The 68,104-nt window shown below is 50.7% G+C and overlaps 1 protein-coding gene and 2 long non-coding RNA genes across 7 annotated transcripts; 2 read left to right on the top strand and 1 right to left on the bottom strand.

The window, feature by feature from the left end:
* The first annotated feature begins 13,161 nt into the window (after window positions 1-13,161).
* Window positions 13,162-56,287, top strand: GPR55 (G protein-coupled receptor 55). 3 transcript variants are annotated; one of them, XM_042995607.1, is made up of 2 exons: window positions 13,162-13,341; window positions 53,341-56,287. In XM_042995607.1, the coding sequence occupies exons 1-2, from the start codon at window positions 13,323-13,325 to the stop codon at window positions 54,309-54,311; spliced, it is 990 nt and encodes a 329-aa protein (XP_042851541.1). In that variant the 5' UTR covers window positions 13,162-13,322; the 3' UTR covers window positions 54,312-56,287. The 3 variants fall into 3 exon arrangements, with proteins under 3 accessions (XP_042851541.1, XP_007083013.2, XP_007083014.2); XM_007082951.3 differs by lacking the exon at window positions 13,162-13,341 and adding an exon at window positions 41,265-41,356; XM_007082952.3 differs by lacking the exon at window positions 13,162-13,341 and adding an exon at window positions 49,900-50,098.
* LOC122241044 lies at window positions 25,697-28,080 on the top strand. 2 transcript variants are annotated; one of them, XR_006220975.1, is made up of 4 exons: window positions 25,697-26,287; window positions 26,922-27,130; window positions 27,733-27,825; window positions 27,906-28,080. It is a non-coding gene; the product is annotated as an uncharacterized LOC122241044 (long non-coding RNA). The 2 variants fall into 2 exon arrangements; XR_006220976.1 differs by having other exon boundaries at window positions 26,883-27,130.
* Window positions 31,317-33,935, bottom strand: LOC122241045. 2 transcript variants are annotated; one of them, XR_006220978.1, is made up of 3 exons: window positions 33,825-33,935; window positions 32,738-32,898; window positions 31,317-31,523 (listed from the first exon to the last, which is right to left on the bottom strand). It is a non-coding gene; the product is annotated as an uncharacterized LOC122241045 (long non-coding RNA). The 2 variants fall into 2 exon arrangements; XR_006220977.1 differs by having other exon boundaries at window positions 31,317-31,501.
* Window positions 56,288-68,104: the final 11,817 nt, after the last annotated feature.

The raw sequence follows: 68,104 nt of genomic DNA, 5'->3' as shown, positions 1-68,104 counted from the left end.
AGGAGAATGCCTTCGGACTCCAACTGCAGCATCAGGTCTTCCCTGGGTCTCCAGCCCACCCGGCAGATTTTGGATTTGCCAGCCTCCAGAATCATGTGAGCTAATCCCTTAAAACAAATCTCTCTCTTTCTATGCGTCCTGTTGGTTCTGTTTCTCTGGAGAACGCTGACTGATACAGGGAGCCCCAGGGCCCTGGCTGAGATTGGCAGACCGAGAATCTCTGAGACAGTCAACAGTTGTTAAGCCTCCACTATGTGCTGAGCTCTGTCTCAGGCACCGGGCACAGTGGCTCTCTTTCATGGCTGCCGCCTATAACTCCAGAGCTGGCTGGGTGGGCCTTTGTCTGTCCTTGTCCTTGTTTGTTTGTCCTTGTCCAGCTTTGGATGGGTATTTGGCCCCGAGGAAAGGCACTGAACCTGGGGATTGAGGTGAGAAAGCCATCTATTAACAGCTCACCCCAGAATTCCTCTTGATGGGAACAATCTCCGTTTGGGAAAATATCTGAGAGCCACTTGGATTAGTGAGACCCACAGGATGCTCACATCCTCCTCCTTCCTCTCTACGTTGCCTCAGTGACTTTATCCGGCACCTGCTCTGTCCAGCCTTGTACGGGCTGCTCTTTGGCCCATTCCAGGGGGAGACGAAGTGGTTTCCTTCTGCTCTCAGGGAGCTTGGGTCAGCGTGGCTCATCCACGAGAAGAATAATACACAGTGAATTGCCGCCAACATGCCCATGATTTAGGAAAGCCAACTGTGAAGTCTGGAAATGAAAAAATAAAAGAGAAAAATCCCTCTACCCTCTTCCCACCTCCGTTTTCAAACTAGATCTGCCCCAGGGCAAGGAATAGCTTACCTACCGAGCAAGGGAACAAATTTTTGCTTTAGAACTTCAGGGTCTGGTTCTTGGTGGTTTAAAGGTGGTCTCCGAGAGTGATTTTGGCTAAAGGAATTTTAGCATCTTGTACTGACCTTTGAACGTCTTGCTAACCCTCCCCTCCCCCTCGAGGAAATGTGGGACTTCGCAGTACGGGTCCAAGGCTAGCACGCCAAAGCAATTAGCAGGGTTAATTGCCAAATGGGTTTTCTCAGAAGCCTGGGTCCGGCATAAAGTGGGCAGCTAGCAAATGCTTGTCCAGGGGTTCAACAAGATCGAAGCCCAGAGTCACAGAGTCCACTGGAAGATGAGATAGCAAGGTCCTGGGGTGGCCACCAAAGGTGGGGGGGGGCTTGGAAATAGGCCCAGAAGAGGAGGTATCATTTGCATAGCTGGGAAGGGCTTTGGGGCCTATCAGCATTTCCCAGAATGCCTTCTGTTTTCTTCTTGAGAAGTGGTGAGAGCCCAAGGGAGTGATGGGTTTCTCAGTGCAGTTCTAGTATGAGTGGCCCTGCCCACAAGCTGCTAGTACCACGCTAGAAAGAGAGAGATCTTAACCGCTGCCTCCTAACCCCCATGTTCTGTGAGAGCCTCATCCTGTAGTGGGTTGAATGGTGGCCCCCAAAATATACGTCCACGTTGTAATTCATGGGACCTGTGAACGTGACCTTATTTGGAAAAAGGGTCTTTGTAGACATAGTTGAGGATCTTGAAATGAAGAGATCTATGGGATCATTATCTGGATGGGCCCTGTAGCCCATGACAAGTGTCCTTACAAGAGACGCACAGGGAAGAGACACGCAGACAGAAGAAGAGAACGCCATGTGAGCATGGAAACAGAGACTGGAGTGATGTAGTCACAAGCCAGGAAACGCCCAGAGCCACCAGAAACTGGGAGACGCAGGAACACAATCTTCCCTAGAGCTTCCGGAGGGAGTGTGGCCCCGCTGACACCTTGATTTTGGACTTGCAGCCATCGGAGCGGCAAGACAATAAGTTTCTGTTGTTTCCAGCCAGCAAGTTTATGCTAATTTGTTGCAGGAGCCCCAGGAAATGAATGCACATCCCAACCCACATTTTCTACTCATCCCTGGGGGTTTGCACCCCTATGACTCTTCCTTCTTCCACACGTGCCCTATTTTGCCCCATTTTGCTCTAGGTCCACCCAGAAGTGAGACAGTCCCCTGGGCTTGTTGCGTGTGAGACGTGCTCGCCCCGAGTTTCTTGTTCTTGGGAAACCATGGGGCAGGAGTGTGGCAGAGAGGGGCTTCATTCTCCAGTGCTGATACTGAGTTTTCCCTCAACGGAATTTGGGCAAATAAAATGATGCCCAACTTTTGCATAGTTAATCAGACACGTGCGGGATAGCAAATCCTGAGAAACAGAAGTGTGTGTGTGTGTGTGTGTGTGTGTGTGTGTGTGTGTGTGTGACAGAGAGGGTGTTTGCGCGTATGTCCCCAAGCGGTTCCCCTCCTCCACCTCCCGGCCACCCTTGCTGTCAGGGGCGGAAGGGAAGGCATCCTTCCAGCCAGCCAGCCAGAGCCGCCTTGCCCTGCTCTGGCCACACATAGCCCCTGTAATGACTCACAGGTCCCCAGCGCGGCCCATGCTTCTCCGTGTGCCTTTCTGCCGTGCAGTGGCCTGCGTGGATGTCTGTCACTCCCCTTCACTGCAGGCCTTTTCCAGGATGTCCTTTTGAGGCCACCATCATCATCTAGGCAGTTATACAGGTCAGAACCCTGGGAGTGTCCCTCCACACCCTCCTCCTTATCGTCACCCAAATCCATCCCAGCCCCAGAGCCCCAGATTGTATTTCCTGCTTGTCACTGAAATGTCACCTCAGCAGTTTCTCCCCTTACCAGCTCTGTTGGCACCTTGTTCCTCCCCTTCGTGGCTCTTTTCACGGTTGCGATTTGCTTTGAGAACAGAAACCATGGCTACCTGTTCTTCAGGGCATCCCTCCTGCCCCAAACAGTGCCTGATGCTCAAGAAATACTTGTCAAATGGTTGAATAAATGAGCGAGTCAGTGGACAAATGCTATATTTGAGCCAGGGTGGTGCTGGAAAGAAATAGAAAGGCTTCCCCAGCAGAGTCCGAGGTCCACTTAGGAATAGCCCCAGGTGTCCTAGAAGATAAGAGGGGGGAGACTTGGCAGGTAGACCCCCTCCGCCCATCTGAGCACAGGGCTGCTACCAGCCAGAAGCCTCACAGGTCCTGGAACCTGGAGTCCTCATCCCGGGACTCTGGAAGACTCCTCTCTCCCCCTGTATGTGTTTGCCAGATGCGTTTGCCATTCACTAAACTCTCCCAAAGGGCGTTGCGTTCAGAGCATCTGCAAATGGTGGGAGTTTTACCAGGTGCTGAGCGCGGGAAGGGGGTTCAAGGAAAGTGAAATGTACACCCTTCCCACTGCCTTCAGGAAGACTTAAAAGGAGGGTTAGTCTAGGGGCGCCTGGGTGGCTCAGTCGGTTAAGCGTCCGACTTTGGCTCAGGTCATGATCTCGCCGTTCGTGAGTTCAAGCCCTGCATCAGGCTCTGTGCTGATGGCTCAGAGCCTGGAGCCTGTTTCAGATTCTGTGTCTCCCTCTCTCTCTGATCCTCCCCCGTTCATGCTCTGTCTTTCTCTGTCTCAAAAATAAATAAACGTTAAAAAAAATTAAAAAAAAAAAAAGAAGGTTAGTCTAGTGCAATTCAGGGAGCTGTTCTGAGCTTCCCGCGTGGGTGGCAGCTGGCCTTGGCCTGGCAGCAGGCCTGTTACCACGCTCTGCTCACCGTGCAGTTGCCCCCACCCCAACATTTTAGTTTGACATTGTGAAACCCACAGAAAAGTTGAAAAAAGGGGTACATCAAATACCCGTCCACCTTCCCCTAGATTCTCCAACTGTTAACGTTTTGTCATGTTTGCTTTCTCTTTCTCTCCCCCTTTCTGTGTTACTTTTATTTTGCTGAACAATTAGTTGCTGACAGCTCGATGCTTCACTTCTAAATATCTCAGCATCTCCTACCAAGGATGTTCTGCCACAAAACCACAACGCTATTTTCACAACCATAATAGCATCCAGGACACCATCTGTATTCAAATCTCTCCAATTGTCCCCCACCTGTCTCTTAAAGCTGGAGGTTTTTCCTGCTCTCCGGAATCCAGTCGAGGTTCGCCCATGAGACTTGGTTATGTCTCTTTAGTCTCTTGGGATCTAACACAGTCTGTCACCTTTTGGTTGTTGCTATTGCTGTTTGTTTGGTTTTTTTGGTGACATAGGCTTTTTTGAAGAGTCCCGGCCACTTGGGTTTGTTAGGACATCCCACCTGCTGGATTCGTCTGGTTATTTTCTCATGGCTAGATTCAGGCTTAATGTGTTTGGCAAGAGTACTCCCTAGGTGATGTCATTATTGCCACTTGTATCACGTGACGTCAGGTGGTGCCTTCGTGGTGACGCTGAGTGACGTTCTCCGTTCTCTCCTTTGCGATTAATCAGTAATTCATGGGATCCTCACATGGTCCCGACATCAAGGGAGTATCCCGTTCACCTAATAGTTCCTGGCAATCACGGATGAGGCTTGCCCAAAGCAAGTACCACAACGGAGGTTGCAAAGTGGGGGGTTTTCATTCTTTTATTCCTTCCACATTTGGTAGCTGGAATTTACTCCACGCCCCCCCCCCCTTAAAAATCACAGTGGATTCATGGATTTTTAAAAATGTGTTGTATGGGGCGGTTGGCTGGCTCAGTCGGTAGAGCACACACGTGACTTTTAATCTCAGGGTCGTGAGTTCGAGCCCTACGTTGGGCATGGAGCCTACTAAAAAAATGTGTTATAACCTGCGACTATCGTTATCCATTTTGGCATTAACATAATCCCACACTGAGCAGTGGGGAGTCGCGTAGGTCATCCCTTTGACACGATCGCGTTTATCTTTGGCACCACAGGATATTCTGGGCTCCCGCTGTACATGTTTAGCCCTGGGCCTAGAGCTAACTGTTTCTTCAAGGAGTCCTGGTTCCATTCGTGGTGAATGACAGCTAGCTAGATCACAAGAGCGCAGGGCTGTATTGAATATATAATGTGTTCATTGCTGCAGCAGTGTCTGTCAGGGAACAGAACCTGGAAATTCATTTTTAAAACAATCTTGAGTTCAAACTGATATTTCCACCTCAAATTTCACATTGTAGGGTTTTTCTTTAACTTCTTTTACTTATTACTAGTGTTTTCTTCTCTTACAGTCAACTATGTATTTTCTTGATACTATATTATGCATAAAAGAGTTTCAGAATTACAAGACCAATGTCATTACTAACAGAACGCCTACTAAGTAAAGCATAAGATTTTTTTTTTTTTTTTTTTTTGCAGTTGATTTTGTTCTTAGAACAGATCCCATTAGGGATGTACCGAGTACTCGAATTCAGCCCTTGCTCTGTGCGGTTATCAGTGTGACATAGTATCACTTTGTTCTGTTCCCGTCCACACTCTGCGGTAGGGTTTGCCTTATCCCATCCTTGCAGACTTTAATTTTAGTTTTTGCCTACATAAGACATTTATATGGTTCAAAGTTAAAACGATAGAAAAAGGTGTATAAGAGAAGTCTCACCACCCTCTCTGTACCTTCTACATTGTTCCCTCCCACCAACACAGTTAACCCTTTTCATTAGTTTCTCTTATACTTCCTGTGTTTCTTTTCATGAAAATAACACACACGTATTCTCATTTTCTCTGGTTTCTTATACAAAGACAGTAGGGTCTATTTCCTCTTTTTCACATTACCCTGAACTTTGTTACCCACTTAAATAGACCTCTGGGGCTCACTTTCATTTCCTCCTGTTTTAGAATGTTCTGACTTCACATGGAACCTGTTCAGTTCTGACTTTTGTCAATTGATGCTGGGTGTTAGGGAGGCCCCTGTGATGTCTGACGCCAGGGCATTGGGAATATCTAGGTCCTCTTGGGGCTCGGATGACCTCCAGATTCTGAGAGTGGCGGGAAAGCAACAGGCACAAATTGGGGTGAAGGTCACGCAGCAGGCTGACCTCTCCTGTCCCCGCCTCCAGTCCTCGGGCGTCTCTTGGGATGTGGGTGGCTTTGGAGAAGAGGACGGGTGACCTGGAGGATTAAGAAATATTGCAAAGAGAGAAACAGTTCCTGCGACAAACTCTTGCCTCCGTCAAAGTACACACTTAAAAAAAAAATTGAGATAAAATTCACATTACATAGAACTCAACACTATTCTGAAGGGTCTATTTAGTGGCTTTCGGTACATTCACAAAGTTGTGTGACCACATTTTCATCACCCCCAAAGGAAACCTCACACCCGTTAAGCAGGTTGCTTCCCATTTTCTCTCCCCGCCCCGCCCCAGCCCCTGACAATCGTAAGCTGCTTTCTGCCTTTATGCATTTGCCTGTTCTTGACATTACGTATAAGGGGAATCGTACCGATGTGCCCTTTATGTCTGGCTTCTTTCACTTGGCTTAATGTGTTCAGGGTTCGTCCGTGTTGCAAATGTATCAGTGTTCCATTCCCTCCCATGACTACACGTTCCATAGCACGGCTGGGCTCCAGCCCGTTTACCCGTCTATCAGCTGATGAACGGCTGGGCTGTTTCCACCTTTCGGCCGCTATGGCTCGTGTTGCTATGAACATTCTTACACACATCTGACACCCACTTGAGCACCTTTTTTCTATTCGTGTGGGTGTGTACCGAGGAGTGGAATTGCCGGGCCATACGGTGCCTCTAGATGTTTAACCCTCTGCGGAGCCACCGAACTGTTTTCCACGGCAGCCACACCAGTTGACATTCTCACCAGCGACGTATAAGCGTTCCCATTTCTCTGCACCGTTGCCAACACATTTTATTTTCTGTGCTTTGGATTACAGCCATCCTAGTGGGTGTGAAGTGGTCTAAGTGCACACTTTGCTCATGAGCCGGAGATGCACATTATATGTTCTCATAATGCTGCCCTTTGGTTTCGCGGGGCTACCTGAGGCTTCCATTTCCTGTGGGATTAGTCCTTGTTGTCTTTTAAGTTGGGGATCCTGGGGATCCACGGCCATACGAGAGGAATCTAGGTACATACTAAGCGTGACGGTAGCTGAACGTTTGCAAGAAACCTCAAATAAACCAAATTTTTACTGCACAAAGGCATACTCACAATGTACTCTGGGAGTACAGAAGCACAAGGGTGATATTATTAACTTCGGGGGAGGGCTGTGAAATGCTTCATGAGACGGGCGACCTCTCGGACTGTTTCTCAACCTACAATGACCTGTGTGATCAGGGTAACCCGGCCCAGGCTTGTGGGGTCCACGCATCCTGATGAAACCACGTGAATGTGGCGAGTAACACCTCTCAGGACCAGCGTCCCCTCCCCACCAGGGGAATTTTTCAGCCAGGCACCTTACTGTTTAGGGCCTTAGCGGCACGGAGGCGAGGCCCTGGGGGCTGGGGGACCCCGATGAGTCAGAGCTCTGAGACCAGGGAGGGTGAGAATTACCACTTCCTGTACATGAAAAACACTAAGAGGAATGTCAGTTCCCACCATGGCCAAGAACCAAATCAGATTCTTTCTCCAAGCCTCAGCCTCAAGCACCCCCAAACTCCTGAAAATCCAAAGGGTTTAAAGAGAGGAGGTCCCAGGTAATTTTCCTTATGGCGATTAATGATTTTAATTATGGTTATTTTTCAGCGTTGGCAGCCAAGCAGATGTTAATAACATTCATTCAGTAATCGAGGTCTTATGTAATCCTCATGCCAAATAAAGGACCAGTGAAGTGTGAAAGTGGAGGAACTCTGCCTAGTGGGTCGGGAAAGGCTGGACTTTTGGGAGGGACCTACCTCGAAGGACGGATGCGATTGAGATGGAAAAGGGAAGAGGAAGGATAGGATAGAGGCAGGAAGGAAAGGTGTGTCCCACATGCACATACTGACAGTGGAACCTGAAAACCAAAGTCAGAGTCGCAAAGTACAAGGGATTTCTAGGATAAAACCATAAATCTGAAATACATCTAAAAATTATTATGGCAATTTTATTTTAAAAGTTTCATGGCCATGGGGCACTTGGGTGGCTCAGTCGGGAAAGCATCTGACTCTTGATTTCAGCTCAGGTCATCATACCAGAGTATTGGGATCGAGCCCCACGTCGGGGTCTGCGCTGAGTGCAAAGCCTGCTTGGGATTCTGTCTTCCTCTGCCCCTCTCGCCCCACTCGCAAGTTCTCTGTCTCTAAAATAGAAATAAAAAATAAAAGTTTCATGGCCAAATTTTAAAAGCGTGAGGTTATAAAACAGGAATAATTATTTCTTGGCATTGTTAGTTGTGAGATCCCTAGTTACTCTAATGAAGAAAGACACTCACTTTCAACTGAGATAAGTGGGTATTTTTCAGCTGAGGTCAGAGCAGGATATTTGTGGGGCACTTGGGCTACCCAAGACAGTCAGCTTTCCCTTTGGGGGCCAGGTCTAGTTGTTAAAAGTGTCGACTTCCACAATCCAAAGTGTCTCAGTTTGGACAATAATTCACATGGTTGCCTGATTTATCACGAATTATTATTATTATTTCCTTGAAAAATTGTGGTAGAATATACATAACATAAAAATTTACCCTTGGAACCATTTTTAAGGGTATAGTTCGATGGCGTTAAATACATTTTCGTTGTTGTGAACCATCACGACCGTCCATGTCCAGAACCACTTTCACCTTGCAAACTCTGTGCTTATTACGCATTGATTCCCATTCCTTCCTCCAAGCCCAGGCCCTGGCAACCACCATTCTACATCCTGTGTCTGTGAATCTGACTACTCTAGGGACTGCATATAACTGTAATCGTGCCGTATTTGTCTTTTTGTGACTGCCTTATTTCACTTAGCATGATGTTTTTAAGCATTCGTCTATAGATGGACAATCAGGTTGCTTTTACCTTTCGGCTACTGTGAATAATGCCGCTGTAAACTTGGGTGTGCAAATATCTCTTGTGTCTCTGCTTTCAATTCTTTCCTTTTGTTTTATTAAAGATTTATTTTATTTTATTTCTTTTTTTAGAGCGTGAGTGGGGGTTAGGGACAGAGAGGGAATCCCAAGCAGACCCCATGCTCAGTGTGGAGCCCGATGCGGGGCTCAAACCCACGACCCTGGAGTTGTGACCTGAGCTGAGATCAAGAGTCTGATGCTCAGCTGGGACTGAGCCACCCCGGCCCCCCTCAAGTCTTTCCACTTCCAGAAATGCGATTGCTGGGTCATATGGAAATTCTAGTTTTGATTCTTTGAGGAACTGCCATCCTGTTTCCGACAGGAGTGGTTCCACTTTCCTTCCCACCGGTAGCACACGAGGGTTCCCGTTTCTCTACCTCCTCTTCAACACTTGTGTTTTTCCGCTAATTAATTTATAGTAGCCATTCTAATTTTTCTCACTGTGGTTTTTTTTCTCTTTTAGAAATTTTAAAATTGGGGCGCCTGGGTGGCTCAGTCAGTTGAGCGTCCGACTTCGGCTCAGGTCATGATCTCACGGTCCGTGGGTTCGAGCCCCGCGTCGGGCTCTGTGCTGACAGCTCAGAGCCTGGAGCCTGTTTCAGATTCTGTGTCTCCTTCTCTCTGTGACCCTCCCCCGTTCATGCTCTGTCTCTCTCTGTCTCAAAAATAAATAAACGTTAAAAAAAACTTTAAAAAGTTTTAAAATTGTAATTCTAGTATAGTTAACATGCAGTGGTATATTAGCTTCAGGTGTACAATATAGCGATTCAACAATTCTATACATTATTCTGTGCTCATCATGATAAATGTGCTCTTAATTCCCCTCACCTACTTCACTCCTCCCCCCTCCTACCTCCCCTCTGCTAACCATCTGATTGTTCTCTATAGTTAAGAGTCTGTTTCTTGGTTTGTCTCTCTGTCTCTCTTTTTTTTCCCTTTGCGCATTTGTTTTGTTTCTTTTTAAAAAATGTTTATGTATTTAATAAATATATAGAGAGAGCATGCAGCAGAGGGGCAGAGAGAGAGAGAGCGGGAGAGAAAGAATCCCAAGCAGGTTCCGTGCTGACAGCATGGGGCTGGATCCCACAAACCGTGAGACCATAACCTGAGCCAATATCAAGAGGCAGATGCTTAACCGACTGAGCCACCCAGGCGGCTCTTGTTTTGTTTCTTGTATTTCACTATGAGTGAAGTCCTATGGTATTTGTCTTACTCTCACTGACTTAATTCCGTTTAGCATTATACTCTCTAGCTCCATCCATGGTGTTGCAAATGGCAACATTTCATTCTTTATTATTCCACTGTATGTATATTATATATTCCACATCTTCTTTATCCATTCATCCATTGATGGGCACTTGGACTGCTTCCATAATTTAGCTATGGTAAATAATGCTGCAGTAAGCATAGGGGTGCATTTAGCCTTTCGAATTAGTGTTTTTGTATTCTTTGGGTAAATACCCAGTGGCGCCATTGCTGGATTGTAGGGTAGTTCTATTTGTAATTTTTTGAGGAACCTCCATACTGTTTTCCACAGTAGTTGTACCAGTTTGCTTTCCCACCAGCAGGGCACGAAGGTAGCTTTTTTCCCACATTGTCACCAACACTTGTTTCTTGTGTTTTTGATTTTAGCCATTCTGACAGGTGTGAGGTGATATCTCATTGTGTTTCTGATTTGCATTTCCCTGATGATAAGTGATGTGGAGCATCTTTTCATGGTCTGTTAGCCCTCTGTATGCCTTCTGTGAACTCAGTGCAGGTGTTTTTTTTTTTAAGATTTTATTTTTAAGTAATTTCTACAGCCAACCTGTGGCTTGAACTCCCAACCCCAAGATCAAGAGTCACAGGCTCTACTTACTGAACCAGCCAGGTGCCCCTGGACTCACTGTGGTTTTGACTGCATTTCCTTGATGATTAGTCATGTGGAGCATCTTTCCATGTGCTCAGTGGCCATATCCTTCTTGAGGAAATGTCTATTCAAGTTGTTTGCTCATTTTTGAATCAGGTTGTTTGTTTTTCTTTTCTTTTTTTTTTTTTTTTTTGAGTTTTAGGAGGTTTGTATATACTCTGAATATTAATCCCCTATCAAACACGTCATGGATATTGTTTTGTATGATTTTGGAACTTTTCAATCTTGCAAACTTTTGAGCTATAAAGAATCCCCAAACAAGGCTTTTTACTTGAATGATTCATAGTCTAAATGTATAATTGAATTGTATAACTAAAAATTTGACAGCCCATCTTAATGGTTATTTAGTTTAATGTTACAAATGCAAATACACCAAACAATTTTATAAAGATTAAAATTGTGATAAAATCTAATCTGTTATTCTGCTTAATATTGTCATTTAGATCTGCGTTATGTGTCACACTATAAAAGATAAGTTTTTTTTTCAGAAGTTATCTAGCTAACACATTCTCTCAACTATTAGTCTGCTTTCTGATGTATCCATTGGAAAGCTCTTGATAACTGTTTTGGTTTATAAAATAAATGCCTCCCAGTCATCACTAATTCTTGCAGAGTTTCGTCTGTTAGTTAGATCATTTTTTTCCTTAAATGTTCGGTAGAATTCACCAGTGAAATCATCTGGGCTTTCTTTTTTTTGAAAGGCTTTTGATTCAATTTCTTTGAATAGACTTATTCATATCTGTTTCTCCTTACTTGAGTTTTGGTAGATTGTGCTTTTTAAGAATTGGTTCATCTCATCTAAATGATCAAATTTGTGGGCATAGAGTTGTTCATCATATTCCTATATTATCCTTTTGATGTTCATGGGTTCAGCACTGACTGCCCCTGTTTCTTTTCTGATGTTAGTAATTCAGAGGCTTATCAATTTTAAGATAAGTCTGGCTAGAGGTTTATCAATTTTATTGATTTTTTTTTTCAAAGAACCAGTTTTTGGTTTTGGTGATTTTCTCTATTAATTTCCTATTTTCAATTTTATTGAATTCTGCTCCAATTTTTGCCATTTTTTTTTCTTCTGCTGGTTTTGGGTTTCTATTACTCTTCTTTTTCTAGTTTCTCCAGGTAGAAGCTTATATTATTAATTTTAGATATTTCTTCTTTTCTAATATGTGTATTCAATGCTATAAATTTTCCTCTAAGCACTGCATTTACTGCATCCCACAAATTTTGATAAGTTTTAGTTCCATTTTCATTTACAGTATTTTCAAAATAAGTTCTGGAGACTTTTTTTGATCCATATGTCATTTAAAAATGCGTTGTTTAGGGGCACCTGGGTGGCTCAGTCGCTTAAGCTGCTGACTTTGGCCCAGGTCATGATCTCACGATTGATGAGTTCGAGCCCCGTGTTGGGCTCTGTGCTGACAGCTCAGAGCCTGGAGCTTGCTTCGGATTCTGTGTCTCCATCTCTCTCTGTCCCTCCCCTGCCCGTGCTTGGTCTCTCTCTCTCTGTCAAAAACGAATTTAAAAAAAATTAAAAAAAAGAAAAATGTGTTGTTTAATCTCCAAATATTTTGGGATTTTGCAGCTATCTTTTTGTTATCGGTTTCTAGTTTAATTTCACTGTGGCCTGATAACATAACTTACATGATTTCTATTCTTTTCAACTCATTAGGTCTGCTTCATGGCTCAGAATGTGGTCTATCTTGGTGAATGGTCCATGTGAGCTTGGCGAGAATGTATATTATGCTGTTGTTGGGTGAAGTATTCTGTAAATGTTAATTAGATTCAATTGATTGATAGTGCTGTTCAGTTCAACGATAGCTTTATTATTTTTCTTTCCGTGTGTCTGTGTGTATCCCTGTGTGTTCTCTTCTTATGAAGACATCAATCATTGGATTTAGGGTCCACCCTAACCCTGTATGACCTCATATTAGTACAGCTAATTACATCTACAAAAAATCTTATTTCCAGATAAGGTCCCATTCTGAAGTTCCAGGGGAGCATGAATTTGGAGGGGACATTATTCAACCCACTGCATTTACCACATCAACAAGCTCCAGTATAATAAAAGTAGATTATGACTGGGGCGCCTGGGTGGCTCAGTCGGTTAAGCAAGCATCAGAACCAGACTCAGAATGACAATGGTTTTGGAATTACCAGGTAGGGAATCTGAAATAACTGTGATTAATGTGTTAAGGGCTCTAAAGGGAGGGGGAGACAGCCCGAAAGAAAGCGGATTGAAAGCCTGGAGGCGTTGGAATGTCTCCTTGCCCCTCTCCCAGGGCAGATAAGGCTCTGGTAAAGCAGTTCGCCTGGATTCAGGCCTTTGTTAAGGAGAACAAGATGCTCTGCTCTTTCAAAACCGTTACATTCTCCCCAAGTGTGTTTGAAAATGGTTACTTTTCCCTCCCTGTGCTTGACAACTGGAGAAGTTTCCCTACTTTCACAGTGAGAGCCTGGTGGGGCTCCTGGAAGTAAATAAACCCCGGGAAAGTATTCCAGGGCCTTGTAACCTTCATGCTAGTCTGCACCCAGCCTCTAGCAATTCATCAGACTGCTTGAGGGTTCCTACGGATTGCCGGCTCCCATGGTGACTTCTGTTTCCGGTGAGTCTCGCTTCTCTGTATTCCCCCCCCCTCTCTCCGGATTTCGGGCTGGTGCTTCACCCTGTGACCTCATTTCTCCAATGCATCTAAGAAAAGCTGTTGATTTGCAGCCTGTTCACGGTTTTTTTTTCCTCTTGAGGTTGGAAGTAGTTGGCCTCCAAGCGCTCCACGTGTAAGAGTTGTCTTGCGGTGGCTTTTTGTTATTCCGAATTATACAGGTTTGCCCTGCAGATCCATCTTCCTACTAATTCTTCTTTGTTTCCTTTTTAAAGGCATTTCCCCCCTTCTGCTGAAGACTATAGGGAAACAGACATGGAGTACCAAGCGTAAGAAGCATGAGAAAGTTATAAAGGCCCAGAATCTTATAAACTGTCTCAGAGTAAGGACTTTGTGGTCTGTGATTCTGACTTCCCCTCTGGAAATTTGTCGAAGCCTCAGTAACTTCTTGTGTATCTGGCCTTAGGGAAGGTGGCCACTTCTCTTGCTCTGCTGACAGGGCATCTCTTAGCTTGGCTTTCTCAAAAAGTGTTTCTTGTGTGTTTCCTTGTCTCGCTGTCACCTTGTAAAGTTTGAGGCCCCAGGCTCAGTCTCTGTCCTTGAGAGCCATTTGCAGTCTTGCACAAAGCCAGGCTGTGATTCGGACTCTGGGAAAATGGACCGTCGGTTGAACTGCATTCTTTCCCCCAGTTGGTTTGGTGTAGAACGAATCACGTATGTCACTAAAAGGCCACTTACCAGCAGATAAGCCCAGGCATGTGTCCACGTGTTGATCCTCTGGGCCTGGCTCTAACAGGGACAGATGGCTCTGAAGAAGAGTTTTTCTGAATCTGTCAACTAGAAATTTGCCCAAACCATCGATGCGTGTTCATTGTAGAAAACTTGGGAAATACAGACAAGTATAAAGGGGAACATAAAAATGATCCATGATCCCACAGTCACTATTTTTAGTCCTTTGGCCTTTTTACTATGCATGGCTGATACTCAGGGGGAAAGGATGAGGAGTTCTCTAGGAATCAGCAAAAAAAATCAAGGACAGCTACTACCTGAATTGTTGTATCTATATACAAAAAAGGATAACACAGTGGCTTAGGAAAGTGGCTGGGCAGGAACACAGCCTTTTTGGTCAGTTGCGTCAGGGTTCCAGATCTCAGGTCTGTCACTTACTGGATGACCTTGGGCAAGCTGCCTCTCGGTGTTTCAGTGTCCTCTTCTGCAAAACGAGACTAACACCAGCTTAGACAGACAGCTTTGCAGTCTTCATCTGCAAAACGAGACTAACACCAGCTAGCCCCCGGGGGGTTGGAGTTAATTAAATGATCTCGGGTACCTAAAGTGCTTTGTCCAGTGCTGGGAGCAAAGTACTCGATAAGTGAATCTATTGGAGGGAAAGAAGCATGAGGAGAAGGACCTGGCAGCCGTGTACCGACATGGTGCCTGATCGTACTTCCAGCCGACGATTTCCTGCCGTTTTAAATGGGATGTATGGCAATTAGAGACCCAGGTTCCCAGGTTCCAGCGCGTCTTCACAGAGGAATGCCAGCTAATAAATAAAGGAGGAATAATAGAATTGGGTCATCACCATTCTGCAAAGACTCCCATAACGACAGATTCAGTCAACAGCATCAACCTTTGCCAAAGCCATTGAGCAAAGCACTGTTGGGTACGGGATGTTCACATGGCATGAAAGCATCTTTTGGCAGGTTACGTTTTGGTAACAGTGGAGAGTTCTGTCAGACCTCGCCTTAACTAGACGTGCAAAATGAGCTTCATAAATAACGGGACAGACTAACATTATGTGCCTCCTGATGTGATCTATTAGGAAAGGGCACAACCTCACCTCGGTAGCATCTTGCCCCAAAGAGTTAATATGAATTATATCATGAGGAAGCCACTGGGTAAACCGAGATTGAGGGATAGTCCACGAGACGCTTAAAGAATGTCAATGTCGTGAAAGACCAAAAGAGGTGGAGGGACAGCTCTCCGTGAAAACCCGTTAAACAGTGTGGGAACCTTGACTGGATGCCACGTGGTATTTTTTTTCCAAAAAGGATATAAATGACATTTAGGAGATGATTGGGGAAATTTGAATAAGGACTGACTATTAAATAATATTATTGTGTTCCTGCTATTATCGGGTGTGGTGATGGTATTTTGGTTGTATAACAGAAGGTCCTTCTTTTTGTAGAAGCAAGTCAAGCATTTAAGGGTGAAAGCGATCTTGTGTCTGCAATTTACTTCCAAAGTGTTCAGCAAAAAAAGGTGTGGGTATACACATATATGTGTATATATATAAAATTGGTGACACGTAACCAAGTATTTGTGTCTTTCAAGTTTTTTCCAAGTTTGATATTTACAAAAACTAAAAGTTCATAATAAAACCTAGCTTCCAGGTGAATGCTAGGACAAGACTTCCCACTGGCCTAGGCATCGGGCGTCCCTCCTAAGGAAAATTAGAGAGCATTTGGTGTAAACGCTGACGCATAATTTTTTCTGGTTGCATTTTCCTGTGTGTCTCCTTCTCCTTCTTCTTTTTAAAATGTTTATTTCATTTTTGAGAGATAGAGCACGAGCGGGGGAGGGACAGAGAGAGAGGGAGACACAGAGTCCGAAGCAGGCTCCAGGCTCTGAGCTGTCGGCACAGAGCCCGATGCGGGGCTTGAACTCATGAACCGTGAGATCATGACCTGAGCCAAAGTCGGACGTTCAACTGACCGAGCCTGGTGTTCTTTTCCTGTGTGTCTTCTTTATGAACATCTGGTCCATAAAAGGTGAAGTGTAATCATTCTCTACACTTGAATTGTGTTTGGTCTTGCTTTACAGTTCCAAGAAGATTTCCATTGAGCAAATGTTTCATAGGCCCCCAAGTAGTGATACTACTAATGTGTCGCTATATTTGGACACTGGGACTGTCTCAAACAGGCTCAGGAGAGGGTGCAGTGAGAAGAAGCCTGTGTTTATATTGTGGAAATTTCACAATTATGTGGGAAGAACAAGGCGTCTGTGTGACAGCCGCTTTCCTTCCCAAGAACATCGGATCCCCTGTCATACATGCCCCTAACAATGACTCAGACCTGTTGTCACATCAAGGAAACGCAGCAAGTAGGAAGTTAAGATCTTTTTACTGGGTGATGCCTGAAGAAATAACACATAACAGCTAGACGACTAGCCACGTAGGCTGGTTTGTATTGTCTTACACGATGTCGGTGGTGGATTCCAAATTATTCTTTTCTTTGCCCCTCAAAGCAGATGGAGATGATCATGTCACAGGAAGCATGACTGAGATGGAATGTCAGCTCTTGGTGACAGAGGAGATTACTGTCACGTAGTACATGGAGAAGGATAGTGGAGGGAGTTCAAAAGATGAATCTGTCCCTAACTGCAGCTGCATCAGGGACTGGCGTATTAGGTTCTTTTTGCTTGCCAATTCCAATTATTTGCTGACGACTGGTCCTGGAGGAGTAGGTTAAGAAGGACTCCTGGCCCAGGCAGGCAGAGTGCGGCAGCTGACTAGTGATGTTTGTGTTATGATTAAAAAATATATATTTATTTATTTATTTTGAGACACAGAGAAGGGGGCATGGGAGAGGGAGCTTGAGCAGGGGAGGGGCAGAGAGAGAGAGAGAGAGCGAGCGAGCGAGAGAGAGAGAGAGAGAGAATCCCAAGCAGGCTCCACACTCAACGTGGAGCCCGGCTCGGGGCTCAGTTCCACAACCATGAGATCGAGACCCGAGCTGATCAAGAGTCAGACACTTAACTGACTGAGCCACGCGGGTGCCCCTGTGTATGATTTTTGAAAGACTACCTTGGTTTGCGTGTCACGCTGGCCATCTTTGAGTTCCCAACACAGACTACATTGAATGCTTTTGAAACACTGAAGACTTCAAAAAAGCATTTATTAAAGTCATGGATCATAACAATATCTAATATTTGTGAAGCATTTGCAGTGGGCCGGGCAGTAACCTAAATGTTGTGCATGGATTAACTTAATCGATCCTCACCACGATTGATGAGGTAAACGCCATTCTGATGCTCGCGTTGCAACCAAGGAACTGAAGCCGGCTTCCTCAGGTCTTTGCTCACCTTGTCAGTAAGCTTTTTCTGGTTATTGTATTTCACATTTCAACCCCCATCATCTTCTCTGCTTTAGTTGTCTCCTTGGCACCTGCCACCCTCCTGACTTTGTATATATGTTAGTTAGTTATTGTCTGTCTTCTCTCCTTGGAATGTAAGCTCCTGGAGGGCTGGGATTTTTGTTGGTTGGATGATTTGGTTGGGTTTGCCTACTGCTATATTTCTAGCAAAATTTCTTCCTTTAAAAATATTTGTTTTAAGTTTATTCATTTATTTAGAGAGAAACAGAGGCAGTGTGAGTAGGGGAGGGGCAGAGAGAAAGGGGGAAAGAGAGAGAGAGAGAGGGAGGGAGGGAGAGAGAGAGAGAGACAGAGACAGAGAGAATCTCAAGCAGGCTCCACCCTGCCAGCACAGAACCCGATGCGGGGCTCTTACTCACGTCCTGTGAAATCATGACCTGAGCCAAAGCCAAAAGTTGGACGTTTAACTGACTGAGCCACCCAGGTGCCCCTCTGGCACCTTTTCTAAGTCACTGCCTGACACTTTATAGGTGCTCAATAAATCATTGTGGAATTAAAGAATGAAGCTTAGAGTAGTTAAATACCTTATCCCGAAGGTCATACAGCCACTTAGTGTGACAGGTGAGGGGGCAGGGGAGAATCTCATGGTTGGCTTTCTGTTGGGCAGTTGAAAAGAATACCAAATATGGCAAAGAGCCCCAGAGACCACAGAGAATATGAGGTTTACAGATTTTGAGAGGAAATTGGAGAGGAAGGGGCTGGTCTTCCAGCCAAAGAGGCTTCCGGACTGACAGAGCAGGAGCATCTTGGGTATGAGGCGCTAGGTTGTCCACACTGGGGGGGCTTCCACTGAAGAGAGGCGAGGCTGGAAATTGCAGCCTGCTGGGTTGGAGACAAAGGAGGCTTCCTGGGTGGGGACACCTGGGGCCATGTGGGTGCCCAGGCTGTTCACACTCACACCCCTCTCTCCGAGGATTTTGTTTTTTGTCTCAAGAACAAATAAATTGGGAGATGTTGACAGTGCACAGAAGCTACTAGGAGGCTTCTGCCAATGACATGGAAAGAAGGGAAATAAGACTGTTGTCCGAAAGCTAGGGGTTAAAATCAACAGATAATGGCGTCTAAGAGCCCTAAGCTAAGTTTCCTTTAGGAGACAGAATGGCTCCTGGGCCAGAACAAGGGCTTGGCTGTCATTGTGAGAACACTGAAAAAGGACAACTGTCACGGATGGGCCACTGGCAGCCCCATCTACCCTCTGTCGGGGGTGGGCTGGGGGAGACCAGGCCCATGGGTATGCGTAGCCCATCTGATGCCAGGGGAGGCTCTTGTGGATGCGATTGTCAGGCTGTGTAGCCATGGTTGGAAATAGTCAAATCACAGAACTTGCTCAGACGCCTTCTGGTTATGATTTCACTTCCTGGGGATCTCGGCTCAAGTGGAACAAGGCCTTCTCATCAGAAGGTCCTGCAGCCTTGGGAGCTGTGGTTCTCCGAATGAGCTTGGCTAATGTGAGCTCCATGAGGCCCACCCATCAGATCTCTGAGCCTCCAGGCCTGCAGGACCTCCCTTGGGAATCCCCCCAGGGCAGGTGGCTCCAGGAGACCTGGGAGACCTGGTCATGTGTAGATTCAAACTTACTCACCTCATGGTCTTTGATGAGGTCTACACGGGGCGTATGTGGCCTGGATGTTTCTTACCTCTACAGCGTCCCGGGTGATCCATCTTGCCTTCAATGCTCTCATTACAGTCCCAGGGACCCAAGATACACAGACTTTTACCAGGTTCTCTTCCCTGATAGCGTCTGGGAAGTTGTATCAGTTTTCTTTGGCTGCTGTAACAAATGACCACATATTCAGTGGCTTAAAACACCACAAATTCATCTTCTTACAGCTCTGTAGGTTAAGAGTCCGACATAGGTCACACTGGGTGAAAATCAAGAGGTTGGCAGAACTGCATTCCTTCTGGAGCTTTCTCCAGGGGAGAACCTATTTTCCTGGCTCTTGAGGCCAGGAAATGCTCTGAATTTCCTGAGAATTTCCAGAGAATGCTCTGTTCGTGGTCCTTGGCTCTTGGCCCCTCCATCCATCTTCAAAGCCAGCAACAAAGAGTTGGGTCCTTCTCACATTGTACCCCTTTGACTTTCTCTTCTCTCTCTCTTCCACTTTTAAGGACTCTTGTGGTTATATTTGGTCCACCTGGATAATACAGGCTACTCTCCCTATTTTTAGGGTCCGCTGATTAGCAACCTTAATTTCATCAGTGTCCTTGATTCCCCCTGCTGTGAAACATAACACATTCACAGGTTCTGGGAATTGGTATGCGGATATCTTTGTGGGGAGGGTGTTATCCTGCCCACCTCAGAAACCCTGAGGAATGCCCCATGGTCCACAAAATCTTCCTGGTTGCTGCTGGTCACTTCAGCTGGCGTCTCTCCTTCCTCACCTCTGGCCACCTCAGAACTAGCTTCTCTGGGGTGTCCATTCTCCTTGAGAACCCAAGGGTGGGTGCAGGCATCACCCCGATTCCCCAAGGCTCAGTTAAAACAGGATGAAAAGATCACCATAACAACTGGCACCGTGTCCTCTTAGCCAGGGAATCATCTTGACAACTGTGAGGGCAGAAGGTGGGACCTGAGGGTGGAGGTGTCAGCGTGACCCTGGGTCACAGCTCAGGGGCTCGAGATGGAGGGAGGGAGAGATAGAGATAGAGATAGAGATAGAGAGAGAGAGAGAGAGAGAGAGAGAGAGAAGGGTCAGGAAAGCAGTGGGGTGAGAGAAGCCTGCCAGAAAGAGGCTGGGGCCCATGTGGAAACCGGCCTGAGACTGTCCCCTAGGGACAGAGTGGCCGTGGCCATTTTAGCTGGGGAAATGCTGGACTGAGAAGCCAAAGTTTGTGTTTCTGGGACATGAATCCTCCCCATCTCTCTGTAGCCCCCAAACTTCAGAAATGCCCAGAACACTGATGACTGCCTGTGGGCGGGGAGTCTTGGCGGAACTTTGGGGAGAGGCTAACAAGCATGGTGGCCAGAGGGGTTCATGGAGGTGTCAGCCACCCCTGCCCTGGGAACTTGCAGAAAATCTGGGAAGGCTTTGGCCATCTGTAGTCCATGGAACAGAACATCCCACGGAGGGCTTTCCTTCCCCAGACCCTTGAGGTCCAGAAGAGCCAATCTCACCTAGAGCTCAAGGGATGGCTAGAATCCAGCTGACTTTGAGATCTCACAGCTGAAGCCAGGCTGTACCCTTCAGCCCTACATTTCTGAAGGTATGGGGATAACAGGAGGGCATGCCAGTGTGAAGAACTCTCAAGGTGGTCACCAGGTTTTCAGGCTCCCTGTGCCCAAGCTACCCTACATCAGGCTTCCCCCTCTCTGTAGCCTAACAGTCCCCTAGAGGACTCACCTTTGACCATGTGGTCTCTATCTGAAGTCCAGTAACCCCCTCTGTCCCCAGTGTAATCTTCTCAGGGCCCAACAAAAGGGAGAAACGTTCTTTCTAACTCTCCCTTCTTAGATTCCAGGCCACTCCAAACTACATCTAGTCCAAAATGGAACTGACAGATGTTTGTGTTCCTTGGGGTCAAAGAGTAGGTAGGCTATTTTTAAGGCTCTTGATACATGTTGCCAAATTGCCTTCAGAAATCACCTGAGAATGTCCTCCCTACAGTTCTGCCGGCACTAAGGACTGCCATTGAACAAATCTCTGCCAATTTGATATGAAAAAAAAAATCTCATTTTCATTTTCAGTCCTTTGCTTACATGCAAAGAAATATACACACTATCTCTTTTGAATGGGATGAGTAATAATGAAAAGCCTATTTCAAATGTCATTAAGTCTCTATTTAGATATGAGACAAAATTTCAATTCATATGAAGAAGGGAAGGTGCTGTTATCTGTACAACTTTTGTTTTGAGAGTTTGGGCTGGGGGAGGGAAAGGAGAAAAACAAGAGGAAAGCAAGGAAGAGGAATGAGAAGAGCAGAAGAAAAAAAAGTGGGAAGGAAGAGGTAAAAAGGCAAAACCTCAGAATTGACAAAAAAAGGGTTTTCTCTTTTTAAATGGAGTACAGAAAAGAGCAGGAAAAAAACTGTACAAATTTCTCTTTCCATGGGCTTCTTCAAATAAATTGTAAGCAGTGCAATGAGCTAAAAGAAAAAAAAAAAAAGAAAGAAAGAAAGAAGAAAGAAGCCCTGGAGACGTCAAGTCCAGCACGAGCTCTGTGACTGTGCTCTTATCCTTCACAATGGAGCACGGCTGGCTGGCTTACGTCCCAGGTACAGCCGACTCAGGTTCAAGGTTGGCTGCTTCTGCACACCTCACAATTTCCATCTCCCTGCGTGGTTGTTTCCCACTGCCGGTGTCAATGCTTTCACTTTGCCATTTTCCATTCACAGTCATAAAACCGTAAAGACGCGCCTCCGTGAAATAGTCCCGTGACGGGCAAAACCACGGTGGTACAGACCAAGAGGGGCAGGTGCACTACCAGCTGTTGGACGCCACGCGGGTGCTCCAGGCCGTAGTCCAAAACCCAGATTTGTCTCTGGATTGGGTGTTGGAAAGGGGTGGAGGGCGTGGGTCTGTGTTGCGGACAAGGGTGATAGGGGTGTTGAAAAGTTGAGTCTACCAAAATCAAACATGGTGAAGTTGAAAGCAGATTAGGTCAACCACGGTTAAGCATCATTAATCTACGATGATTCTCATTTACTTTCTGGGGCTCATTCACGTATGTGATGGAGGGGTTTAGTTTGGAAGCACGTCTCAACCCTGGTAGAGTCCTAAAATGACCACACTGAGCTCCCACCTGGCGTGGTGCTGACTGGCCCAGGACGTCCCCGAGGGTCTAACGGGCCAGTCCTGTTTGCTTGTGTCTCTGCCAGAGCAGAAACTCTGCCCGGGCTATAGCCGGGCCCGGGTGTGGTTTGCTGCAGGACCTCACCCTGCCTCCGCGGGACCCTGTGCCCAGCTGCCACCACAGTCAACTCCTATGAACCTTCTTTCATGGATTTCTTCTCTTTGCCCGCTCCCACTGACCTCGTGACATCTCAGCCCAGTACTTTAGGATGCCTGTCTTCTGTGAAGGACACTTTTTTAGTTTATTAAAGTTTATTTATTGAGAGAGAGGGAGGGGGGAGAGAATGCGTGGAGGAGGGCCAGAGAGAGAGGGAGACAGAGAATCGCAAGCAGGTTCCATGCTGCCAGCAGCCGAGCCCGCTGTGGGGCTCAAACCCACAAACCATGAGATCATGACCTGAGCTGAAGTCAGACGCTTAACCGACCGAGCCACCCAGGCGCCCCAAGGACCCTTTTTAATGCAACCATCATGTGCCAGCATCATAGGAAACGAAGTTGAAAGTCACTTTAATATCATCTACCACTCAATCCATACTCAGATATCCACCCCCCCTCCCGCCCCCAGCCTCCTGGAAACCTGCTGCGTCCTCAGGCAGCTGCCTCCCTGACCTCCCTGACACTCGCTCCCGCTCTGTGTCTCTCAAATCCCAGCCACGCAACCCCACCTCCCCCTAACGCGGGGCTTTCCTGACCCCCCGCCCTCCACCGTGTTTCTGCACAGATCCCCTGAGCCCCCGGCTCTACAGTGTTCTTTGTGCTTTGTTGGTGACCAGGATCGGCTAGCACGGAGAAGAGCCCGGGGCCCAGGGCAGCAGGCACCGTCCGTCCTTCCCTTGGAGGCCGGGGGAGGAAGGAAGCGGTGCGGGCTCCCGCAGCATGGTGAGAACGTAGGCCCCGTTTGGCAGAGGAGGATATGGGGGCATCTTATCTGTTCAGGTATCTGCCTTCTTCACCAGGCAGCGCCTGCGGTTGGGACGGAGCCTTAATTCAGCACCGCACTGCGTCGGCAGGGCCTAGTGGGGCACCTGTTGCCCGCAGGGCCTCTAGAAGGATTTCTGGCATGAGCGTGGGCCGGGGGGCCCTCTGTGGCGACGCTGAGCCAGTGGCCTGTGCCTGAGGGGTCGTGATGAGTGAGCCCGATGTAAATTTGTGACAGAGCATTCGGTTATATTCTTCTCGCTCCCAAGAAAGTGTCTGCACCTCCTGGCTGACATCATTCGGTGCTGAGTCATTCTCGGGGCTCCCACTCACGCCGGCATCCTCGCTCTCGCCCTGAGGAGGAGCCCTCGTGCTGTGGCACAGTCATCTCGGCTGTGGGCTGTGGATGTTTCCCTCTGAACTAACCGCAGTGGTTACTGGAACCATGTCCCCTCCAGTCCCCTCCGCGAGTTTTCTTCCCTTCATCTCTAAACTTGGGGGGTTTCCCCGGGGATTCGAGTCACGCTCATGAGGCCGGCACACCTCCCAGTCCCCAGACTCAGGTGTGATGGGACCACAGGCGCCTTCAGTTTTTCCAGGATCTAACTTCTGTTCTGAGGACCCCGGGCTTGGTTAAGTCAGGATTTCTCCTCTTTCCCCAGGATTGCATGAGCGCGGGGGTGAGGCTGTGTAGGGAGTGCGGGGCCGGTCAGACTCCAGTCCTTGAGACTTCTCGGATCCATGCTGAGTGACATCCATAGAGGTGGCCTGGGCCATCAGCTCCCACAGGCTGTGTTAACCCGTCCCCATTCCTCCCAGCTTGGATGCTCAGCGGCTTCCTGCCCCTTCACAAGCTCAGGGTTCAGCTATGGCCCCTGACGAAGAACCCCAGAGCTGACTGGATGAGGCACCTCATGGTTTTCCACCCATCTTTGGGTGCACAGAGGTCAGACAGGTGCTCCCATGCCGGGCTGGGCCGCTGGGGTCCCTGGGAGGCTTGACACGCCGCCCCGGTCTCTACCTGGGCAGGGGGAGCATCCCCACCGTCCTCGCTTTCAGATCCCCACACTCCACTTGGGGCTCGGTCAAACCAACCCCCCGGGGCTCTGCTCCCTTTGTGGGCACAGAAGAGGCAGGCACGGGGCTCCCTTTCAACGACCTGCCAGCATCTCGGGGTGTTTGCAAGGGAGCCATTACCGTGAGGCAAGTGAGGCCAGGAGGGGCGTGGAGGTCAGCAAAGAGCAGGCAAAAGAACGACAGTGGCCTCGGGGACTTGACAACTGTTGGACAGAAGCTCTGTGCCCTGTGGGGCCAGAGTGGCCATGACCCAGGGGTGGCCCGATGGGGTTCAGGATTCCTCGGGCATTTGCTAGGGGACAATGAAGGATCTAGAGGAGAGACTTGAGGGTCAGCTGCTCTTGGGAGGTGAGTCCACTAGTCCCCCCCCCCCCAACCCCCAAACAAGGTTTCCTAGTCCTGGTTGTTAAGCTCACAGAAGTTCTAGGAAAAACCATAAAGTCACATGTGGGACGGATGTTGATTCACCCCTTTCCACATGAGGTTTGCCCCATCCGGTGTCCAATCTTAGGTAACTTTCATCACTGCCCTGGGCAGCCTTATCCAGGTCGTTCCTGGAACCCCAGTAGCCCAGGGATGTTGCTATGTGAGTGACAAATGATGAAGGTGTCATAGCGGAGAGGTTTCTTGCCTGACTCTTCTCACTTGTCCTTACTACTGGGCCTGGGGGAGGAAGGCAGGCAGAACAGGGCTGGCCTGGGGCACCCCATGCCGGGCTCACCACGTCCCAGCCCAGAGCCCGAGGAGGACTCAGCTCTCCAGGCTCTTGCTTCTTGACTCCATCATTACCTCTGTTGTCTTGACCCCCAGCTCCCTGGGCTGGGGATGCCCAGAGACAAACATGGGACCCCTGTCCATTCCAGAAAATTCCTGAGTTCAGACATCTCAGTTCCTGAGTCCACCCAAGCTCAGAGACTGGCTGAGCCTCTTGATTCCCCCGTGGAGGGACTCCTGGGGGAGGGAGAATGTGCACAGGAAGGTGGGGCCATGCCAGAGCACCAGCTAGGTAGGTCTCAGCAATGTCCCTGGAGGGAACCAGCCAGGATGCTGTGCCCCCCAGGCCCCTGGATGGGGCCTAACCTGGGCTGGCTTAGGTTGTAGAGAGGCTTTGCCCTGGGACAAACACACCTATTTCCAGCCCAAGCGCTGCCTCTGAAGGCCTCCGTCAGGGCCTCGGTTTCCTCATCTCTGCAATGGGCACAGCTGTGCTGCAGGCAATTCTCTCTCAAGAATTGTCCGCCTCTGAGGTCACAAGGACAAATCCTAAAGCAACACAGGCCGATGGACCTTAGATTCCAGAACCCTGGGGTCAGGCTCTCACCTGCTCCCTGGCAGCAATGAAGAAAAAGCAGCCCTACTATTACCCTACCCCCCGGCACTCCCCCTTCCCCTGCCCCTTCCCTTGCCCCTTCCCCCCTACCTGCTGCCCTCCAGCCCTGCCTCCTGCAGGCCCCCACTCTGAGCCCTTGGCCCCACCCTCCTCCTGCTGGCCCACCTTGCCTGGCCAAGCTCCTGCCTCTCACCAGCTGACCCCCTCCTCACCTGGACGCCCACAAGGCCCACTGTCTCCACATGCTCCCTGGAGTCCCCTGCTGCCCCTGCTGCCCCTGCCCTGCCAGCCCCCCTTCCCCACCCTACCTCCCCTTTTTCTGCCTGGACTCCCTCTCTGCTCTTCACTCTTCCTTTGCCCTGGACCCCCCTTCTGGCCCTTGTCTGGCCTCCAGCCACCTGGGCAGACTGCTCAGCCGCCCCTACTCCCCTCCCACCCAGTCACCTCCTCCCACCATCTCCCCACCCTCGGGCCACCCTGCAAACTGTCCCAGGGACCTGGCCCTCCTGCCAGTGGGCACCTGGACCTCTCGGGGCTCCGTGAGTGGGGCACCTGCTGGGCACAGGGAGCAGCACAGGCCTGGCAGGTGTGGGGCAGCCTCGAGGGCCCTCCGGAGCTCCAGGAAGCCCCCATCTCCAGAGTGAGCTCTCAGCCACGTGGGGGTCTGGCCTGGGTCACCGGGTAGGTGCCCCTCCTCGGGATCGGTCCATAGGCCAAGGAAGAGGTGACAAACAGCTTCGTGTCCACACTCGAGCCCCTCCAGGCTCTCAGAGTTACCACTGGGAGGGGGTGGCTGGGCTCAGTGGACTCAGGGGATCTTTCCCTGCAGGGCCGTTCCCTGCCCTGGGGCCAAGCGGGCTGGCCTCCCTCATTCAGAAGGGGCAACGGTGCCCTGTGCCTGGTACACACCCCGTTCTCCAAGCCAGCCTCCCCAGGAGACAGCGACCAGGGCTCCCTATGACAGAGGGAGGCTGTGGCAGCGGGGGGAGGGGTGTATGGTGCTGAGTGCTGGGTTGGGACCCTTCACTGAGCAAAGCACCCTGCTCACTGAGGGTCCTGGCACCTCAGAGGGCAGCTGCTTAGCTTTGTGGTTGTAACCGGCCATCAGTGTCCTGCTGTGTCAGGACTGTGCTCCTGCAGCCTCCCTGGGCCGGCTGTAGGCTCCTGGGTGTTGTGGGAGAGAATCCCAGCTGGAGGTGAAGGCTGTCTTCAGGGGCTTCTCTGAGCCTCCCGGGCCTCCTGGCCTCCATGCTCTGCTCAACTCCCTTCCCTGCAGACCCCAGTACAGCCAGAGCCATTCCTGTTTTCCACCCAGGACAGAAGCAAGAACAGGCTAGACCAGCCAGAAATGGGGGCATCCGTGTTTGTACTCTCCTGTCTGCCCCGCTGGGCCACACAGCCTGAACTGTGCAACAGGAACTGTGCAATGTCCTCTCCTGTAAGAAAACCAATGACCCAGCTCCTTGGAGCCACGGGGAAGGACTCCCGTCACCTAGAGCACCCCAGCCTCCTGCCGGCGACAATGTAAGCGCTGGGTTCTCAGAGGCTCAGCCGGGCCCCAGGGCCAAAAAGGGCTCATTGTTAGCTGGTCCATCGCTGTCCATCTTGCAAGCTTGTTCTCTTAGGACAAGCTTCCAAGGTGCACGCTGCTTCCTAGCCCAGGTGGGGAGATGGGAATCACATAGCTGACTTTCCTTCCCAAGGGCTATTTGGAGGTAACGTTTGATGAGCTCTTAAGAAAGGCCAGGCTCTCCTGCTTTAACTGGGAGTTGTTTACGGAGACCTGGAAGAAAGGCAGCTGGAATCAACGTTCTTATGAACAAACGGTTGGACGTTGAGGCCTTATTGCCTCTCACCCAAAATGATGTCCTTCACGGCTCAAGAGGAGCAAAAAGAAACAAGGTCATGAGACTTCATGGAGAGCTTATGGCTGCCCCAGTGCCTTGATGGTGCCTGGGTACAAGGGCCCAAAGCCTCCTCCTGCTAGGGATTCTGTAGAGTTTCATAGTTTCCGGAACTGGGAGGACCAAGTCAAAAGAGTACCTGCAATCTTCACTTACTCTCCTCCTGATTCCAGTATCCCCAGCACCAACCAGTTAAAGTACCCCAGCCTTTCTTTCCTTCAGATGAGACGCCCTCAGGAACGAGCAAATGTTTTTCAATGTGATATGAAATATTTGTTAAGACCATTTCCTCGAGAAACGGGGCCAAAGGCCAAGGTATGCAGGGCTGGCTCAACCATTTTTCGGTCATCTGGTTACAGAAGGAGGACTCTGATCATACTTCTTATGTATTTTAGGAGTAGTAAACAGCATTACATGGTCTTTTGTAAAGAAAACCGATCCTGTCTGAAGCCCAGCCTGACAGCTGCCCTTCGAGAGGAAGCTCGGACAGTCCTTGCCTGGCTAGCTTTTTATGTGAGGTTTTACCTGAGCACCACCCCCCCCATTCCTAATATGAGAACAACTAACCAAATTTTAAAGGATTCAGACATCTTGCTCTCCTGGATAAATTCTCTGTCTTATTTGGTGATTTCATCAGCAGCTACACTGTGTAGTTTATAGATTTTGAGAGATTAGCATTCATATTCTCCTGGATGAGGACTCTTGCCACGTGATTTTTTTTTTTTTTTAACAAGCCAGGGCAAGACTTTTCAGTGGGTTACAGTTTTACCCAGAATCCACACACAAACGATTACAAATTGTTACATACTATGTTTTTATTTAGTGTTTCCAATATATGTCATATTTTTCAATATATATCAACCTAGAATCTGGGTCACCTTATCCAAGGAAACCAACTGAAAACTTGTTAAGTTTGTGTTTAATTTGTTAACATGTGTTTTACAATTTATTTTTTTATATTTAAAGTTTTTAAAAATGTTTATTTATTTTAGAGAGAGACAGAGTGCGAGCTGGGGAGGGGCAGAGAGAGAGAGGGAGACACAGAATCCGAAGCAGGCTCCAGGCTCCGAGCTGTTAGCACAGAGCCCGACATGGGGCTCGAAACCACAAACTGTGAGATCATGACCTGAGCTGAAGTCGAACACTTAACTGAGCCACCCAGACGCCCCTGTTTTACAATTTCTTAATAAGCTTGGGAGACCTGAGATCTGGCTCAAGTTTAGACCAAAGAGTTATATAGGAAGAATCATCATAAATATTACTTACCACTTAGTCTCCAGGCAAACCACCTAATCAGCCTATGGTAACTTGGGTGCTAAAGAAGATTCCGGTAATTCATTTTTGTGTTATGACAAGCTTTGACCAATTTATCTTTAGGGATCATGCTGGACTCAAAGTTTTTATAGACAATTGATTTCTATAAGCTGAAACCTACTTCTTGATGCTTTCCTTGCTGCTCCGAGTGAGTAGGACCACGAAAGGCATCGCTGTCAGTAAGATGTTCTTGATTTCCCCTCCCGAGATTTAGTACTGGCCCCTCCTCACCTCGAGGCTCCTTCATGTGTTGACTAGCCCTTCGCCTTGACCTTCCTTTGCCTTTTGTGACTTGCCTTCTACCTCTGACCAGCTCCTTTCTGTCTTCCCGGGTCCAATCCGTCCGCCAATCCTTTTACTAGTTCTCTTCCCCAGAGTTAGCTCCTAGATTATTTTCTTACACTCTGAATTCTTTTCTACAACCCTGCAAGCTTTGTCCACTGTCCTCACCCTGATGACTCCTTCTTCTATATCTCCATGGAGAGTGGGTGGCATCTTTGGATACCCCAAATCCTTGGGTCCAAAATGGAACCACTTTCTCCCCAGTCTAATCCTGGAACCCAATGCTGCCTCTCCTTTTGAATTCCCCTGTGACCCATCCAGGCCCAGCGTCAGAAACCTCAGAGTCACCGTGGACTCCACAAACAACCTCCTTGCTCTCACCTAGTTCATTTTGGTCCCCTGGTCTCCTAACCATTACTGGAATCCACATTTCCTTCCACCTGTCCTTCACCCTCAGTTCAGGGACCATCTCCTCCAAGAAGACTTAGAGTATAAAGCAAGTTTTATTCAACTGTGTATCTCCAGTGCCACGCATAAATGCTTTAATGCTTTATCAGTGAACCGGAAACATCATACTTAAAGTTGGATCTTTCTGAAATGGCAAATTGGCAGAAGTGTGTCCCCCAGCGTCAAACTCAAGAAACAGGACTCATTCTGCTTCTACAAAGAAGATATCTTTAAACACTTGGGATGGTGACTTTATTCTCTGTGGGTGGCTGGATTTAATGTTTATTTGCCCATTTTACAGAAGTGTAGGGAAAGACTATTTCCTCTTCTCGCTTGCATTTTCTCTCCTGTGTGTTTCCCATTAAATTGTCAACTGCTTGTTTATTTGCATAGTTGTCATCATAGTAAAAAATTCCATCCAAGTGTATTTCCTTCAAGTTATGGTATAGCTTATGTATTATTCCATTTAGCTACAAATCGAACACATTTCATTTCATGCAAGGTACACCATAATTAACCAAATGTTCACTATTGTAAGCACTGTGATTTTCATTTCTCATATGTAATTCTCCATAGGATTCATTCTTCAGTTGTTTGTTTTTATTGGGTTTGGGACTCTTTGAAAACCAAATGACTTTTGGAATGAAGGCTGAAGGAATATTTTCAAATTTTTCAACTGCGTCCTGAGGTAGCTGGGAGGTCTGGGGACTTCTCCTTGCTTGGCCCTGCCATGAGTAATTGGATTATGCCACACGGTGGAAAAGTGACTATGTCAGTGTCACTGGCTCAGGCCAAATTTGCAAGTCCCCTGGCTCTGTCCTCTCTGGGGGTCTGCTGAACGATCTGTGTCACCTCTTCTCCCGCTAAGGGCCCTGGGCATGGGGTGCTTGGGATGCCGGGACTGCCGATGGGGGACGGACAGGTGGCCACGAGTCAGCTGTGCAATGATGGAGCTGCATAGGATCTAAGGGGGTTTCAGGGTGTGCTTCCCTGGGAGTGCTAGGTCTGTGTGTGTGTGCATATGCGTACTTTTTCTGACTTCAGATCTCCTTACACATTTGTGTGATGTGTGTGAGGGTGATTTGGTGCGATGTGATAAATACATGTACAGTAAAGCGTTGGATTGCGAATAACTTGTTCTGCGAGTGTTCCACAAGACGAGCAAACATTTATAATACATCTTAACTTGATGAACAAGCCACGTCTTGTGATACAAGTAGTATGGGGTGCCAAATGTTGCATGATCACAACCGAGCCAACGGTTCTCTCTCTCTCTCTCTCTGAGGGATTGTGGGTGATCATCTCCCATACTAGGATGCTCTGTCTCAGGCTGTGGTGTTTGGCAGAAATCAGTGATTTTCAGAATGTTGGAAGGTGCCCGCAACTGGGACTAGTGTATTTTTTGTCACTTCAAAGCACCTCTGGACAGTCCTTTGCTTTTCCAGACAAGAGTGAGCTTAGGAATACTTTGCTTCATTCTAGGTCAGGCTGCCTGCAGAGAGAGACCCTTTCCTCCGCTACCTGATTGCCAGTTACATTAAATACATGACAAGAGTTTATTAATACTGTACCGTAGTCAACATCCGTTGATACGATGGCCCCCATGCAGAGAAAGATTCCATCGAGCCGATAACGGTGCTTCTATTAGTGATAGCGAAAGTCGTCCTACACAGCAACTCTCCTCTCATCTCCCTCACAACCAGCCACAGAGGCTTTCACAGCTAAGGGCAGGTTGGTTTGTTTATTCTTCTTTGTATCTTCTTTATTATTTTGTATTATATTACAGCATTGCGATCACTTTTCTATGAATATTTTTGGGGTGTGGAACGAATCATACGAATCATCTGCGTTTCCATGATTTCTTCTGGGGAAATTCGCTTTGATGTACAGGTGCTTTGGATCACAAGCGTGTTTCCGGCACGAAGGATGCTCGAGAACCAGGGTCTCACTGTATTTGAATACGAGTGTGTCTGTGGGAGAATGAGCGCGCACGCGTGTGTGTGTGTGTGTGTGTGTGTGTGTGTGTGCGTGCGCGTCCTTGGAGGTGTGTGTGTGAGGTGGGGGTGGTCCCTGTGCCTCTGTACATGTATGTTCGGGTGAGTCTGTGCGCGTTTCTAGGTTTGGGTGTATCTCTGGGTGTATACGTGTGTGGGAGGGTACGTGCCCCTGTGCGTGTGTGTCTAGGGGTGGGCGTGCATGATTCTGGCTGTAAGCCCGTGAAGATCTGAGGGAAGACCACCACACGTAGCACAGTGATTCTGGACTCGGGGACTGAACTAATTGGGCAAAGCCCCCTTGATGGCAAGGTGGGATGCTGCCCGTTTGAGGCTCCCTAAGAGCCATGAAGAAGGAAAGACTTCCTGACGGAGAAAATAGTGAGCAGACCCATGGAGTCCCATCATCCTTTGCTGCCCGGGCCCCTCATCCGCACAGGAGGCCCGGCTGGGGCTGCGGGAGGCCGCCGCCCGGGGACCACACACCCTCCTTTCCACAGGGCTGCCTCGTGTAACCTGAAGCCCCTTCTCTGATAGGTTCCAGACCTTCCCACATGCTGACAGCCAAATGCAGCCCAGGTGACTCACAGCCCCTTTGTCTCGCTGTGGTGCGGGGAGACTTTTCTTGGAAATGTGTTTCACTGCGGTGTTGAAGCCGGGGTGCCTGCCAGCCCTCTGTGAGGGCAAGGGGAAAAGTACTCGCTCCACCCCCAAGTGTGTGCTCTCAGACCCCGGAGACGCTGCAGTGAAGGCTGCTGTGTGTGCTCACTTGTCTGCGTGGAGAAAAGGAGGGGCCCGTGTGCATTCTGGAAGCCAAAGAGGGTCAGGGCATGCTGGGCACAGTCAGCTAGAAGCAGAGACCCCGGGGCCAAAACCCCAACAGGACAATGTCCTTCCCTGGGGGTGAGGTAGGGCGAGAAACTCACAGAATGAAAAGAGGGCCGGTCCCCAAAGCTTCCTCGCTGACCCGTGGTGGCCTGCTCATCCGTGTTTGTCAGGGGCTGTCCTGGAGATCCAGTATCCCAGGGGTCCCCACAGCCTCGGGCACCCGGGATAGTTGGTCACGCCAACCCCATCCCAGGTAGCACTGGGGTCTCCCGAGAGGAAGCTGCCTCTTGCCCAGGAAGTATCCTCACTGAGTGCATTGTGTGGGGCCCAAGGGTTGGGGCACGTCTGGGGATTTTGCTCACCATGCTCAGATTGGTCAAGTCTGGGTTTTCCTGCTGCTTCTGGCCTGTGTCCAGCTTCCCTGGCACCAGGAACTTGGGGTTGGGGCTTTCAGTGGGAGATTCAGGCTGGTAACAGCTGTCAGTCGCCTCAGTTTGGTTTCCACACCTACCTCCCCAAGGTCCTGGGGCAGAAAAAGTCAATGGAGCTGGGGCGGGGAGGGGGTTGCTGCTGAGAGAGGGGTTCGGAACCCAAGCATTGATTTTGACATTGTTGCACTTCTTTTGGTGAGAGAAGTGTGAGAGGTCCTGCCCCTTTTGCAGACTGAGGTTTTGTGATTCTAGAGCCAGGGCTGGGGTAGAAGCCACCAAGTTCTGTCATCTGAGGAGGAAGGCCATCAATCAGCCTTTTGGGTAAAAAGGTTCAGAGGAGAAACAGCCAGGGCAGTGAAGGGTCCCCCCGGACAGGCAGCACAAGTGCCCAGGCCCATGCCCTGTGAAGGCAAATGAGCTGTTAGCGGTGAAAGGGAGTTTATCAGGTGGGTGAGGAAAGTGTCTGACCCCAGGTGGCAATCTGGTCAGGCAAGGGGGTGGGGGCAGGATGGGGTGACCAGAGTCCCCTCTGGTATGGCGGGAGGCTTTAAGGTGGCTGTAGACATGACCTCAGAAACGAAAGCCAGGGACTTCTGAGGCCAAGCTTGGCTAGGGAAGGCCTGGCAGTCCTTGGTCGAAGTACCCAGACATCCCTTCCTGACTCCTCCCTGTAAGCATCCATGCCCTAATGTCATGCAGCAAGGCCTCCCCCCTCCCCTCGCTGCCACAGCCTCCCTCTGCCATAGGGAGCCCTGGTCGCTGTCTCCTGGGGAGGCTGGCTTGGAGAACGGGGTGTGTACCAGGCACAGGGCACCGTTGCCCCTTCTGAATGGGAGGCCAGCCCGCTTGGCCCCAGGGCAGGGAATGGCCCTGCAGGGAAAGATCCCCTGAGTCCTCTGAGCCCAGCCACCCCCTCCCAGTGGTAACTCTGAGAGCCTGGAGGGGCTCGAGTGTGGACACGAAGCTGTTTGTCACCTCTTCCTTGGCCTATGGACCGATCCCGAGGAGGGGCACCTACCCGGTGACCCAGGCCAGACCCCCACGTGGCTGAGAGCTCACTCTGGAGATGGGGGCTTCCTGGAGCTCCGGAGGGCCCTCGAGGCTGCCCCACACCTGCCAGGCCTGTGCTGCTCCCTGTGTCTAGCAGGTGCCCCACTCACGGAGCCAAGAGGTCCAGGTGCCCACTGGCAGGAGGGCCAGGTCCCTGGGACAGTTTGCAGGGTGGCCTGAGGGTGGGGAGATGGTGGGAGGAGGTGACTGGGTGGGAGGGGAGTAGGGGCGGCTGAGCAGTCTGCCCAGGTGGCTGGAGGCCAGACAAGGGCCAGAAGGGGGGTCCAGGGCAAAGGAAGAGTGAAGAGCAGAGAGGGAGTCCAGGCAGAAAAAGGGGAGGTAGGGTGGGGAAGGGGGGCTGGCAGGGCAGGGGCAGCAGGGGCAGCAGGGGACTCCAGGGAGCATGTGGGGACAGTGGGCCCTGTGGGCGTCCAGGTGAGGAGGGGGCCAGCTGGTGAGAGGCAAGAGCTTGGCCAGGCAAGGTGGGCCAGCAGGAGGAGGGCTGAGCCAAGGGCTCAGAGTGGGGGCCTGCAGGAGGCAGGGCTGGAGGGCAGCAGGTAGGGGGGAAGAGGCAAGGGAAGGGGCAGGGGAAGGGGGAGTGCCAGGGGGTAGGGTAATAGTAAGGCTGCTTTTTCTTCATTGCTGCCAGGGAGCAGGTGAGAACCTGACCCCAGGGTTCTGGAATCTAAGGTCCATCGGCCTGTGTTGCTTTAGGATTTGTCCTTGTGACCTCAGAGGCGGACAGTTCTTGAGAGAGAATTGCCTGCAGCACAGCTGTGCCCATTGCAGAGATGAGGAAACCGAGGCCCTGACGGAGGCCTTCAGAGGCAGCGCTTGGGCTGGAAATAGGTGTGTTTTTGTCAAGGACCCAGAAAGAGGTGGGGTCTGGGAATGGAGTGAACAATCCTGGATCAGGCTGGAGGGCCGGACTCAGTAAGAGAGCCAGGCTGCAGACACATCCGGGCAGCTGGAAGATGCTAGACCTTCGGCCGCCCGGGGAGACTGTCCTCGTCTTACCATCTTCTTAAGTTGGACTCTGAGGGAGTGGTTTAGGCGAGGCCTCGGGACCTCATCATACTCGTGTTCATTCACACTCATTCATCACGTCCTCTTCTCGTAGAAGACGTGTGGGTCCAATTATTGTAACGAATCCTGAAAACTTTCCTCTTCCATAATAGCTTTCTCTTCATGTAACATTATATGGCTTCTATGATGGAGTTTAACGTGCTTTCACAGAATTCTCCATGGTTTTAAAATTATTTAATGCATAAATTAAGACTTCTGGTCACCTTAGAATGAGGATCCACCCAGTTCATGGAGAATTTTCTACCTTCAAAATCAACAAGGAGAGGATGAATTTTTGTTCTTGTGACATCTGCTGACCTTTTCTGTGCCCTGCGGCCACCTCTCAGAAACCGCAGTGACAGCTTGAGGGAGTAGAGTCCCCTGAGGAGACAGGTGGGATGGGCTGCAGGTGGGGGTGAGTTCCTCTAAGCTGCAGAAGCACCTTGAGGTTGTTGGTTGGGTGCAGACAGCACTGGTTTGAGGACAAAGAGCCTGAGGTTCATGCCTGACTCGCCAGATTTTCTCTGTGAAGCTGGAGGCCAAGGTGTCGTGGATGTGGGGAGCTGGGGGAGCTTGGCACAAGGGCTGACCTTCGGCCAAGAAGGGTTGCTGGAGCCCTAAGACCGCCATTTCCAGCCTCAGCTCTGCTCTGTGCTCTTGGGGCACGTGTAGACTCGTGACTCGGCCTTGCTGCACCTCAGTTTCCCCACCTGTAAATGAGGCTAGTGATAGTCTACACCTCATGGGTGGTTTGGAGAACGTACTGAGTTTATTTATAAAGTGCATCGCTCACTGACCCTTAGGACTCCCGATATAAATGGTGGAGGGTTGTGTCTCTGTCATTAATGAAGTCTCCTTGCAGGGCTGGGGTGATAGCGGTGGTGGGACGGGCAGGTATTTGATGACAATGAGTAAGCAGAAGTGGAAGACTCCATGTGGGGGGCAAGAGGCGCTCGGGACAAAGGGCTTTCGCCTGAGAGTGAGAGTGTTTCCTTCACCCCAGGGAGGTGGGGAGTGCTGGGACCCCCGTAACTCTGACCTGCCGGGCATTAGGTAATGGAGAAGTTTTTAATCCTCCAACCTAGGCTAAAAAAAAAAAAAAAAAAAAATTCAGAGACTTCCAGGAAGGAAATGAATACCATACTTACTCTAACTGTGGAGGAGTGAAGATACACACATTATCGAAGTGCCCAAGACAGTTTACGGGAACAAAAGAAAATACTGTTAACACCCAAATCGACAATTTCCATGCAGCAAAACAAATATAAAAATGTGTGCCCATAGGGAGGGGTCGGGAGGGGTGGTGTGGGGAGAAAACACGTCACAAAAAATAAGACAGACATTTAATAGCTGAAGTGTGAAAGGAAATATTAAACTCCGATTGACACGTGGGCTAAGGACTTAAGTATACTTTATGCAAAAGGAAACATGAAGAGGGGCACCTGGGTGGCTCAGTCGGTTGAGCGTCCGACTTCGACTCGGGTCATGATCCCGCAGTCCGTGAGTCAGTGCCCCGCATGGAGCTCTGTGCTGACAGCTCAGAGCCTGGAACCTGCTTTGGATTGTCTGTCTGTCTCTGTCTGCCCCTCCTCTGCGTGCACTCTCTCTCTCTCAAAAATAAATAATAAAACATTTTTAAAAATTAAAAAAAAAAAGGAAACATGAAAAGAAAACGATTTCAAAAGGATCCACCCTTTCCAACCCCCCACGTGTCTCTAGGAAACATACAAATGCAACACAATAGCTGCGGCTTCTGGCAGGTGACAGGTACAGAGAAGCCGGGGGGAGGCTATAGGCCAGAAGCCCCCAGGGCCCAGGCAGGAGTGGCAGGGCGCCCCGATTGCCAGGTGGGAGCAGAGGAAAGGCCTGGAAAGTCCTGCACCCCCACAGGACACTGGGGAGCCTGAATTAGAAGCTCTTGTGTTAACCTGGGGGCATCCACTTCAAGTCCTGAGATGTTCCGAGGCTCCCTAGAAGTGCTGGCCTCTCGTGTATAAACCACAGAACCTCTCCTCCCCTGAGTGCAACCAGAGGGGAGGCTTTGGGTGTCCGTCTTTCCATGGTCTTTACAACCTTCCCAGTGAAGGGCCCTCTCTGCCTGATGTGGAATTTCGGCCTCTGGCTTGAAGACAGCCTTTGCTCAGGGGGACTTGGGCCCCCCCCCCCAATTCGGGCCATAAGTGGCTACAGGCAGGACGATGCAGGGAGCAGGGAGCTCTGAAAGAATTACGAGAGCCGTGGCAGAAACGGAAGGAAAGCCCACACCCAGTTGTCCAGAACTTCAGGCCTGCAACCTCAATGCTACATTTCCAGTGAGAACCGGAGGGGGCGTGTGGGAGGGGAAGGGGTGAGTTCTAAAGGGTTGCTGCCCCCTTGTGTGTTTTACTCCACCCTGCCTCGACATTGTGAGTTGTGACCTTGAAGCTGCCAGCCACCCGGTGCCCACTTCCAAGGAGGCCGAACATTTTCCGTCTGTATGGGTGGCTATGACGGTCCAGCTGTCTTTTCAAGCAACTAGGGGGGTGGGGCAGCGTGGGGGCGGCCCTTGGAGACTCGGTTCAGACCCCAGGAAAGGGCCTCATTTCTGCTCCAGTGGAGTCGTACAGGCTAAATGCATAGGACGAGCTTGGGGACAGAACTGTGGCAGAGCCTGAAATTTTGGATCAGAGAGTGGGAGGGCACAGAGGGGCTGGACCCATCCCCCTCTTCCTGCCTTTTGGTCCTCAGTTTCTCCTGCCCTCCCTTCTTTGCTGAGGCACCCTCATTTCTGGGACCCCTCCCCCCACCCCGCCCACCGCCTTCAGTGTTTTATGTTGTTCTTTTCCCCCGGAGACCATTGAGGCTGACACAATGGCAGTGGGGGCTGGGGGTGGGTCTCAGCAGCCTCAAGCCCCGCACCCCACTTGTCACGCCAGCTCCTGAAAACAGTTTTTGAGAGAGGTGCTACTGTCTGTCTTGATCACCAGTGCCCGGTGCAGAGTCATGATCAACGGATCCTTGTTGGCTAGATGAATGTATGAGTGCAATTTCCAGAAGTTAGGCCAAGAGCCAAGCTGACGTAGTAGCTACGTGAGGTTGTGGCTACTTGAACCTGGGGCTGCCTGAGGCTCTCACTGGAACCAGGCTGCCTCAGATGACGGCGACCCCCTTCCCCTCCCAACTCCTTTCCTGTTACTGCTGTTGCCCTCACCCCACCCTGGCCCTGCCACCCGAGTGGGTCTGTCCTGTGTCCAGTCCCTGAACTGCCCATCGCACCGTAGCTGGATTTGGGTGGCTGTTGGAAGAAAGGCACTATACTATAAAGCCTGATGGGATGGTTTCCTGTCCACCGAATTTGTTCCCCGGTTCCTCTGAGCACCCCTGCCTTTATCCTGTCTGGCCAGCACCCCTCCAGTCTCGGCTCCGGCTAGCCCCCCATGTCCCCAGGCTTCAGCTGCACAGAGACTCCTGGCCTCACCCAAGATGTCAATTTCCTTCCTCCTTTTGTCTGCACTTAGGCTATTCTCTGTGCTTCTGGCATCTTCTGTCCCTACTTTGTCCCCCGTCCCTGGTCCCTGAGAAACTCCCCCAGGTGGGATTGGGGGGCATCCTGATGGTTCTGGCCCAGCTCTTACACTCTGTGATGCCCCCAGTGGGCAAGTCTTCGTCTCTGGAAGAGACGCTCCATGAGTACAGGGAAAACTTCAGTCGCTGAAGGAGGAAATTTAAGCAGCATCAGGAGAGGGTGTGGTGAGTCCCTAGGTGCTGAGGAGCCGCCCTTTGCCAAACCCAGAGTGGCTCTTTCCTCACCCTACAAGCAAGTGACTCTGGAGCTCAGATGCTACCGCAGGACACTGGAAAGGTTGGAGGTCTGAGCCCCCTACTCTGGGCTTCCCAGCTGGTGGGCAGGCAGGACCTCCCACCTCTGCCCCCACACCAGGCTCCCAAAGCTTCTGATTTGTTCGGGAAGGTGAGAGGGTGGGCAGGGTGGCTGCTTCTGGGAGGTTTAAGGAATCTTCTGAGAAAAAAGTCTTCATATTTGTGACTACCCAGGCCTGGGGCGGGGGCAGGGGGAGGAGAAGACCTAGATGGAGGGACCAGAGTCATGGGTGGGGCCTTGGGCAAGTCACTGCCTGGCTTACCCCTGAGGAGAGTCTCTCTGGCCCAAACAGGCTCCTGCCTCGGGCGGGGTCCCCCATCACGCTCCTGATGAAGGTCATTAGCAAAACTCTTCAAAAAAGGGTGGGAGACGGGGCGCCTGGGTGGCTCAGTCAGTTAAGCGTCCATCTTTGGCTCAGGATGACTTCAGCTCAGGTTGTGATCTCAGGGTTCGTGAGTTCAAGCCCCTCGAGCCCCACGAGCCCCGCGTCGGGCTCTGTGCTGACAGCTCAGAGCCTGGAGCCTCCTTCAGATTCTGTGTTTCCCTGTCTCTCTGCCCCTACCCCTCTCGTTCTCTCTCCCTCTCTCAAAAATAAACACACATTGGGGTGCCTGGGTGGCTCAGTCAGTTGAGCGTCGGACTTTGGCTCAGGTCATGATCTCACCGCTTGTGAGTTCGAGCCCCGTGTCATGCTCTGTGCTGACAGCTCGGAGCCTGAAGCCTGCTTCGGATTCTGGGTCTTCCTCTCTCTCTGCCCCTCCCTTGCTCTGTCTCTCTCTCTCTCTCTCTCTCTCTCAAGAATAAATAAAACATTAAAAAAATTTAAAAAAATAAACACACATTAAAAAATTAAAAAGAAAAGTAAGGGTGGGAGATGATTTGTATGCAGCACAGCTTACGTCATACACAGTTTTTTGTGTTAAAAGAGGGAGAAAACGAGAACATATATGTACATATGTTGGTATAGAAGCTCTGGAAGAAGCTGTCATCAGGGGTACCCTGAAGGGTGGGCGGGCACTGGATTTGGGGGCCCAGTGGTTGGGCAGAGACATCTTACCGTATGTGTTTACGTGTGTATTTGGATCATGTGCACGTACTCAAAATTCTAAATCAAAAGCAACAGCAATAAAACAGAAATAGTAATTACAAAAGAGAGGATAGCCAGGGGGCGAGGCTCCCTTTGAGGAGGGGCTGAGTGGAGAGTCACCCGCCGTGGGCCCCCGCGTGCTGACCCCTTCCCAGGGCTCCCGACGCCACAGGCCCTGGACACCTGCATGGCTCCTCCCTGTCCTTCCCGGGGACGCTTCCAGCCTCCAAAGCTGCGCCCACGACGCCCAGGCCTGGCCGACTCATGGGGGCTTACATCGGGCCAGGGGCCTACGGGGGCCTTGCTGTCTTCACTCCCAGGCCAGCTTGCGGCCCGGGTCAGGGAGTGAACTTGGTTCTGCCCATAGCACAAGCACGGGCAGGATCAGAGTCATATGGCTCTGTGAACCTCTTCTCCCAGGGATGGGGACCCCATGCTCTGGAGGGCCAGGCGACCTCCCCACGGTCACACACAGCTGTTGTTTCTACAGAGATGGCCCCATGCTGGGATGAATTACCCAGAATGGGGAGTTTCTATTCCTGTAGACACCCGAAAGTCACAGCGTGCCCGGCCTATAAAAATAGCCCGTGCTTTGGTCTCTAACGGGATCTCCTGGTCCCTCCCCGGCACCGAAGCTGAATCCGTCAGGGTGTTTCGGCCCAGACTCTCTTGAGCAGCTGCCATCTCTGAGGGGGTCCCTGCTGAGAGCCACCCAGGGTCCATGAGTGAGTCTCAGCTCCCCAGCCCTGCATGTGGGAGGCGCGGGGAAAATCTCTGCCTGAAGGGCCCTCGGGGACTGTGTGGCCCAAGGCCGAACCATGTTGCGGTGGAAGCCCTGGCGTGGGAAGCCAGGGCCCAGCACGGCTACCCACACCCGCCCTGCTGCCCGGCCCTTGAAGATGCATGTACAGGGGCTGACGCGTCCCCCGGGCTGGGGCCTTCCTGACCCGCCAGTCCCCTCAACATGAAGGCGTGCACCATCGCACTCCTTGTGTGGACGGCAGTTCTGAATCCTGAACCCCAGAAGGGCTGGAAGTCGGGACAGCCTTCTTCAGATGCTGGCTGTCCCTGTGTGACCCCCAGCCTTTCTGCAGTTGTGTCTCACCTCTGCACGTGCCGTGGTTCTTGTCCCCCCTTCTCCCTGTTTTTTTTCGGAAGCTGAGTGAACATCAGAGGGCCTAAGAGTGAGACCGTCTCCCTAGAAACACGTTTCTCATGCCCCATTCTCGTTCGCTTGGTGGGGAGGGACGCCCACACAGCCCCTCTCCAGAGCCAAGGGAAAGAGCCCCCCCTAATCCCCCCCCCCCCCCGCCAGACAAGGCTGGGGCTAGAGCCATTTGAAAAGCATCTTGGTCCCACCCCCTCATTTCACTGATAAGGAAGCCGAACCCCAGAGAGGGAAGTGGTTCTCTCCAGGGCAGGCTGGTGACCGAGCTGGGACGACAAGTGACATCTCACGGCTCACTCAGCTGCACCGGACCCCCAACAGGTAACAGCCCCCCGGGCCACTTAGAAAAATCGAGACACAGAGGCCACGGACTGACCTCGTTTTCCTGGATGCCGGGTGACTTCCTGAGGCCTGCTGGTGCTTTGTGGTCTGGGCTCCGTCCACACCTGCCCAGACTCGGCGTCCCAGTTGGAAGGGGTGGCCGCAGCCCCCAGCAGCCTCCACGACAATAGCAGTAGCAGGCGGAGGGCTGGTTTGTTCTTGACTATCGGTGACATTTCCTACGAACCCTCAACTTCCTCCTGATTTGACTCAGGGTTGTAGCATCTTGCTGGGGTGGGGAAACCTCACCGTAGGCAGCCCGGGAGCCTTCCCCAGGGGGGCTTGGCTTGCGTGTCACTACCTCCTGCCGACCCTACTGCCTGCCTCCCGGAACCTGGGCCTGGAAAGCACCAAGAGCCCAAGACCACACGCTGTCAGGAATCACCCTCTAGCCCCTGGGCGAGGTGCTCCAGGCAGGCCAGGGCCGTGAGTAACTTCCCGGCCTCAGTGGACCCCTCTGTTGAATGGAAACAATAATGGTTTTCTCTTCCTGGGGCTCTTAAGGGCAGTAAGTGACAGAAGAGCTCGGCCATGCAGTCAGCAACTGGGAAGCTGTGCCTGCTGTTATATATCATAACTGGATTAGTCCCTATATGTACCCCTACGGTGCACGCGGATGATTGGCCCCACTTGGCCACAGCAGGGAAATCACGTCAGGTGATACAGGTGGATCAGGACAGTGGACACTTGAAGGAAGCGATGAGGTTTTTAAGAGGGGAGGCGAGAGTCTGAGGGGAAATAGGAGGCGGTAAGTGGAATCAGGCACCCCAAAAAGTGAGGAAGGGGGAGCTGGGGGCTCCTGGATATATCGGAGGCTCTTGCCGGTGATACTGGTGATGCTGTTGGGGGAGGGGAGATAAAGGGGAGACTCAACGTGAGGACCAGTGAGGCCCCCCACCATCTGTTTGACCTCGGGTAGACTCTAGCTTCTGTGAGCCTCACTGTCCTCACCTGTCAAATGGGCATCATTATAACAACGGTCCAGGAATGTACCGAGTTCCCACCAGAGAGCACTTAGCACGGGAACAGCCACATCTCAAGTCCCTGAACTGACCCCTCTCTGACTCCCTGAACCCCACTCCAACCTGCCAGGCTCGGGGTGCAGCTTCGGCAAAACTTTGGAGCCAGGGAGATTCTATGTGCTCTGTCCCGCCTGTGTCCTGTTCCTTTTCACATCGTGTCCCCCAGAAGCCCAGCTCAGGTGTAGACAGATGAATTTATTTATGCTATGGTGTTAGTGGCAGATAATGGCATCCAAATAAATATTTATATTCTGCCTGTGGGATTCAACACTGCACTCCCAGAGGAGACAGGAATTTCAGGCGAGGAACCTGGATGACACTGGTCCAGGGGCGTGTTCCTCCTCAAACGACATTTCTCAGGCTGTACCAACTCTTCTCAGCCATGGCTGACCCTCCCATCTTGTAGGTGGCTCACACCACAGTGCTCCGTGAGGATGAGGAGTTTGGCAGCAAAAGGGGGGAGGGTGGACCGTCTCAGCCCGCAAACCTCCCAAAGTTCCATTCTCACTGTTGCTGGTGTTTCTGGAAAGTTCTTCTGTTGATGGGAGGAGGGCTGGCTTGGTCTGAGCCACACAGCTCGGTCTGGATGCCACAGCTGTGCCTACTAGGCCTGGGGTCTGCCCCAAGTGCGACACCGGCCTAGGCGGCCACAGGAATCACAGCCCAGAGCCAGCCTGCTTTAGTAAGAGAGCCGGCAAGGTGAGGCCACGGGCTCCTGGCTCTCAGAGCTAGGCGGTGCCGTTCGGATGAGAGAACCCAGACGGAGGCCACACAGCCAGAGCAGCTAGGAGCCTTTGGACTCCTAGGCCAGTCCCTCTTCACACACAATTTTCTCTCCTCTTTACTAAACATTAGGAAACATTAATATATTGACAGAAGATTCCAGTTCAGGGTTAAAAAAAAAACAACAAAAAAAAAACCCCCAAAACCTTTATTAAGCGTGAATTCCCTTGACAACATTCTGGATAAATGGATCTCCTGCCTGTCCTTACATACGCCTGGTGATGGAGAGCTCAGTACAGAGCAAGGCCACTCTGTCTGCTATCAGGTGCTCCAGTAACGAGACAGGTCTCTTTCTACAGCACCTGGAGCCCATTCTGCAGAGTCATACAGGGGAGCGTGCCTTGAGCGTTGAGGGTGCTAAAATGGCTATTCTTATATAGACCATGGGCAACTCCAGTCCTTTCCACGGTCTCCCTGGGTTGTGGCTTCCTTGCCTGTCCACGTGCAGCCCCAGCCGAGAGTGCCCAGGTTACCAAAACAGCACAAAGACCTCTGTCTCCCCGTGTTCCTCTTCTAGATTCTCTAAATGTAGGCCTGGTTGCCATCATTCCTCTCTGGCTTTCGTGTTTGCAAGAATACTTACGAGTCCCCGGTTCCCCTTACGCTGTGGCCGCCTCTGTGTTTTGTGTATAAACATTGGTTCTTTCCCAATATTTCAGTGACATAGTTCTGATTTTATCTCTGACTCACACGTTATTTAAGAGACTACTTAAGAGAATGCATAGAAGTACCTATTATATATTATTAATATCATGGTGCTCAGCAAATAGTGCTGTCTTCTTTGTGGTCTGAGAACAGAAAGGGTGGCACCGCCGGGGCATACTCGGCGGGGCCCATTCCTGGGATAAATGTGGCAAAAGATCCTTGTCTTCTTGCAAGAAAAGTCTATTCCCCTGATTTATGATGCAGTCCTCACCGATCTGCCTTTTTAATTGGGCTATTCAGAGCTTGAAAGTTCTCTGTCCATTTGATCGATGATACTCTGAGAGGGGAGCATTAAGGTCTCTACCTACAATTATATTTCCGTTTCTACTGTTTTGTGCATTTCTGGTGCGTTCCCATTACGTGTTTCTTTGCTGTGAACATTGGAACATAAATTGTTTTATGTTTTAATTATTTATTGTAACTTTGACCTTTGGAAAGTCTATATGTTACTCTCTCTATTTTTACTAAAAAAAAAAAAAATGACTTTGTCATACTCCCTTTTTTTCTAGAGTTCTGTGTGCCTGATAAACCAGAGATTACCCCATCGTTTTACTCTGTCTGTGTCTCTTTGTTTTCTCTGTGTTTCTTACTGGCAAAAGAGGATTGGGTTTGGGCTTTTTTTTTTTTTTTTTTTTTTTTTTTTATGAGTGCTCCTTTTTATATGAGTATTGTCATTTTTAAGGAGTATTATAATTTTATTATAAATGTTACATTTCTGTAAACCTCCACGGGGTTACTGTCTACGTAGAGACATGGCAGTTTTTTCATGTTTAGTTTCTATTGTGAATTTTCTCTTCCTTGTGTTTCTTTACGATAGACAAGATAATTTAACCTGAATATCGAATTTAGAAACTATTTAAGTTTGAACTCCCACATTTGTTTCTATTAACAGCTGTCCAGACTTTGGGAGGATTTATTTAAATATCTTCCCTTCCCTTGCCCCCCTCTCCATTGCTGATCAGCATTTTGAATGTTTTTTTGTATCGCTCTTTACTCCTAATGGCTGACCTATGGACAGATGAAACTTTTTTTTTTTTTAATGTTTATTTATTTTTGAAGGAGAGAGAGAGAGACAGAGCATGAGCAGGGGAGGGGCAGGGAGAGAGGGAGAGAGGGAGACACAGAATCCGAAAGGGGCTCTAGGCTCTGAGCTGTCAGCAGGGGCTCAAACCCACGGACTGTGAGATCATGACCCGAGCCGAAGTCAGACTCCCAACTGACTGAGCCACCCAGGCGCCCCGAAACTTTTCCTTTTTAAATCACACATCAGGTTTCTGTGGCCATTTCTCCTCTCTTAGGTGGCATCTGCTCTCTCACCTGTGACTTCCAATCCTCTCTGTCACTTCGTGCTTTGTTCCCAAGTTTCTCAGACGTTGCGTGTTGAGATGTTCATCTTTGACCTGGCAAGATCTATGCTTCATCAGCTGAGCACTGGTTAGTTCAAAGCATTTCTTTAAATTTTGTATGAGCCTCACTCCCACCCCTGCCGTGCCTCAAACACACACCCAGACTTTTCTTCTTTTAAGGGAAAGTCAAAGCCTCTTCTTACTTTTCTCCTAGCATTTGCTACACCTTACAAAAATTAAAATTGTTTTTGTGTCACCGCTAATTACTTGGAAAAATATATACAGAGAGAAAAAGAGAAGGAGATAAAAGATTGACTATGCACCCACTACCTGTTAGAACGCGACCAATGTTTGGCATGTGGAAAGTTTTTTCTAGGTTTTTTTTCCCTGTGTGTGGGCTTTTAAAATCATAGTTGAAGTCATTCTGAATGTATAGTTCTGTAGTTTGTGGGTTTTTTACTTAGCATAGTCAGCATAAACATAACATAGTCAGACAGAAAAAATTTCCATTGAGTAGATTTACCATCCTGAAATTAAGCTCCTGTTTCTATTTAAAAGTTTGTGCGTTTTTTGCCATCAGAAAAAAATGCTAAAGTAAACACGTTTCTGTACACAACTTTTCTTTCTTTTTCATAATTGACTTGAGGTAAATTTCTAATCACCGGATGAGAGATTAATAACATTTCTTTGACTTGTACTGTGAATGATCAAGTCAAGAAGCTATGTGTACTTACCAGCATGTCAATGACTGTTTCACAGAACCCTTACCAGCTTCTTTATTGAGATGATGAGCAAAAATTTATGTCTTTGTAAATCCTCCTCTGGGAACTGTTTGTGTCCTCTGCCTGTTTGTCTGTTGAGGGTCTTGATAATGTATATGTTTTTTATACTCTTCATAAAGAAAGAACATCATTTGTCTGACATTATTTGTGTATTTTCCTTCCCTAGTATATATCTTGATGTTAAGCTTTTTTAACAGAAAGAAAATCTCCTAGGTTTCTATATATTGTGGTCAGAATATAGCCAACATAATTTCTGCTTTTTTTTTTAATAGAAGATTTTGCTCTCGGTAGGCAGATAATTCATTTTGGCAATTGTTTTTTTTTTTTTTTTTTGGATACTTGAGAAAAGAGTAGATTACATTTCTGTTTCAAACCAAATTCAAGAGCTTTTAATCAAATTATATTCATTCTATTGTTTATATAACTCTACATCCCAACTTATATCTTGCTTACTTGATCTGTTCAAGTTTATAGTACATTGGAGTCTGATGCTATACCGTGTCTTTGCCAATGGCCCTTCAGATTCTAGCGATTAGACTTCTTGTACTTTTATAGACTATTATTCAGTGCATAAGATAACTCTATCGGCCTTCATAATTTTTCTTTTGTTAATGTTAAATAACCTTGGTTCTGATGCGTGGCTTTATTAAACTCTATAATGCTTGATGTGAATATTACCACTGACTTTCTTTTTATCCAGATTTGTCTGCTATACCATCATAGGACTTTTACGTTGAACATTTCTCTGTCATTGTGTCCTTTATAAGCAACAAAGAGTTGTATTTCATAGCTGACCTAAAAACGTTAGTTAATAAGGAAAGCATGACTTTTTTATGTTTATTGTAATTTCTCTGCTCAGTTTCTTTTTCCAATTTATTTACTCCTTTGCTATATGGTCTGATTTGTTTGTTTGTTTCTATCTTCTTTGGTGATTTGAAGATATGCATCCTGTTTTTAATAGTCTGTGGTTAGTTACTTCAAGGTTTAAAAAAAAAAACCTCTTACATTCTCTGTAATTATCAAAGTGAAAAAAACCCCAGAACAATAACTTTAATTTCCTTTTATGGAATATCTGCTTTGCCCGTGTCCTATTACTCACCACCATCCCTGCCCCCACCACTCCAAGGGCATTCTTCCTTCTTCATTAATTGATCTAAGGGATTACCACTTGTCTTTTAAAAAAATTTGTTATTATTTTTTTTACCTTAATTAAAAAAATTTTTTTAATGTTTATTTATTATTGAGAGAGAGAGCGAGAGCACAAGTTGGGGACAGGCAGAGAGAGAGGGAGACACAGAATTCGAAGCAGGTTCCAGGCTCCGAGCTGTCAGCACAGAGCCCGACGTGGGGCTTGAACTCACGGACTGCGAGATCATGACCTGAGCCCAAGTCGGTCACTTAACCGACTGCACCACCTAGGCGCCCCTGTTACTATTTTTTTTAAAGTTAATTTATTTATTTTGAGGGAGGGACAGAAAGAAAGAGAGAATCCCAAGCAGTCTCTGTGCCCAGGGTGGGGCTCGAACTCACAAACCGCGAGATCATGACCTGAGCCGAAACGAAGAGTCGGATGCTTAACCGACGGAGCCACCCAGACGCCCCTACCTCTTGTCTTTTTTAAGTGACCTCTTTTACAGCACTTTTCTTTTAAGTTTACATTTGTAACCATAGTCATCATAACTGAAGTCTCTTCGTGGTTCCCTGCTTTTAATGCTCTGCCCTAAGCTTTCCACCTTGATATTTTCATTCTTCATTGTCATTACCTCACGGAGGTCTAAATTTTTGCATCTTGGAGTCCATTTCTTTCTGGAAGCCACACATTTCTGAGGGTAGTTTTCTGTGCTCTTCACACCGTCACAGCAACCCCGATGGGTAGGAAAGACTCGTGTCCACATTTTCTCCCTCCGACCTCTTCTGTCGCGAATTACTTTTTCAGAGAAGTTTCCAAGGAATTCGCTTTGTTTATTCACAGACGTTTGTAGGCCTCGATATTAATGTCACCTAAAGACGGGAGCGGAACATCTGGGAGGGGCTCTCTTTCCATAAATTTGGCACGAAACATGGCTTCTCTGGTCCAAGTTCTCATCTTCTTTGTTGTCCGATTCAGCCCCATCTCTCAGGCCCCCCGCTGCCTGTCGGTGACTAAGCAAGGTCATCTTGGGCCCTTCGGGTCTCTTCACACATCTGATTTGCTTGACCCGTGACCTCTTCCCATTCAATTCTATTTCCTTCCTGGTCCGAGGCTGGAACCAGGGCCCGTTCAAATGCTTCTTGTGAGGCGATCAGACCCACCATCCCTGCTGAAGAAAGAGAACACATATGGATGGTCCTGATGGGAATGGGAATTGGGAACGTCCCCACTACTGCACGTCACACGCTACCCAGCTTGTGACGTAAATAGAAGCATTACGACAGCCTCAGGGGTGGCTATCAGGTGGCTGCTCCAGCGTCCCCCTTCAGGAGACCCCGCTGCCCCGTGGGAGCACTGGTGACTTACAGCCCAGCTCTGCCCCTTCAGCTCCACAGTGATGGTGGTCCTGGGGCCACACTGTCCTTGCGTTGCTTCCAGCCAATCACCGAGCCCGGCAGAGGCACTAGTCCTGGGTGACTCCCGCTTGACCTGGGACCCCTCCACCAGGCCACCCAAGCTTAGGGGCTCCCCAGTGGTCCGGCCAGCAGGTTTTCAGAGCCTCACCGTGCGCTGACTCTCCTCCCACAGAAGGCTTCCTTCCCTCTCTCCTTCCACAGGTGTCCGACCTGCCTCTCCTCTTTATCCCGCACCGACATTTGTCCCAAGAAATCTCTCAAATGTCTACTCCTGTCTCAGCGTCTGCTTCTCAGCGTCCCAACCCCGCCACCCCCCACCTCAATGCAACAGGTGGACAGGTGGGTTGGTGCGGATCCCCGGGTTGGCGGGAACAGGAACTATCGAGGGCCCCTGGCAACAGGTCAAGTGTGGGGAGCTTGCTGGCTCCTAGCACAAGTGGACTGGCCGTTGTTGGCAGCTGATCTTCGAGAAAAATGACTGCTTTATCTCTTGCTGCAGGCTGGAGCCTTTTTATCTTCTTCCAGAGATGTTCCTGATCTTTTTTTTAAAGAAGGTTTTTTTTAGAAAGATGGTTTCCTTGAACTTTCCGAGGGAATTCAGAGGATTAATTTTTCAGATGCTCTGCTTACTCTGCCGTTAGCTGGAAGGTTTTTTTTTTTTTCAACCTAATTTCTTTTTGACAGTCCATAGAGTGCTTTCTCTGACTTCAAAGATTTCCATTTGAAAAGTTGCCATTTGAAGTCTGTCAGTAATTCAAATGTGCCCTTTAGGATGGTCCTCCCGGAGAACACTGATAGCTGAATTGTGTCTCTTTCCCACACATACACCCGGTGCCATCCAGTCAGACAAGCCCCAGCCTCCGTCAGACCATTTTTCTCCCTTTGTTTTTCTTTGGTTTGTTTGACTCAGCCCCATGCTGGGGCTGGGTTGGGTTTTACCTTTGAGCACCACTGACTTTTTTTCTTGGCCGCTTTAGTTGTAGTCATTGAACCACTGGTGATGCAGTAGATTCTTCCATGGAGGACGCCTGAGCATGACCCAGCTAAAAAACGGACGCCTGAGTTCCTCTTTTTTGCAGCCTCGTTGAATTTCTTTAAAAACAAACCTATATTTGCTCTTATTCTTGTGGCTCTTGGCTTACTGCTGCTTCTGCTATTGAAGGTGACTTCTCTGAGCCAATCGAGTCTTCCTGTTTGGTGTTGCAACACTTTCCGGTGAGACCGGGATTTGTTTTTTTTTTTTTTTTTTTTTTTTTTTTTTTTCTGGCCTGCCTTTGTCATCATTTTTGAAATTTCTCTTGCTGGTTCTAAGTTATTCTAGCTATTTTCTGAGATAGGCCTGGGGATATTTTGGCATTTTTAGCCGGGAGGAAGCAGCCTGCCAGCTTGTGTTTCTGACAGGTGTCCTCCAGCGGGAGCAGGTGCGCCTGGGGCTCCCCACTGCACAACTCCAGGAGGCGCTCTTCGCAGAGACCTCGGGAGCACGAAGCTTTAAATGTGAGGAAATACATTTTCCTACATCCTTTGTGATACAAACCCCTAAGCGTAGTTAACACATAGGAAACCGCCAAATCAAGCAATGTATGTTAAATGTTTAACACATAGTTCTCCATGGATGATACAAAAATATATTCTTTTTTGCTAGCGGTTAGAGAGGGTTTGGGAATGGCATTCTTTTATATATTTTTTAATGTTAATTTATTTTGAGAGAGACAGAGAGAGATTGGGGGAGGGGCAGAGAGAGAGAGAGAGAGAGAGAGAGAGAGAATCCCAAGCAGGCTCCCTGCTGTCAGTGTGGAGTCTGACATGGGGCTCGAATTCATGAACCGTGAGATCATGACCTGGGCCTCAATCAAGAGTCAGATGCTTAACTGACTGAGCCACCCAGGCGCCCTGGGAATGGCATTCTATATAGGGTCTCAAAAATACCCAAATCCTTCCTTCCCAAAGGCTTATAAGGGAATTATACTAAAAGACAATAGCAGAATGGGAATTCTCTTACCCATATCTGTGGAGCAAAGAAATAAGTCACACAGATGTTTGTTGTGGAAGTTTTTGTTCCCTAAAACCCCTAGAAAACCTAAATGTTCGTGAGAAGGCTATTAGCTAAATGAGTTGTGGTATCTCCTCACAACAAGAAACAACAGTGCGTATTAAGAAGAAAAAGTCAATTCATCGATGTTGACGTGGAACAATTTCCAAGAAACATTGCAAAGTGACAAAGCAAAGAGCTGTGGGTGTAATATTTTCCAAATTTAAAGAAGCATCATATGTATATATGTATGTATGTATATGTGTGTGTATGCGTGTGTGTGTGTGTGTGTGTGTATGCCTATCTTTGGAAAATTTCTGGAAAAAGTATGCACAGAACTGTTAACCGTGGTTGCCTCTGGAAAAGACAACTGAGGCCCTGGGGTACAATAGGGGCTTCTGTTTCTTTCTTTCTTTTTCTTTTCTTTTCTTTCTTTTTTGTATTGTCTGAATATCTTATGGAATGCATGGAATACTTTTTCAATTAAAAAAAAAAAACTAGGGTCGCCTGGGTGGCTCAGTCAGTTAAGTGTCTGACTCTTGACTTGGGCTCAGGTCATGATCTCACGGTTCATGGGTTCAAGCCCCGCATTGGGCTCTGGGCTCTGTGCTGACAGTGGGGATCCTGCTTGGGATTCTCTGTCTCTCCTTTCCTCTGCTCCTCCCTGACTGGCTCGTGTGCATGTGCACGCACGTTCTCTCTCGCTCTCAAAATAAATACATATACTTAAAAAAACCTAGTAGAACAACACGAGCTCAGCTGATAGCTGCATTGGTCGCGAGTACAGGGTTCTTGGTCACAGACTATGTTGGCACCTTCTCCCTGCCACATCGACATTTTGGACCTCAACCCCTGCTGCCAGGAAGTCCTGAGGTCAGGAGAGTCCTAATGAGTAGTCTGTGGCCCAGAGCGACTGACCTCCCACATGCAGCGACCTTGTGTGCTCTAGGACATGGCACGCCCAGCGCCTCAGACCAGCCACACCCGCTCATCTGTTGGGGGCGGGAGAAAGGAGCTTGGGTGGAATCGGGCTCATATTTGAATTCTCTGTCCACTGGGCTGCACACGCCCTGGCTTTGATCTGCTCCAGGACCACCGTTATGGACCTTTGTGTCCCAACCTCCCTTTCCCAAATTCAAATGCAGAAATCTAACCCCCAAGGTGGTGGCATTAGGAGGTGGGGCTTTGGGGGAGGTGATTAAATCCTGAGGGCGGAGCCCTTGTGGGTGGGATCAGTGGTCTTAGAAAAGAGACCCCAAAGAGCCCTCTTGTCCTCTTTCCACCACGTGAGGACACAGAGAGGAGTTGGCAGTCTGCACCCTGGAAGAGGGCCCTCACCCAACTGTGCTGGCACCCTGATCTCGGACTTCCAGCCCCCAGAGCTGTGAGATACAGATTTCTGCTGTTTATAAGCTACACAGCCCACTGAACCAAGGCAGTCACCTACCACGATACAGAAGTCCACAAGGGCGTGCACCCGCCCCCCTCTCCCCAATTTGGCCAGCTCTTGAGACCTGACCAGGTCCTGCCTTGGACCCTCATCTTTGGCCTGATCGGAAGCCCTGACTTGGGATCTTCTGTCTGTTGGCAACCAGCTTCCCCGTGCAGCCACACTGCAGCCTGGTCCTCTTGTCCTTGAGACCAGCTCTAATTGTCCACCTGTGTAAAAGCCTTTCTTTGCCCCGTGGAGAACTCAAGCCGTCACATTCCCTCTGGGAATGTCCTTTCTTCCATGTCTCTCCATTTTCTGTCTGGTTTTCTCCTTGATGTAACAAGGGGCTGCAGCACCTCTAGACTTTATGTCTTTCCAACGTCAAGTCCCACTGAGAGAGAGCCCCAACCCCCTTCCTAGAAACCCAAGTAAGAGTTACTGTTGCTTTTTGTCCTGAGTGGGTCAAATGTCTATCCCTGAACCAATGAACAACTAGTCACCGTGTCTGTGACCAGCCCTTCGGGCAGGGGTGGGGTCAACTCTGTCCAGCCTTCTTGGATGCGGGTGGCAGGGAGCAGACAGACAGCCTGCAAAGAGGGTCTGGGTCCCCGAAACAGCATTTGAGTTCCTGGTCAAGCTGTAGCTCATCAGCCCTGCCCTAGTTCTCATGTTCTCAGCGGTGTGAAATTCTCGCTTTGCTTAAGCCAGTTTGGGTCAGGTTTATGTCATTGTTACTATTTTCTTCTTCTTCTTTTTAAATGTTTCTTGATTTTTGAAAGAGAGAGAGTGAGCAGGGGAGGTGCAGACAGCGGGGCCGGGGAAGGGGTGGGGTGCAGAGGATCCAAAGCCGGCTCCGCACTGATAGCAGAGAGCCTGACATGGGGCTTGAACTCACAAACCGTGAGATCACGATCCGAGCTGAAGTTGGACACTCGTCCAACTGGGCCACCCAGGCATCCTGGTGATTGTTACTACTTTCAACAGAAAAAGTTCCGACTGAAGAAAAGGACAGATGTTCACACACAATTCCATTTTTGTAAAAGAAAAAAGGGACACACATGTGTGCACGTGTGTGTGCGAGTGTGAGAGAGTCTGGAATGGTACACAGAAAAAGGTAATAGTGGTTATACTTGGGCAGCTGGATTAGAGGCAATGTTTTCTTGCATTTTCGAATTGTTATTTAATGGGCACGAATGGCGGTGGGACAAAGTCACTTGGGTCCATCACTTGGAGAGAGCGAGAGGAACTTCGTCTAATCTGCTGTTGGTGTTGTAGGAAAGAACATGAGTCAGCAGCTAAACAGAAGCCGGAGCTGCTCCTTCAGCGATGTGGATGAGCTGATGGGGACGGTGCAGCTGGCCGTCCACATCCCCACCTTCCTCCTGGGCCTCCTCCTCAACGTGCTGGCCATCCGAGGCTTTAGCACCTTCCTGAAGAAGAGGTGGCCAAATTATGCTGCCACTTCCATCTACATGATCAACCTGGCAGTCTTTGACCTGCTGCTGGTGCTGTCCCTTCCGTTCAAGATGGCGATGTCCAACGTTTGGGCTCCCCATCCTTCCGTCTGTACCTTCGTGGAGTGCGTCTACTTCGTTAGCATGTACGGGAGTGTCTTCACTATCTGCTTCATTAGTCTGGATAGATTCTTGGTCATCCGGTACCCGTTCCTGGTCAGCCACCTCCGGTCCCCCAGGAAGATCTTTGGCATCTGTTGCACCATCTGGGTCCTCGTGTGGGCGGGGAGTACTCCCATCTACAGCTTCCACGGGAAGGTGGAAAAGTACACGTGCTTCCACAACATGTCCGATGGCACCTGGAGTCCCCAGGTCTTCTTCCCCCTTGAGGTGTTCGGCTTCCTTCTTCCCCTGGGTGTCATGGGTTTCTGTTCCTCCAGGAGCATTCACATCCTGGTCCGCCGTCAGGGCCTCACCGAGGACTGTGCCCAGCAGAAGGCCTGCATCTGGACAATTGCAGCCAGCCTGGCTGTCTTCGTGGTCTCCTTTCTTCCGGTCCATTTGGGCTTCTTCTTGCAGTTCCTGGTACGGAATGGCTTTATTGTGGAGTGCAGAGCTAAGCAGAACATCAGCTTGTTCTTGCAATTGTCCATGTGTTTCTCCAACATCAACTGCTGCCTAGATGTCTTCTGCTACTATTTTGTCATCAAAGAATTCCGCACGGACATCATGGCCCACCAGCCTTCCAGGGTCCAGCTCGTCCGCCAGGATACCATGACCAGCAGGATCTAAGGAAGGAAAGACCTACGCAGAAGAAGGAACCCCCGGCCCCAAATCCCAGTAGCAGATATCGCGTTCCGACGTTTCTGATGTGGTGGACGGATGTGGCACATTTGCTGGTGTGCTTTCCCTTGTGATGCTCATTGAACACTGTCTTTGCTCACTATGCTCCAAAGAGCTTTCCTCAGCATGCAGACAACTGGACATGAATCACCCGGTATTTGGGAATCTCTGAAGGACCCGAGAAACGGGTGAATTCTTTATTTCTAAGCTCAAAAACATGAGGCAGAAGAATTGAGAAAGAGAAGGAGACCATCGGAGCCAGGCTGTTTCCCAGCTCTTCCCCATCCTTCTGTTAGACTAGAAGGTTCTGGAAAGGAAGAGAGACGAGTTAGGAGAGAGACCCGAGAGGGTTGGTCATGGTGGAAAATGCTCTGGGAACAGACGGAGCAGGAGGGATGTAGCAAGCTCCTTTCTAGTTTGGGGATCCCAGGGTAGAGCAGACTTGTACTTCCCCATCCTTTCTGGGGCTCTGTTGGCCAATAACCTCACAGAGATGATAGCAAGTGGGGGTGAGAGGGGCAGAGAAAGAACCTACAGAGAGCCCCAAGTTTCCTATGGGGAAGAAGGGCCTGGGAAGCCAGCCAAAGCTTCCCGTGTCCTCCCCAAGGCTGCAGAAGGATGAGGGGAGCCGGTGTGAACCAGGCCATGGTGAAGCTATGGACGCTTTGTGGAAGAATTGGGGACAGAGTGGAAGGGCACTGGTGACACCTGAGAGCCACAAGGGAATTGGATACACCTGGGGAAGGACGGTGACAGGCCAAGGACCCCCCGTTGCCATCATGATGTCCTTTACATGGAGTGTTAGCACTGGTGCAGCAGGAAGAGAGGCAGTGGGGACAAGCCTAGAAGAGGGGGAAATTCCTGAACGTGACTAGCTGGCTCTCTTGACCAGACAAGACCAGTCTAATTGTTAATTAGACCATTTCATGGGAAGGATGAGAAAGAATCAGGCTTGATTTGGTTCAGCCAGAGGAGAATAAGGAACATGTGTTTGTCTTGCCCACCTGAATCCTGCCAGGACGGCTGGCTCGGAGCCACTGTCCACAGAACTGTCCCTCTCCAGTGGCCGGGAGGAGGCAAATGAGCCAGCCAGGAATGGGAGGAATCATCCCGATGGCATGGAGCCCCCTGGCAGTTCCTACTCGAAGACCAAACAACTGCCTCCCGGTTTGGACCGGGCTTCTCTCTCCAGTGGCCCTGAGGAGGAGGAACGGTGGCGGCTGTGAGCCTTGCGAGGACATAGCCGCCGCTCCAGAGAGCAAAATGACTAGAAGGATGGGTTGTGGGGTGGTTTTGCGAGACGGAGTGAGTGGGACGAGATGTAAGGGATGAGACCTAATGTGAGAAAGGGGGAGGTCTTTAGGAAGAAAAGAACCACTTTCCACTTGGAGGGAAAGGGGCTTCCACTGCCAAAGGGCGGATGGAAGGTAGGTGGCTTGTGGCCGAAGAAGAGGGCGATTTCGATAACCCTGCCAGGAGGCGGGGGCGGAGGCTGGGTGATTACCGAGGTGAGGCCCGAAGCCACAGGGCTCTGTGAAGGGGTGGGGTAGCGGTGGGGGGTGGTGGAGAGGAAGCGTGGAGGGCAGAGCTGCTTCCTGCTTGAGAATCGCCAGCTCGGCTGAGAGCATCCAAGGGCAGGAGCCCCTCTGCCTCCTGCTTCCACCCCAGCCAACTCAGTAGTCAGGTGGAGGGAAGGGTGAGAACACAGCGTCAATGAAAAGGGTGGAAATAGCTGTGGAGGAACGATCGCGACCAGGACCAGAGGCTCCCGCCCCTCCCACACTGGGCATCCAGGAACCGGTAGCCTGGGGCAGGGGCTCTGCTGTCCAAGCTGCCCTGAGGTGCCTACACCCTGCACCGTTTCGCGGCCATCCTGGACAGAGGCTCTAAGAAAGCCAGGCTGTTACATCCAGCAGGACATTGGTGCCGGGGGTTGGTGGCGGGGCGGGGGGGGGGGGAGCGGTCAGAGCCCATGGGTACGTGCAGTCATCGCCTCTCCCTCAGTTTCTCTCTTTGCACTGGGAGCTGGGAGTCCAACAAGTGGCACTTATATCGACCACTTACATAGGGCCAGACAGGTTTCCTGAGAGAAGATTGATGGCAGGGCCCTGACAACCCATCACCCCTGTGGATGTTCATAAACATAAAATGTTGTCCTGGGGGCAGCATGACCCTGCCCGAGCCGGGTGATGGAGAAGGCGAGAGGGGAAGCTAGACCTGTGAGCTCAGGTTGATATGGCAACCGTGGACTTGTGGGTGAGCCTTGGAGACCCCCCCGCCCGCCCGCCACTGATCCCAACAGGCTGGAGGAGCCCACGAGCCTCTCCTGTCTCTCCACGGGGACCCATCCTGGTCTACGAGTCACAGAGGACTCAGCAGGGCCTGTAGGGGTGGGCTCAGGTCCAGCGCTTCAGACCAGGCCGCTCTGCAGGAGGGTCCACACTGGAGGCCAGTCAGGCCCAGCAGGCACAGGAGGGACAGAGGTCAGGGTCAGGGTCAGGGTTCAGGTGCTGAAGCACTCGAGGGCCCACGCCCGCAGCGAGCGGTATCGAGTTGGGGAGCACTGAGCTTAGTTGTGGAAATCACTGAAATTCCTGCCATCAAAGGAGGCTGGGGGACGTTATTTGGCCATAAATGTGACCTATTTTTCCTCCCGGTCTGGAAAAACCCGAGACATACTTGTCATATGTGCATGTATGAAGCTAGCCCAATTAAGTGGAAAATGACTTGTTTAATCGGATTTGCCAAATAAATCGATTCCTGGGATGCTATGTGGCCTGGTTTTGGGCGGCGCTTACCGGCTCCAGTGTAGAGCCGGTCCCTGGTGGTCCCTTGCCTGGTGACCCAACAATCTTGGCCGGAGGGACCAAGAGGGGCCCAGGCGGAAGCAGCCACATGGACGCCGAGCGTGAGCAGACACAGGAGCAGAGCCGGGGCCTGCCCGAGTGGCCAGGAGCCGGACCCTGCAGAGCCTGGCTCAGTGCAGGTCCCCGCATCTGCTCGGGGACTCGGTTCTCCGCGATAGCAGCTGCACCCTCTCCCTCCATCTTGTCCGACCACCACCATGATACTGGAGCTGCTTCCCAAGGCCCTGGCTCCTTTTACAGACATCGCGAGGCCCAGCAGAGGAGACCTGCTGACCACCAAGGGGCCGAAGACCCAGGGCCAGTACTCCACAGGTCCTTTGCTGTGACCCATCCCTTCACGAACTGCCTGCGGAGTGAGTCTACTCTCCCGGGTTAAATCTGAGTTTTCCTTTATGGCTCCTCACATGTGGACCCTGCTCACCTATCCAGAGCTCCTGGAGAATGTGAACTCCTGGGTGCTGGCCCCGGGGCCACCTCTTTCTCCTAAATTCCCCACAGTCTCAACTACAGCCCAGTTCTGGCCTGGGTACCGAGGGCTAGCTGGGGACATCCTTGCTCCTTGACGATTGCTATATGTGCCCCCCACCCCCCGCTGCAAATCCATATGTTGAAGCCCTAACCCCCAGTATGATGGTATTTGGATGGGGCCTTTGGGAGATACTCAGTTGTATTTATTTATTTAAATGTTTGTTTTTGAGAGAGCGAGAGCATGCGCGCGAGTGAGTGGGGGAGGGGCGGAGAGAAAGAGGGGGACAGAGGATCCGAAGCAGGGTCTGTGCTGACAGCAGTGAGCCCGATGTGGGGCTTGAACTCACGAACTGTGAGATCATGACCTGAGCCCAAGTCGGACGCTCAACTGACTGAGCCACCTGGGTGCCCTGGGAGATACTTAGTTTTAGATGGCTTCCTGAGGTTGGCGCCCTCATAATGGGATTAGTGCCCTGACGTGAAGAGCCACCGGAGTGCTTTCTCCCGCTCCACCTGCATGCCCCGAGGAAAGGCCATGTGAGGACTCAGGGAGAAAGAAGGCAGCCATTTGCAACCTAAGCAGAGAGCCCTCAGCAGACATCAACCCCGCTGGCACCTCGACCCTGGACTTCCCGGCTCCAGAACAGTGAGAAATAAATTCCTGTTGTCAGAGTCGATGGTGTGATGTTAAGGCAGCCCAGGAAGACCGATACAACAGCCATTTCCTACTGACCCAGCGGCCACCTCACATCCGGGCCACGTCCCCTCGGGGGACAAGGGCTGACCTTCCTTGGGGATATCGGCCCCCGTGGAGCATTTGGCAGGCACAGTGCTGGTCCATGGGCTGCACAGTCCTCTTGACTCTCTCTCCGGGGACCCTGTGAAGCTGAAAGTCATGATATTTATGCTACCTAGCTGCTACGGGATCCTGATGACATTTGCACTAGAAAGATCCCCGCCTTATGGCAAGTTGCCACAAGTAGACGCTAATTGCAAAGATGCTTGAAAGGGCTGAGGCCTGGCAGGTGACTGTGGAGACCGGCAGAGGTAAAAGGGATTTTGTTAAGAGATCACGAGGAGAGCCCGGTATCGCGGAGCTGTCTCGGGGTGGAGACACCGGCATCCGCTCTCAGGAACCGCGTGGAAATGGTGGTGGAGATTCCCACACCGAACCGCCCTCCGCTGATCCCGGTGCCGTGGACAGTGACCTCCCAGGGCCAAGGAAAGGAGGCAGCTGGGGTCACTGCGAGAACCCCACTGTCGAGGGGGCAGGGGGCTCAGGATCCGTAAGAACAGCACTTTGTGGAAGCAGCACCCCCTGCAGCTACCGTCACGGCCCCCTCCTGCTTTTGTCCACCCACAGCCGGCTTCGCTAGGGAGCCCAGGACACAGAGCCGTGAACGGGCGTTGAAGGGAGGGTGGGTGGCTGGGCAGGGTGGACGCCCCGAGCTTGAAGCCGAAGGCCAAGCAGATGCCCCTCTGCCCAATCCGGGCCTGAGCCTCCTCTGCCCGCCCCCCTCCCCACCCCAGCCAAGAGCCCGCAGAACGTGTCCTCCTCACAAAGCCACTACAGGAAGGACAGCATGGCGCCTTGATCGTGAGCTACAACCTACTTATGGCCCTCTGCACCTTGAAGTCTGGGAGGGAAGATTCGAAGCGCTGTCACATCAAAGCCCAAGGTCAGTTCTGCTCGGTGGAGGGGCCCCGAGTTCACCTTCGTTCTGGGGGCCATCGTGGAGCAGGTGTAACCAAGATACTCCCTGTGAGGGGAGGCTGTTGGGACGGGGTTCCGGGGGACGCCCACAGTCACACAAGCGTCTCTGCAGAGTGTGTCCCCCTGAGAGAGCCCTCGTCTCTAAGGACAGCTCGGGGGGTACCTCCGTGCAGGTGAGGGCGCGCAGCTGTGTGTGTGTGTGTGCTTCTCGGTGAAGCCAGGACTCGCAGAGGACTGCCGGGGGGTGGGGGGCGCACAGAACTGAGGAGAGATCCGCAGGAATCGGACTTGACGGGGCCAGATGCAGGTGGCCCAAGGGTCCAAAGAATCAGAGATCCAAGGGTCCAAAGCTGATTCTCATGGATGGTGCGTTTAAGACGGAATGGCTCTGACTTGGGGCACATACTGTGTCCAGTAAGCCAGCGGTCGCGGGTGAGGTCCAGGGCCAACCACAGCTCTGGCCGTGGAGGGGTGGGGGTTTCCCCGAAGGGCAGAGAGGCCTTACGGACTGGCACCAGATGGGTGGGGAGATGTCTCCCTCCCCAAGGTGTGCTGGGCTCTGGGCTCTGGGTGTGGCCACCTCCAGTGGCAGATACAAACCTCCCTGCTGTGCTTTTCTGCAGGTTTTCCTAAGTCTCAGGCGTGACCTTAAAGCGGCAGTTGGGGCTCAGCTCTCACTGACGGGAATCCAGCGTGTGGCGCAGAGCGGAGCGGGGCACGAAGGCAAAGTCGGGAGGCACGTGGGGAACCTGGCAGCATGTCCTGGGGCAGGAGGCCCCGAAATACATTGGGAGGAGAAGGAGGGGAGACCAGAGAGAGTCAGGGAGCTGGACAGGATGAAAAGGATGGCAGAGGGCAAGTGTGATCTGGGAAATCTCTAGTAAATGATGGAAAGTTGTGCAGTGCCCAGCACGGGCGGATGTGGAAACAGGGAAGGGAGGCTTGGCAGCCGGCAGCTTGAGGCAGCATCAGGGAAAGAGATGCCGAAGGGCGTCACCCATGGGATGTGTGGCTGTCACGGGCCGGGCTCTGTTCCCCCTCAAGGCTGTGACACTGGGGTCTCAGTGAGGCTTATCCAAGCCTTCCAGGCAGGAAGCCAGGGTGACCCTGGGGGACTGAAGGTTGCTTGGTAACTGTGGGACCAGAGCAGGCCACGGCCACTCCCGTGGGCTGAATGCTGGACTCCCCAAGACTACCTCCCTCCTGTGGCCAGAGTTGGCCATGGTCCTGAGCTACATTCAAGGTGGGCTCCCGAGGCCTTGGAGGCAAATGGGGAAAGCTCGGGTGCTGGGTCAGAAGGTCAAGGCTGACTCCTGTCTCCACCCCTGACCATGTGTGCTCACGGCCAAGGTACCCCATGCGGTGTCCTTACTTCAGCTCTGCCCACGATGCAGCAACACATAGAAGATGTCTGGCACGCGGCAAGCACTTGATAATTTATTCAGAACTAGAATTGCAATCACGTAGAATAATTGAGTTAGGATTGTGGTGAGTTCCTTTTTAAAACAAACAAAAAAAGGGGGCGCCCGGTGGCTCAGTCGGTTAAGCGTCCGACTTCGGCTCAGGTCATGATCTCGCAGTCTGTGAGTTCGAGCCCCATGTCGGGCTCTGTGCTGACAGCTGGGAGCCCGGAGCCTGTTTCGGATTCTGTGTCTCCCTCTCTCTCTGCCCCTAACCCACTCGCATTCTGTCTCTGTCTCTCAATAGTAGATAAACATTAAAAAATTTAAGAAAATAATAAAACAAAATAAAACAAACAAACAAAAAAAGAAGACGAAGTAGTGGCCTATTGCTCTCTGGGTAGGTCATGGGTCTCAAATCAGTTTTTTTTTTTTTTTTTTTTTTTTCAACGTTTTTTATTTACTTTTGGGACAGAGAGAGACAGAGCATGAAGGGGGGAGGGGCAGAGAGAGAGGGAGACACAGAATCGGAAACAGGCTCCAGGCTCCGAGCCATCAGCCCAGAGCCTGACGCGGGGCTCGAACTCACGGACCGCGAGATCGTGACCTGGCTGAAGTCGGACGCTTAACCGACTGCGCCACCCAGGCGCCCTCAAATCAGTTTTGTGCATGGATTCCTCCTGCAGTCTGGAGACCCTTGTGGGCTTTCCCCAGGATAGCAGTCTTATTTTTTTTTTTTTTTAATTTTTTTAGAGAGAGAGCGAGGTGGGAGAGGCAGAGGAAGAGAGAGAGAGGGAATCATAAGCAAGCTCCATGCTCAGCACCGAGCCCCACGCAGGGCTCGATCCCGTGACTCTGGGATCACAAGCTGAGCCAAAATCAAGTCAGATGCTCAACTGACTGAGTTACCCAGGCGCCCCCAGGACAGCGGTTTTAAGTGCATACAGTAAAATGCATAGGATTACAAAGGAAAGCTGATATATTAAAATGCAGTTACCAAAATTTAAAAATTGTGATAGAGCCACGTACATGCTTCATTACTCAGGCCTGGCATAAGAAGGTCTGGGACCATGGTTAATAATTATCATACTTTTGAATTAGCGATGAGCTGAGCTGAACCAATGCTTTGAAATTTCTGCAGCGACTATGGTGTGATGCGAAAATAGCTGGGCTTCTACTGGAGGCCGGGTCCCAGGGACCGTCTGCTCTCCTCTGGTGCGAGGCCCGCTCACACCGTGGAAGGAAATGCTAGTTTCAATTAGCGATTCGTGAAAACAAGCGTGTAATGTTTTTTTCCCCAGCCAGTTCATGACTGCCCTGAATTTCACGCCTGACCTCCAGGTTACGAACCTCTGGTTTAGGCAGACGTAAGGGCACCTAGAAATAGATGCTCTTCCTCTGAGGAAGGATCGTGTGTGCGCCCTCTTGGTTATGCAAATGTGGGCACCAGTGTGCCCTTTTCCTCGTGGGGTTGTGGGCAGTGGGGCTTAGCAGACGCTGGTCCGTTGATATATAGGGGGAGGCTCTCTGGGGCGTTCGGAAAGCAAAGACAGCCATGTCCCCACCCCTGATCTCTGAGATGCAGGGTCAGGCGTGCCTGAGCAGGAGTGCTACGGGTGGTCCAAGGAGCAACGGCAGAGAAAAACAGCGAGGCCCTCAAAGTAAATGACCTTGAGTAAAGGCGGGAGGCTGACATGCTGTTCTCATTTCAAAGCTGGAGGGCTGAGGCCCGCGTGGAAGGTGGCTGGCGCTTGATGTCCCTTCCCACCCAGCCACCCTGCCCCAGGGGCAGTGCTTTGGGAAATGACACCTGCGTGTGGAAAAGTGGACTACAAGGAGCCATAAACCTGAACCTGGACAAGGGCATCCCAGCCTTGGGGCAGCAGCATCCTCTGTGCAAGCAAGCTTCAACAGTGACACCTTGTGACAGCAGGGAGCAACAGTAGCCGTGGGCTGTGGGGACCCTGCTTCTCCTCCTGGGGTTAGGAAGCCAAACTGACCTCTTCTTTGCTCTAAGGAGGACCCTTGCGTTTGGGGAAACTGAGGCAACTACCCTCCCTCCCCTGCCGCCCCCTGTCCAATGAATTAGAACAAGAAAAGAAATGTGAACATATTTCGGTAAAGTGGATTGTGCCAGTAACATCATCGTCATCGTATCGTATGTGATATTTTATTATCAGTACTGTTCCTCCAATGTGTTGATGTAATGAGTTCCACCCTCAGAGGATGACCTCGCCTAACCTTATGTAAAGGTCCTGGGGGGACATCACCGTCATGCCGTAAAGCATCTCCAAGGGCCAATCACGCCAGCAGATCCGGTCTTTGGCACGATTGTGACTTGTTCCCCTACCCTCCGCCCCCTCCTCCAGTACCCCCTTCCCCCGCTCACTGCTCCCCACCCCACCCAGGCCGTGTCCTTTCTCTGCTCTTCATCATCTGCTCTTAGGAGTCATTACTCCTGGTATGAGTGCTCGGCCATATGGTTTTTCCGTCTTGGGATATTTACAATGGAACCGGGAGAAACTGTCATTCAAACAAAGAATCAAGAGAGCAAAAGGGAGACACTTTTAGAAATATCCACCCCCACCCCCCACCCCACACCCCGCCCCCCGAGGAGCATCTGGAACCAGCAAACCTGGAAGGGGGGGGCCCGCACGAAGCAAGCGAGGCACCTCAGCAGAGGACGGGGCTCGGGTGCGTGTTAAATTTCTGTGCATCATAATCCGTCTCCATTACCCCTGGCTTTCCACAAAGCCCCCACACTCAGTCGCCTTGGGTCAGTTGCCCTTTATGGGAGAAAGGAGGTGGGAACATTTCCCAGGTGGGGTCAGACCCACAGACTCGTGGCTAAGACGGAGAAGGGCGCAGTTTCTCCCGAGACTTCCAGGACTGTTGTGGGGGCAGCCAGGTCCCAGTGGGTGAAATCACAAGCTCTTCTGTTTGAAGAGGAAAGGGAGGGTGAGCCCATAAAGCTGAGGCCCTGGGGCTACTGATGGGTGTGGCCAGGACCTGCCTTCAAAGGGAACTGCTTTACCAGGGCGTCTGGCTGGCTCAGTCAGTGGAGTATGTGACTCTTGGTCTCTGGGTCATGAGTTCAAACCCCACGTTGGAACCTACTTGAAAAACTGAAAACAAGGGCTGCCTGGGTGGCTCAGTCCGTTAAGCATCCAACTTCAGCTCAGGTCATGACCTCACACAGTTGGTGAGTTCGAGCCCCGGGTCGGGCTCTGTGCTGACAGCTCGGAGCCTGGAGCCTGCTTCGGATTCTGCGTTTCTCTCCCTCTCTCTCTGCCCCTTCCCTGCTCACGCTCTGTCTCTCAAAAGTAAATAAACATTTAAAAAGTTGAAAAAAAAAAAAACCCAAAATGAAGGGAACTGCTTTACAGATGCGGAAACATATGGACCCGAGGTAGGAATGGCACCAATATTTTGATTCCCAGGTGAGTGCTCTTTCCGCGACAGCACTCTGGGTCTCTGTGCCCTCCCTCCCCACTCCAAGACCCTCTCGGGCTCTTCACAGACCCTGTGCCATCACAGGGTGACCCACCTGCTCCCCAGCAGAGGTTAGCACAAGCCCGAGTGCCAGCCTCCACCCGATCAGCACCTGGCGGAGAACAGACATATTCTCTGCTTGCCTGTTCTGCCTCATTTGGCCCTCCAGGCGCCCTGCACCGGGCGAGGAGTTCTAACTAGATCCCTCCTAACCCGTCGCTCTCAGCGAGGGCTCACATCTTCTTTCCATTCCCGTGTGCCTGGCGCAGGCTGGGCGCACAGCAGAGCCCGTAAATGCCTGGTGATCGACAGCTGCAGGCCTCACCCTTGCCCCACACCTCTCTTCGAACAAGGGGGCAATTGGAGGCTTGGCTCCCCCTGGAGCCAGGGTCCCCTAGCACCTGCTGGAGATAACAGAGAGCAGGAGTCCTGCCCCCGAGCCCGTCATCCCCAGCTGGGTGAGGGAGCCTCGGCCGTCCTGGTAGAGGTGACGTCAATGCAGGAATAACTGGGGTGTCTCCCGTCACCACTTACAAGTAAGGCCACATTTGTCTTAAAGTTCACGCAACAACTCAGTGTGATGGGAAAGGCCACCTGTGGCTTGGGATAACGTCTCCGGTGATAGTGTCACACAGGGATTTGAACAGCGCTGAATTGGAGTAACTGAGACTTGAGGGGAGGTCACACGCTCTGGAAGTCCCTGGTGGCTTACCCTGAGGCCCAGGGGACGATGAGGACACAGACACCCAAGCCCCTGGTGAAAAGTTGAGATAAAAATGTCCCGTGACACGTGAAAGTAGAAACAAGCAACGTTTCCAAATTAATGTATTATTTACCTGCTGTGGAATTCAAATAGGTGTTTGAAAATGGGCGCCTGGGAACTACTACCGTGAGAGACATTTAAACAATTGCAGGCTCAGCCTCATGGTCTGTACGTTCGAGTTGAATCTTCTCATTTGGAAAGATGATTTCTTTTGTGTGTGCGTCTTCTTCGTGGCCAGGTGGAAGATGCCTCATATTCAAAGTTGCCTTAGGTCTGGGCAGAGATGGCGTGTGCCCATGGTTCCTGGAGGAACGCAGGTCTGTGTAGGTGGAGCCAATCCGGATTTTTCTCCTGGGACATGGAAGGAGAGAGGGGTGGCATCGCCCCAGAGGCAGTGTCTGGGCTCATGTCTGCTTCCCTGCCACACCTGGGTGACCCAAGGGCCCGGGGCTGGGGACCCCAGCATCACACCGACATCAGCTCTCTCTCCTGGAGGGAAGCCCTGGGAGGCCCCAGGAGGTTGCATTCACCTGCTGGGGTGCCCTCAGCAACTCATCTTTACCTGGTGCTTCTCCTGGTTACTTGGGGTAACTCAAACTGGTTTCTCCTGCAGGCAAGCAAGAACCCTCCTGTTAGGGAAATGATGCTTCCCGTTCCAGAAGGAGAAAGGCTGGCTGTGGGGAGAGGGGATCAGGGGCTCCAGGGTGCAAGCGGGACTAGAAGATTCCCTCTTCGATGGGGGCTGACAAGGGGGTGTCATATGGACAGACCCTTCCCATAAGCCTCCGAGCTACGAGTAAGCCCTTTTGGATAATCTCACCTTCATCCCTTGGGAAACACTGAATGAGGGCCTTTTCTGGGATGAAAACATTCTAAGCCCTTTTGGATAATCTCACCTTCATCCCTTGGGAAACACTGAATGAGGGCCTTTTCTGGGATGAAAGCATTCTGGGGTGGTGGAGGCAGGACGGTGGTCATAGATGGCCCCTGGGGGGAGAGGCACGGATTCTTCCCTTTCCTGGGGCCAAGGGGGCAGAGGCCTGACATGACCTCCAAAAGCCATGTCCACGGAGACCAGGGTGGTCTCCATAGGAGGATGTGTAGGAACAGGAAGCTGCTCTGAGTTCTCTGGGTGCTGTGGGCAGCACTGGATGGAGTGTTGTGTCTACAGTCTGGGTACCTGGTCTGGATTTTAGCACCTGGCAGCTGCGGCCTGAAGGTCAAAGAGGCGACAGTAAACTCACCTGCCCCACATCTCCGGGGGGTTCTCACTGTCCTCTGGTCTCAGACACACATCTCTCCGGGAAGCCGTCCCTGACCCCCAAGCCCCAGTGAAGCCCTTCCTATGTGTCCCCATCGTATTCCGGCTTCTCACATGGAGCTAAGGTGTGTGAGGGTCTTTTGGTTGCAGGAAACTCCCTCAGATTCCTTCAAGAAAAGCAGATGATGATGCTGACTACACGATTTTATAAATTTACTAAAACTTATCGCGTTGTCGAACAAGGAAGGAGGGTGGAGGGTGGGAGGGAGGGAAAGCCAGCTGCTTCATGGCCAGGACGTATATGGAAATAGAGCCAACAGGACGCTTAGCTCCACTGCAAGGCCACCTAGAGCCCTGGCCAGACCACCACAAGACCTCCCTGGGTGGGCCTCACGGGGCCTGGAACGTGGCTCAGTGCTCAGAAGGACTAGAAGTTTCCAGAAAGTTTGCTGACGCTGATCTCGCCTTCTAGCCTTTCAGCTCTGTCTCCTGCCTCCGCTGCCCCTCCTAACGGCCACCGTCTTCGCCGGCCAGCCTGCCTACGTTGATCGCTGGCATCCTGAAGATGGGCTGCTTGTGGGTCAGGCACTCACTGTCGGTCCAGTCAACCGCGGCAGGGGTGCCACGGGGCCACGCAGGGCGTGACATGTCCACCTTTGGAGGTGCCGCCAGACAGGCGTTCTGAGGCTCCACGTGTCGGTCCCTGCCCCTAAGCCTGGGGCCGCTCCCTGCTGTCTCACTGGAACACGGTCGCTCCCGTTTGTACCTTCTGTGTCTGCTCTCGAGCTACAACCGCAGAGTCAGGTAGTTATGACAGAGGCCGTAGGGTCTGCAAAGCCACAGATATTTCCAATAGGCTCCCCGCAGAAAACATTTCCTGACCTCTACTCGGAACTGTAAGCTCTTGAGAGCAGAAGCTTAGTCTCGTTCATGCCTGGACTCCCCAAACTTAGCAGAGTGCCGGCATGGAGTAGGAACTCGATAAATGGTGGTAAATGAATGAATGAATGGCTCTGGGCTGGCTCTGAACCCTCCGCACCCCTCACTTTAGAATGAGCAACCTTTTCACTCTCCCGCCCATTGGACAGGGTGAGCGACTGCGTCACTTTGCCCAGGACGGTGGGGTTCCCAGGACATGGGACAATCGGTGCAAAAGCTGGGAAAGCCTTGGGCAAAGCTGAACGATTTGTTCACCTTATGTTGAGCAGCCTGGCCTTTTTCTAAGCAGAAGCACCGCCCGCTGCATTTGGCCAATCAATCCACTACGGGTTGCTGTCTAGAACTGCCTGCCTGACGGAAACAGTCACACACATAAGCGCCTACGTAACGGCAACGGATTCAAACAACCGGGCAAAAGAGCGAGGCAGTGCCCGATGACGGTAGCCCGGGGGCTGGAGAGGCCGTTGCGGTAGAGACTCTGGATGTCACTGAATGAAGCAGCTGGGGTCTCTTCAGGCACAGAGGATGAAGAAAGACTTCCCGGGAGCTGGCGTCCAGCTGGTCTTGACCGAAAGAGGAGGAGTCCATCGCTGGCAGAGAAGAAGGAAGGCAGTGACCTTATTGGTATAGGAGGCCCCTAGTGTCCCAGTGTCAATACCAGGTCCTGAGCCAATTTCTGTGACCAGCGGGATGGGGTGTGGCCAGCCAGCCTAGGGCACGCGCCCAACTCGGAGGGGGCAAGTGGGGCACCGACTGTGGCACCAAGAGCATCCTGTGGGCTGGAAGAGGGACTCTGGAAAGGAAACGAAGATGACTTGGTTTGGGTTCCTTGGAAAGC

The sequence above is a fragment of the Panthera tigris genome, chromosome C1, assembly GCF_018350195.1.
Source record: "Panthera tigris isolate Pti1 chromosome C1, P.tigris_Pti1_mat1.1, whole genome shotgun sequence".
Lineage (NCBI taxonomy): Eukaryota > Metazoa > Chordata > Mammalia > Carnivora > Felidae > Panthera > Panthera tigris.
This window is presented reverse-complemented; position numbering and strand designations above follow the sequence as displayed.